The following is a 59,577-nucleotide window of genomic DNA, read 5'->3' as shown; positions in this document are numbered from 1 at the left end:
ACCCAAACTAACCAAGTTTTCACAACTTTTGGTTTGTTCAGATTGTAGCCGAGGAATGGCCTGCCAGATGACTTAACCTACAAGTTTTCATGTTATCACCAAGCCCACAAACACCTTACAAACAGACATAATTCTTATATCCAGCACCATATTTTTTGTGTTTGGAGTCTACTAAAACAGTTTTGTATAATTTATAGTTCCAAATAATCCTGACTTATCTTAAACTGGGCCTTGGTGCAGCCCTTCAGTGTCCCTCTGTCTGAAACTAGCTTTTTTCAGCTCGTCTCCATATAAAGCCATCCTGTCTTTATGCCTTCTGGTTAGAATAGTTCTCAAGAACAGGTTTAAACGGCAGCTGGTTGGGCCTTCAACGGAGTGATTTCTAAAACCAAGTTCTGAAAAACCACAAATGTGAACAAGATACACATTTTGCTTCATTTATTTTTGCATTTTTCACTAACAGCATCTTAGATGTGTCCCATCCACCTGCCGTGGTGTTAACACTGAATAAAGAATCATTTCCAGTCAGCTTCATTGGCTTGATTGCCAGCACCTGTCTCCACTATCGCTGCACCTTATTAATGATGCACTTGTCAAAGAGAATGAGCTGAATTGTTGGTCCTGTTTGGGGCTCATGATGGGGACCACGCAGATATCTTTATGTGTGTTTCTTGGTTGTGTTATTGCTGTTCAGTCTGTTCTGTATCACAATGGCAGATTCACCCAGGATGTTGTGGGAGTTTATGAAAATCGAGTGCCTTTTTCATTTGGAAGAAACTTTGATTTTACTCCGCAAGGCACAATCTTCAGCTCCTGGCGATCCTGGACCCCCGACTTTCACAGGCTAGCTGGACTCTCTCCCTTCCTCAATGTTCCCAGAGTACAGGTGTATTGTGACGCATCTACACTAACCGTGCTGGTTGATAAGAGTGTCAGTGGTCTCAAACTGACTGGAGAGGAAATACAGCTGGGCAATGGCTGCTTCAGCAATGGAGAGCTTGCAAATGAATTTGTCTTCACTTATGGTTTTGGTGAATGTGGAACTACACCTATGGTGAGCATAAAGTTCTGTTGCAGTTCTGCATCTTTTTATGAAGCCTTTACCAAAACTGCACCATCTTACAGGTGGAGGATGACTTGGAGGTGTTCACCAACACCCTGTTCTTGAATCTGAGAAGAATTTCTCCCACCTGGTGGGAAACTCCCTCTGCAGTCCACGTGTTCTGTGTTGCAAAAAGGTATGTTCTTACTTCAGTGTCTGCAGCTAGTCACCAACCATACTTACAGTAGGTCCATGTATTTACAGGTTGAACAAGATTCCAAAGTTTAGCGACACAGCACTTCCTGAGAATGATGACATTAGCATCAAAGCCATGAGTCGTAAGTAATAAAACACATCCAACAACAAGTTTTAGCTGCAGCTTAATTTGTAAACACAGTTCTTTCCTGCAGCGTCCTGGACGAGCGCAGCAGAGTCAAATATCTACAAAAGAGGCCAGCTTGTCAATCTTCAGGTTTTGGCTAAAACCAGAATAAATCAAGAGGCTTTCATCCAGTCCTGCTTTGTCTCTGTGTTCCCTGAGCCTCGGGCCAAACCAAGGCAAACAGTCATATTTAACAAAGGGTGAGTTTTCAGTTGGGTGTCTATCTCAACTGTTTTTGTTATGTCTAACCTTCTGATTGCCTGTGATATCACTGCTTACTGCAGGTGCGTAACCCCACTGGGTTCCTCCACTACTAGAGTGACGTTTGTGGCCTCCAACAGCGCAGATGCGGTTAATTTTGTTCTGAACACGTCTTATCTCATTTCTGAGGTAAGTCTCTATAAATGGATTGCACTAATGTGCAGCTCTGAATCTTCTCTGAACTGAGTTGTGTACTCTTCTCTACAAGTTGTATATCCACTGTAGCGTGCTGATCTCAGGCCAAGGTGTCACCCCAGGCTCTAAATCCTGCAACTACAATGTGATTGAATCAAGGTATCAATATTCACATAATGTATGTGTTTGTTTCTTTTACCAATGTCCTATAAATGAAACCTTTCCTTTCAGATGGGAGGAACTAAGTGGTGATTTGGAGGCATGTGAGTGCTGTAGCTCAAGGTGTAAAGGCAAAAACCTTCCTGGTGGTAAGTGCTTTGGTTTTCTGTCTGAAGGTGATGGAAGACAGAAACTTTATAACAGACTTGCTGCGTGTCATTTCAGATGCCAAAGCTGTGGTCAGCACTGGTCCCTTTGTCATTGTGGATGAAGATGGTGAGAGAACTCTGCCTTCAATCGCCGAAGAAGAAAGCGCTAACGTCCCAAACTCCATGCAGTCTGCTCTTCCAGATCTTGCTGATGTGATAGTTTCTTCTGTTCCAAGAAGCAAGTTCAATGCTGGCCCAGAGGGTGTAGTGGCTGTAAGTCAGGACCCTGCCACCAGGCTGACGCTCTGGCTACCTGAACAGGTGCCTCCTCAGTCTGACTCAAATGACATTACCAAACTGCATTCTTCAACCACAAATCAAGAACCTCATCCGAATCCGACCAATGAGATCAAAGGTCAAAGTTTCAGTAGTGTTTCTCCGTCAACTATGAATTTGCCAACTATGGTTAACGGATGGAAGAGTCCTCCACACCCAGCTGTTCCAGAGGACTTCAAAAGAAAAAGCCGGTCTGGAAGATCTGGTAACTTTGACAGCAAAGAGGAACCGGTTAACTTTTCTTTGCCAGCTGAGATTAGGGTAAAGTACCTTATGCTGGTTGAACGGCCAAATTCAGCAGAATTGGACAACACAGCTGCTGTAGAGGAATCCCAAAGTGAAAAATGGCTGCAGAATGAGATTAAGGACCCAAACCATGATGACCTGCCCCAGATGCTGACAGATGGTGCTATGATGCCTGAAGGAACAGATGAAATCCCACCAATAACGCGCTCCAAACTCTCCTTTTCCAAAGCTGCTGATGGGTCGCAGACACTGAGTTATGAGGAAGAGGCAGTGGTACACAAGACAAGTCCAGTGGAAAGAAAACAGTTGAAACTAAAGGGGCTGCACTCAACTTTCTTGAATCTGTTGAGGTAAATGACTTGTTTGCAGTTAGCTGGCAGACTGTTTAATGCATGTGAAGATGGCTGATTTAATTTGGTTTTTGTTTTTCCTCAGGAGGATGAAGAATGCAGAATAACCACGGCTTTAAAAGACTTTAAACTTGTACTTGAGATAAATAAAACTGATGTGCACTTATCTGGTCTCATTACACTTTTATTTAAAAAAAAAAAAAAAAAAAAGTTGTATTAGTCCTTTATTTATCCAGGTAAAAATCTCATTTCCAAGAGAAACCTGGCATCATAGCAGCAAGTCTGAAATACAAGCTGCATTTTTAAATGACACTGTCGACTAAATAAGGCAGTCATACTCATTCACAACATTTCTCCACCGGTGCTCAATAGTGCATCACATTATTAGCCTGTTTATGAAACGCCCCATCCTGGCTACAGTGAAAGGCTTTTATTCCCACCCAGATGTCGCTGTAGGGAGCTGGGCGCTGTAGTTGGGACAGTACCATGTGCGCTCTCCCTTTTACGCCGCATGCTCAGTGTTTTTTCCACCCCAAGTTTGACCCGGGCCACTATTTCCTCCGCACCGTCACTCTCTATAAAGTGCCCATGCTTCCCCCCACGCAGTCTCTTTCCCCGGCCACAAAACAACCGTGAGTGTCCAACTCACTGTTCCTGAAAAACTTAAAATAAAAATAATATAAAAAATATAAAATCCACAAAATCTTAAAAAGTGCAGATCTACTTAAAGAAATAGAAACCTTTAAAAAAATAGCAAAATATTATTTAAAAACAAACAAACATCAGGCCTCCGGCTTAACTCGAAGTTGTCGTCTTTTTTAAAGGAAACACTTCAGAAGACACGTCTTTATCGCGCTGCTTTTTCCAGGTTTGGCATTTTCAAAACGCCCGATCAGCTGTTTGTGCAGCGTGTCTTTAAACCAAAGCGCAGTTTGGATCCGGATTAGAGACCATACCGACATTTTTCTGGCGTTTTTTAAAACGAAGCCTTGCGTTCATCCTCTGAAATCAGCGATATGAACACAGCGACGGGGAGTTATCCGATGGCTTCTCTCTATGTTGGCGACCTGCACCCCGACATCACGGAGGCTATGCTGTACGAGAAATTCAGCCCAGCCGGACCGGTGCTCTCCATTCGGGTCTGCCGAGACATGATCACCCGGCGGTCCCTGGGATACGCTTATGTGAACTTCTCACAGCCGGCTGACGGTAAGCAGGGATGGGATAGCTGTGCTGTGTGAGCACGTTGCCTCCACAAGGCGTGAACATGTTGACATTTCCAGCCTGCCATTGAAACTGTGTACAGAGCCTGAATTAAACGCAAATAAATGTGGTTAATTTTGCAGTTTGAAATGTTCATAGCAATTCTTTAGACTGTATCAGTTATTTGACCTACATAAGCACGTCCCAGTTCTCGTGTATGGTTGGGAATATAGCAGCCTGTGTGTGTCTCTGATGTAATTCAAGCCCCCAGAACATGCAGAATTTAAACTGTCCTTAAAAGTTGGCCAAAATCAACAAACCATCCCCATAAATCACAGGCCTAGATTTGGGTAAATGGAGTCTTTTCCTACACCTTTTTAAAAACCAAAATGACCCATTTCTGTGCCTATTTAAAGGGCCAATGAGTTGAGTGAAACTAACTCCCATTGCCCTCTGCTGGCATGTTCACTGAAAGCATGAAAGAGACAAGCACAGCTGAGCCCGCTGCACTGCTTGTTGCTTGTTTGTGCTGCTGCTTGTCTGTATATTCACTGCAAATGGAAAAACCTGATCCTGTTTCTATTTGAATTGAATCCCAGCTTTAATAGCTGGGATTAGTTCACTCACACTGTTGGGTTATCTGTTATATCCTCACCACTCAAAGCTGTTAATCTGTCATGATACACAAAAGTGAATGTATATGTAACCGTATCAGCAGTGCTGTTAAGTACCTTTTGTGATAAAACTGTTTCCAGTTACAATGCAGGAGTATCAAAGCACTGAGCAAAGGTAGCAGGTGTTGTGGTTCTCTTTGGGGGTGCGCTGACACTGTTTGTCCTATCAACAAAAAACACCTGTCACAGCTTATCTGCGCTCGAGTTGGTTACCAAAAGCCAAAGTAAATGAGAGGTTACGAGTGGCTCGCTTTCAGGATATCGTTCCGTTACAAACGTGAGAAGAGCCAAAAGTTAGAAGACACCATTTGTTATAAGAGGTGTAGACACCAGGGGGGAGGGGGTGTTGGCTGCTGGGCATTTATATGGAGTCCTGAGCACGTGTCTGTGGGGCAGTAGCTTTGTGCCTGAATAATACAGCTACTAATGCAAAACTATAACAAAGCAGTTGTCAGTAAAGAGCGTTTCATATGAAACAGCGGTCTTCATGCTTCACTGTGTTCCCTGCTGCATTTCTTAATGTCACAGTTGTATCTGTAAACAAACACAAACCCGGGTGTCGCTCTTCTGAGCATTCTTTTTAAACATGTCTCTTCCCCATCAGTGGTAGAGAATGCCCTACTCGCACTCCATGCCAGCACATACCTCTCAGGACCCCTCTCTAAATATAGCTTCCCCCTGTGCAGCCCAAAACGTGCCTGCTCCGTAATGCTTAAATAAAAAGTGGTTAACAATAATGGGTAATTCAAGACCGTTAATGGCTCCATTTTCTCTTCTAAACAACACATCTGATATATGAGGTCAACAGAGGTCACTTTGGCCTTTTTTGAATAAAGTTCCCAACTCTGAACCTTCCTGAAGTCCCGTTTTTTGTTTTTTTTTTGACGGTGACCACACATCTTCCCTGAGCGCACAGGTTGTGAAGTACAATTGCAAACCAAACTGCTGATGCCAGCAGACGCAAGGCAGCTCCGCTTTGTTTACCAGACACTTTCAGCTGGAAAGCCGTGTGTGTGTGTGTGTGTGTGTGTGTGTGTGTGTGTGTGTGTGTGTGTGTGTGTGTGTGTGAACAAAAGGACGTTTGGCATGTGCCCACATGGTGTGTGTGTGTGTGGGGGGGGGGGTACATTTGTTCGCCTGGGCCTACAGATCACAGAATAAAGGTCAATGCAAACATATTACTGCTCATCTCTACCACATGAGCTGATATTCTGATAGTGTTTAAATGAAGGCCTGCTGCATTGCTAAGTGGCATGTGGCTCAGCAGCATGTGGTTAATCAGAACAGGGAGACATGTGCTCCAAGCTAGCCCACTGCAGCTGCCCCCCACACTTTTACCAGCTGCTTGCAGAAAGCTCATCAGCCTTATTGTCTGCTGCAGTACCTTCACCCCTTTGAACATGTTAGCGGCCTGTTTTAATGCATTTAAGCAGTTTCTCTCTTTTATTATTATAGTGCATGCATTAAAAATGGCTGCATTATTATTGTTGCATGGTATCAGCAGATAACAGACTGAAGCATGACACATAAAGGTGACTGATATGTTTTCTGACATGTAAATAACCACCAGTGACCTTTCCTGTGACCTCTCTGCTCTTCCTCCGGCAGCTGAAAGAGCCCTGGACACCATGAATTTTGACGTGGTGAAAGGGAAGCCAATCAGAATCATGTGGTCCCAAAGAGATCCCTCCCTCAGGAAGTCGGGTGTGGGCAATGTTTTTATCAAGAACCTTGACAAGTCCATTGACAACAAAGCCCTGTACGACACCTTCTCTGCCTTTGGCAACATCCTCTCCTGCAAGGTACAGTTGACATAACACTGATTTATTTATGTATTAATTTATTTGCTGGTTTGAAATTTAACACATACATAAATAAAGTGATCAAGTTTAACAGAAGCCTTTTAGAGGACAAATGTAAAAAAACAACGCCTCAACTGCTTTTTGCCTCAGTTTCTGTAAAATGCACCAAGTTTGCAACTTTTTGGTAGTTGCACACGTTCAAAACAAGAAAAAGGAACAGGAATGTCCCCACACCTGTTTCTTCATTTGGACCTGTTAGGCCTTTCTTTAGTTTTTCTGGTCTGATGGTGAAGAATAGGTTCTATCCAATATACCCCCATATTGATGTCATAAATTAACTTTTCTCATTGTTGCATATTTTAATGCTTCATGCTATACTTTTGTGGGTGAATAACATGCACCTGAGGGAAAAACCAAAATGAGATGCTTTGGTAAATTATTATTTTGTAAGATTGACAAATTAGCACCTTTAGCACAGAATTCTATTTGATACCATCAACAGTATTGTTTCTCCTCCAACCCAGCATGCTCTGTTGCTTTCCGATGAAGATTGTAATACTTTCCTTAATTACTTTGTAAATAAGGTGATGGACTTGAAATCTAAAATTTCCTCAAGTGCCTCCCCTTATGAAGATACCCCTTGCTGTCCTGGATCATTTACCTCCTTTTTTCCAATCACACTAAATGACTTAATTATAGTTTTAGGTAAAATGAAATCCTCGTCATGCTCTGTAGATATATTACCTCACTCTGTCCTGTCTTGGTCTATCACCAGCATTGGTCCCACATTACTATCCATCATCAACAGTTCACTGAGGCAAGGCTGTGTTCCATCTTATTTTAAACATGCTGAGGTAACTCCTCTGTTAAAAAAACAGAATCTCGATCCTAGCTCTGCTAGTAATTACCGACCTATTTCAAAATTGCCATTTGTCAGTAAATTACTTGAAAAAATTGTTGAAAATCAGTTCAGGTCTCTATTATGTAAATTACAGATTCTTGACCCTTTTCAGTCTGGCTTTCAAAAGCAGCACTCTACAGAGACCGCTCTCTTAAGAGTCTATAATGATCTGTTAATGGCATCTGACGCAGGGAACTGTTCTGTGATCATTTTGCTTGATCTTAGTGCAGCCTTTGACACCATCGACCACAAAATCCTACTTAACAGGCTGAAGGTTTTGGCTGGTGTATCTGGCTCTGCCCTAGACTGGTTTTCTTCCTACTTATCAGACAGGACCTTCTCTGTTAGGACTGATAGGTTCTCCTCTAACACTGCTGCCCTGACCTGTGGTGTCCCACAGGGCTCAGTTTTAGGTCCATTACTATTTTCTTTTTATATGCTTCCTTTAGCTAGTATCATTCAATCTTTTAGCAACCTGTCTTATCATTTTTATGCTGATGACATTCAGCTCCATATGTCCTTTAAGCCTCATCAGCTGGATAGGCTGTCCACCCTAGTCCAGTGCTTAACCCAGGTTTCTGATTGGCTTTCAAGCAACTACCTTGTTCTAAATACTAACAAGACCGAGACCATGATCATAGCTCCTCCTGAGCTACATTCTAAAATCAGTCAGGTTCTTGCCTCTTTCTGTCCATCTGTCAAGTCAAATATTCGAAATCTTGGAGTAATATTTGACTCTTCCCTGGGCTTGACTCTCATGTAAAATCTTTGTCTCGTTCCTGTTTCTATCATTTAAGAAACATATCTAAACTACGACATATGGTTTCCTCAGCTGAACTGGAAAAACTCATTCATGCATTTGTGTCATCACGCTTAGATTACTGTAATTCCCTGTTTACTAGCTTGGATAGATCATCTCTCTCTTGCCTCCAGACAATACAAAACGCAGCAGCCAGATTACTAACTCGCTCTACCAAGCGTGTTCACATCACTCCCATCTTATATTCTTTACATTGGCTCCCAATAGAGTTTAGAATTCGCTTTAAAATTCTTGTTTTAACATACAGAGCACTAAATGGCCAGGCTCCAGATTACTTATCCAAGCTTCTTTTAAAATACACTGCTGCTCGTCATCTCCGCTCACAGACTCAGAGTCTCTTAGTTGTTCCCCGTACACGATTGAAGACAAAAGGGGACAGAGCCTTTCAGTCTGTTGCACCAAGGCTGTGGAACAGTTTACCACTACAATTACGTTTGCTTGACTCTGTGGATTCTTTTAAAAAACAGTTAAAAACTCTTCTGTTCAAACAAGCCTTTTGTTGATCTACATATTTTATTTTATTTTTTTTACATTATTTACTTTTTATCTTTTACATTGTATATAATGTCTATTGATTTTATTGTTTATTTTAATATTTTAATATTTGTGTACAGCGCTTTGTGATTGCCTGTCTGTGAAAAGCGCTTAATAAATAAAGTTTACTTACTTTACTTACTTACTAGTTATTTATCACACATTAAATTTTATAGCCAGTAAATTATTGTTGTGGATAGGTGACTCCCAGGCAACAAACTAACAAACACCGGGCAACATGATGGTATAATAATAGATCATATATCATTATATTCAGAGAGGATATATACATTTGATGTTTTTTGTCATAAAATAAGAACGATAAAGTGCCTTTATATGGTGTTAAAGGTGCATAAATATGAAACCTGTGGCAGCTTTAGCTGTTGGTGGGTGGTTGTTAGGCAACGTGATCAAAATATCTGATATAGATAAGAACCTTCAGAGGTCTGAGATGTGCATGTTGGTTGCTGAACTCCTGACAGATTTGGTGTATTTGGTGCAAGATTACTCTTCCTGTGGTGGATGCTCACATTACACATGAAAAGTGTTTCCAGTAATGACGTCAGTTTATGTACAAATAATCCTTTAAAGCCAAAACCTCAGGATTCACTCCAAATGTTTGATTTCAGATAGTTTATAAGCACCCCTCAAACTTTCTGTTTGTGAAGGTATTCCATTTGGAAAATGGATTTATTGAGGAGATAGACTGGCTTGTTCCAGACAGGCAATCATGCAAAGCTACTCTAGAAAAAAAGCATAATGGATCCTTTTGAGCAATACTTAAACAGTATTGCTGTTTAAGCTTGTAGCCGATAGCAGCAGCCTAGAATCTGTTATTGTATCTTTAAGGGGGGAAAAAAAGAAAAGAAAGGAAACTTTAATTAAAAACAGTGGAAAAAATATATGAAAAATTACAATTAAATTAAAGGAGTTTAACAATAAATCCATTTAAAACAGCAAAACATAATTTCTTCTCTGGACACATCCAGAGAAGTGATAAAACCGATTTGAGTCGCCTTACGCCACTCTCCAAATGTCGAACTTGCTTCAAAATTGCCTTCATTCATAGTCGTGTCTATGTGCGTCTCCCTGCACTGTAGGTGGTGTGTGATGAAAACGGCTCCAAGGGGTACGCCTTTGTCCATTTTGAGACCCAGGACGCGGCTGATCGCGCCATCGAGAAGATGAACGGCATGCTTCTGAATGACCGCAAGGTGTGAGTGTCTGATAATCTCTGAACTGGAGGTGTGGATGTTTAATGTTGTTGGAAGACTTTTGAAGAATTTGCCTGAATTTCAAGATGACTTTGATATAATATAAAAGTTATCATGATATTGAAAACCGCTGCTTATGTGCATCAGATCGTGTTGTTTTCTGTGTCTAATGTATAAATCTGACTTGTGTGTTCTACGTTTGTGTTGCGTCAACTGACTTTTTGTGTCTTTTTTTCAGTTGGTGAGCTTGTGTGTGAATAATATGACTAATACACTCATCTCTTACTGCCGCCAGTCTGACGATAGCCTCTAAACTAAGAGACAACAGACTAAAAACCTCTTACCTTTCCTTCCTACCAGTTGCATTTTCTGTTGCCTCAGTTCACTTGCTGGTCACCCATCTTGGAGTGTTTGTGTGTGTGTGTATGACCATGCTTGTGTGTTTTAGTGATGGATCGAATGCAGGAATGCAATACTGGATGGCAGAAGGGGAGAGGTCATCATGGCAAGGTATATAAGATCATTTGGTCCTCCTCAGCTTTCGTTTGTACTGTTCCTCCATCCCTCTCCATCTACCTCCACATCAAGTTTTGGACCAAGAATTAAGATGGTTGCCACTGTGTTGTCTAGCATGCCGACATATCTGCCTGCGTCTGGTGGTATTAACAGCAGTTGAATGGATTGTACACGTTGTTCACCCCAGGAATGATGAGTCCCATGATGAAACGTAGCTGTGAATTTGTGTTGTGGATGTTGTCCCTGTTCTTGTGTTTGCGGGGTTAGGTTTTTGCTGATCATTCTTAACGTGGAACCCCGGACAGCCAGTGTTTTTGTAGACTGGAAAGTGGAAGTCAAAAGAGATGGAGTCTGGTTTGTTGTTTTTTGCTTTTTTCTCTTTTGTCAAGCCTGTTTTCCAAGAGTGTGCCTGTGCTACTCTCCCTCTGTCTTCAGGTTTGTGGGTCGTTTCAAATCTCGCAAAGAACGGGAGGCTGAACTCGGTGCCAAAGCTAAGGAGTTTACTAACGTTTACATCAAGAACTTTGGGGACGACATGGATGATGAACGCCTGAAGGAGATTTTTGACAAATACGGTAAATCTAAATTTGTTTCCTGATCATTTCCAGATGAAGAGCTGCAGCATTTGCAGCGCTCCTGCTACTTTTAGATCGCTCTGACCACTGGTACTTGCAGTTTCACTGTAGACCTGAAACTTGGAAGGACTGCAAAACAAAACTTCTGTGTCAAAACTGCTCATCCTTCTTGATTAGGATCATTATGAGCAGTAGCGCAAGCCTGAAGGTGGTGCATCTGATTAGTGGGGCACTGAGGAGCATGCGCATCGTGTACTGTGAATTTGTCCTCCAGGGGAAGACCTGGGAGTGATCAATCAACCAAAAAGACCTAAAGTGTGGTTTATTGCTCCACAGTCTTTCCAGACTTGGCTCCCTTTGACTTTGACCTCTCACCCAGAAGTAAATCCAACTTGAAGGGTCACTGTTTGGAAATAGTAAAGATAATCCAGTGCACACTGCAGATGCAGAAATCCAGAACAGAACTTCCTGGGGGGGGGGGGGCAGATCTGGTCTTGGCCGGTGCACTGGGAGCAATTTGTGAATTGTACTTTTAATGGATGAAGTTGAAAAGTGTTGTGCTTCACTGATATTCCTGTGCAGCCACATTGTTTCATTTTCCATCCACTTTTTTTGGCCTTTGCAGGTAAAACACTCAGTGTGAAGGTGATGACAGACCCCAGCGGCAAATCCAGAGGGTTTGGATTTGTTAGTTACGAAAAACATGAGGATGCCAACAAGGTACTTTGTACTTTTGGAAATGTGTCAAGTGTGCGTTTGTCTGTTTTCTCTGACAAATGTGGCTTCATTTTAAGGCTGTAGAGGAGATGAATGGCACTGAACTCAACGGCAAGACTGTGTTCGTGGGCCGAGCTCAGAAGAAAATGGAGAGGCAGGCGGAGCTGAAGAGGAAGTTTGAGCAGCTGAAACAAGAGAGGATCAGTCGTTATCAGGTCTGCCGAAACTACTGGTTGTCTGTCAAAATAAAAATCAATTAATTTTATAAACATTTATATTTCAATGTCAGTAAGTAAGCTGATGGTTCTGGATAAATCGTACCTTTTGTTTCAGGGAGTTAATCTTTATATTAAAAACTTGGATGACACAATAGATGATGAGAAACTGCGCAAGGAGTTCTCTCCATTTGGCTCAATTACAAGTGCTAAGGTAAAAATGGCTCAATACACTGAATAAATAAGAGACTTCAACACATAAGTTACCTCCGCTGTCTGTATTTTAGGTGATGCTAGAGGAGGGGCGCTCCAAGGGCTTTGGCTTTGTCTGCTTTTCCTCCCCTGAAGAGGCTACCAAGGCTGTGACTGAAATGAACGGGCGTATTGTTGGCTCTAAACCTCTCTACGTGGCTCTTGCTCAGCGCAAAGAGGAGCGCAAAGCCCATCTCACCAACCAGTACATGCAGCGAATAGCTGGCATGAGAGCCATGCCAGCTAATGCCATCATTAATCAGTTCCAGCCCACTAGTGGATACTTCATGCCAGCTGTGCCGCAGGTGTGAGAATCAAATTCAGGCTTGATGTGCATTTTAAAACTGATTGTATTACTGTGTTTAATATGAAAGGGCTATATTACAATCACAAATGCACAGATGCTTTTCACCTTCTTTGTTCAACTTTACTATTTTTGTTTAGAGCTGTAGTGCAGGTGTTATTGTGAAAAAGCTCCAAAAAGTGATTTCAGTCATGACCACTTGGTTAAAAGATGACTTCTTTTGCAAAAACAAAGAAAAGACAGAAGCTGGATGAGCAGCAGCGACACCTGTTACAGGACAGAGCAGGCAGTAATGCCATGCAAAGTGGAGATCGGTTGCAAAGTGCATTGCAGAAGCAGCAGCAACTTAATTCTTCTCCCCTTGAAAGCCTACAAGTAGGAACGCATGCATGTTCAGGGTGGTTTCTGTCATATTTCAGGCCTGCTTGAAGAACAAAATGACTGGGTGAGCATCAGAGGTTAGTGAGGGTGGTCTCTGGCTATGAAGCTATCCTTGGAAAAACTCAGAAACTATTCTAATGGTCGTCCCACCGCATTTTTATTGATATATATACTGAGGTGTCAAAACTGATCATTGAGGGTGCTGGGGTGTCCTCGAATGTCGTTTTTATGGGGGAAAGAGTTGATTTATGAGGACTAGCTACTACGGCCTGAGGCTGGGCTCAACATGGAGAGAGTATGGTGCTGTCAGGGTTGTTCTGATTGTCTCCAAGGACCCAAAATAATAAGTTTGTATTGATCACACATTTGACTTTCTTGCATTCATCAGGCTCAGAATAGGACTACATACTATGCACCCAATCAGATCGCTCAAATGCGACCAAATCCCCGATGGCAGCAACAAGGTGGACGAGGTCAAGGTGAGCCTGTGGACCATGATGGAGCACATGTCTGTGATATATTGAACATTATGCCCATACTCACATTGTTTTTATCTGTTCTTTCATCACTTCCAGGGGGTTTCCAAGCAATGCCCAGCTCGCTGCGTCAGCCAGGGCCCCGTGCCAACCTCAGACACATGAGTCCTAGCAGCAGCACACAAGGCCCACGAGGTGCATTCACAAAAAAATAGCATCAATTCGTTGACTATGGGTTTGGAATTTGAAATCAATGATATTGATGTTATACAAATGTTTTCCGTGTTATTAAAACTGTAATTTCTTCCTCGTGGTTGCTAGCTGGTGGTCAGAGCATGGGTCCTCGTCCTTCAGTTGGAGTCCCCGGTCCTCGGGCCATGCCTCCTTACAAATACGCCACTGGTGTCCGTAACCCCAACCCCCAGGTGGTGCAACCTATTGCCTTACAGCAGGTATCACATTAACTTCTCCCACATTAAGCATCCAAATGTTGACACATTGTTCCTCATTAAGTCTTAACTGTGCCTTCCAGACTCAGCCAGCTGTGCACGTTCAGGGCCAAGAGCCCCTCACGGCCTCCATGCTGGCTGCTGCACCTCCTCAGGAGCAGAAACAGATGCTGGGTAAGACTGACAGATACAAACAAATGCTGTTCAGGGTTTTGGTTTTTGGGCAAATTTATACTCACTCACAATTTTTTTTTTTTTCCTCCGTAGGGGAGCGTCTGTTCCCACTGATTCAGGCCATGCATGCCAACCTAGCAGGAAAGATCACTGGCATGTTGCTGGAGATCGACAACTCTGAATTACTACACATGCTTGAGTCCCATGAGTCTCTACGTTCAAAGGTACCTCGCTACCTCAAGCACACTGAATAGTCCTGTATCCATTTTCTAAGCTGCGTCATGCTCATGTTTGTGTTTGTACAGGTAGAAGAAGCTGTTGCAGTTCTACAGGCTCACCAGGCGAAGAAAGACGCCACCCAGAAAGTAGGTGGCATGGCTCCTACTGCTGCTGCTGCCACATCCTGAAGACTCTGAGCTATTCTAACTTGGTATGGAAATCCATGTTTAGTCAAGCTAATCAATCAGGTTCATTAGGCTATAATAAAGATTGTGCGGCACTAATGGGAAGACATTGTGTTGTTTCAGAGCATAGAAAACTGAGAGGAGATGGGAAGAGACGCACTACGCTGGAAAGCCCAGAGTCTTCTGAACAATCGCACAAAAACAAAAATCAAGAAAAAAAAGGAAAACATTATTTTAAATGTACACTTTGAAAAAATATTACATAATGCATAATTTTGTAGTTCTGTAATACTTTTAACGCTGCACGCCAGATGCAGTGATGCAAATGAATCTTGAACAAAGGCCCTTTATTTTGTGGCAAAGGAGAGGAAGTAAAAAGAGCCTTGTTCTCTGTCTTTGCTTGAAAGCTTCATGTTGGTGTGAGATGACTCCTCCATCCTAACACGTTATCAATGGGTGTGTGGTAATTTCAATAAAGGGATGATATGTCCAGGCGACTCACCTTGTGTTATTTTAATTGAGAAGGAAAGTGTGCAGAAGCGGAGAAGCATATCAAGTAATCTGTGAAACGTGATGGAGGTAATGTTATGGCACGAGCAGTGGAACTGGACCACCAGCTTTAATGATCATGTGACTGTTGATGGAAGCAGCAGGATGTGATGTGGAGTGTGCAGAGCTATAGACTCTGCTCAGGTTCAGACAACTGTAATAAAGCCGCACAGAGAGCACTACAACGTGCAAATGGAGAATTACACAGAGCTGCAAAAGCAAGAGTTTACTCCAGGTAAATAAATCTAGATAATCTTCAGTGGCCAAGTCAGGCATCTGATCTCAGCCCAATAGAGCAGCCTTTTCTCATTACTGAAGATAAAACTGAAGGCACAGACCCACAAACCAAGCAGCAACTGAAGGTGACTGCAGTGACAGCCTGGCCGAGCATCTCAAGTGATGAAACGAAGCACCCGATGATATTCATGGGCTCTAGTCTTTCAGCAGTCATTGATTTTTCATCCAAATATTAAAAACAAGAAAAATTATTAAGTTAATTTGTCCAGCTGCTATTAAACCTCTGAAAATGGGGAACTATGTTTTTAAAAATGGTTAAAGTCACTCCAGTCACATCTTGACTGTTTGACATAAAATCCATGGTGGTGGTGTGCAGAGGCAAAATTGCAAAGCCTGTTATTGACCAAACACACTTAAGTGTGTGTCTGATAAACACTTTGGTACAAAGTAATACTGAAACATGATAACGTACTTATAAGTTGTGTTTGGTGTTATTTAGGGTGTTTCTTTTTTAGCATTTAATCAAAAAGAAGGAAAAAAGTTAGGAAACGTTTCCCTATATTCAAATGATCCAGTGTGGAAACTGTCAAAGTGGCTTTGCAGTGCTTACACATTACTTCTGAAAATGCAAATTTTGCAAAGAATTAAAAGGTTGTAGTAAAATGTTAAACTCTATCTTTAGCTTGTCCTATTAACAGTTTTGAGGAATTGTGAAGTTTGCAATTGTTTTCTACTATTTGTGATTAATTTCTCTGACGGATTAAAGGACTGGTTTCAGGCAGAGAGAAAATATTTGATTTAGGAGAGACATGTGGAAATTAGTTTGACTCTATTAAAAGTTAATAAAGAGAAAACAGGAGCCTTTACGAATTTTATGCCCAAAGTAATGGAAACTCTAGGTCCTCCTGCCATTTTTGCTAAGTCTTCTATTGGAAACCTCGGAGTATGTTTTAACTCTGCCTTCACGTTGGATGCTGCCATTAAATTTCTGCTTTGCTCTTGTTTTTGCCACTAAGCAATCTTACCAAGTTATGCTCCATTGTTTTTACACTGTGAACTGTAAGTTGTTGCTCGTGCCTTTATTTAATCAAATCTGTACCCACATCAAATGATTTTATTTTTGGCTTACTAACATGGAAGCTTGCCTGTAAGGGTTTCTTCACTTGTTTCGAGGAACCCAGTGATAAAATGGTTTAACATCTTCCCTCTACACCAATTTAAAGTGGCAGTTTAAAGAGAAACAAAAAAGTAATCCATGGCAATGTAACTATGATTTAATGGCACTTTTCAAGTGTGACCCAGGTGCTCTGAACGGATAATTGGAGGTGAGCTTCCCTCCCTCCAAGACATCTACAGGAAGCGGTGCCTGAGGAAAGCGGGGAGGATCATCAAGGACTCCAGTCACCCCAGCCATAAACTGTTCAGACTGCTTCCATCAGGAAGGAGGTTCTGCAGCATCCGGTCCCGTACCAGCAGACTGAGAGACAGCTTTTTCCATCAGGCCATCAGACTGCTGAACACGTCATAGACACCTCAGCTTCACTACTGGAACTTTAACATTATGCACTCCACACTGTATATAAATGCCACTTGTTTTGCACATATTCAACTCTGTATATTTTATATATTTTATTATTATTATTATTATTATTATTTTATTTTATTTTTTTACTATTTAATTTGTAAAAATGTGCACACACACACACACACACACACACACACACACACACACACACACACACGTAGGAAAATATTTAGTATACACATCCAGAAATGCATACACTATTATATATTGTATATTTATTAGTTTCAGGTTGGCCATTCTTGTATTTTGCTCGTTTGTGTTGTTGTGTTTGCACATCTCTGTTGCTTGTGGGGCTCGCACACAAGAATTTCACTCGCATGTGCTGTGCCAGTGTGCCTGCACATGTGATGTGACAATAAAAAAGTGATTTGATTTGATTTGATTTGATAAAAGTTACTTATTTCCTGTAATTTGATTACATAGGCTTGATAACTAAGCGGGACGGTCTTGGACAAAAATAGATTAATTTAAAAAAAATCAAAGCAAAGATCAGATTGCATCGTGGCTTTAAAACTACAAATATTTAAATCCAAATTGAAGTAAAATTCAGAGTTTATTGTAATAATGGGAGATTCCTCCGACAGGGGGCGGTAGAGTTCAGTAATCCGAGGCTGCCTGTTTTAGTTCTGGTTCTCTCCACCAATAGGAAGCTGCTGGGTTCAAAGTTGAAGGGTTAAATCCAATATGGCGGCTAACAAGCGGGTGTTGTATGTGGGTACGTTATGGCCGTTTTTGTTAAATTTTCGCTGTTTGAGTGTATGTAGCTTACGAGTTTACGACTGTATTATAAATCTGTATCGTAACAGTAATTCTGCGCATGTCAGGAACACGACAAAGACGCGCGAAAGCGAAGTTTAGCCCGAAAAATGAGCTCACGTTTAACCCGGCATGTAAATACTGTCCGTTATCCCAGCTCTCTACACTGTATTTGTTGAAAGTGTTTTTCCCTTTTTTGGAATGCGGATCTTAAAAATGCGTGTTTACGTCAGGTGGTTTAGCAGAAGAGGTGGATGAGAAGGTGCTCCATGCTGCCTTTATTCCCTTTGGAGACATCATCGACATCCAGATCCCGCTGGACTATGAAACGGGTAAGATCAGGACCGTTTTAACCACGATTAACAATAAACCCTGCAGCAGCACAAGATGAAAGTGTTGGCTTTGTCTTGTGCTTTACATTTTCAGAGAAGCACAGAGGTTTTGCATTCATCGAATTTGAGCTTGCAGAGGTGAGTCCGGCGTATACAGCCTACAGTGTGCTAATATTAGCCTATTAACGGTATTATGTAAATGATACAGCAGTGGAACAAGTATCGTTGGGTCATTCTATGTCAGGTCAGATTTTCCTGAAAAAAAATTCCAGGCAAAAATTTCTTTTTAATAATGATTATGCAAAATGTCAGGTCCCTGCTGTCATTAAAAATCTTACTAAAAATACTTAATGGGGATGAAGATAGGCAGCTGTTTGGATATTCCTCCGATATCATTTAAAAAACCTGTTATCTACAAAGCTAGATAACAGTCATGTCCTGGTGCTTTATATGCTGTGAGTTATGATAGAAACAAATAAAACACTGCTACTTTTTTTTTCCTCCTGGGTCCTTGTGCTTGTATGATCAGTTTTTTTAAGGGTCAAACATACTTGTCCCTCCAGTTCTTCCACTTCTTTGTACATTCTCTCACATCCACTCTGATAGTTTCAGCCATCATCCTCCAGGAATTTGCTTGACGGCGGCAGGCCACTCACAGTAGCTGTGGGCTGCATCGACCCCACATGTAGTTAGATTTTGTGGGAGCTGGACATCATGTTATGCTGTAGGTTAGGATGTAGGGTTTCAAAGGGGTTTGCAGTTATAATATTTCTCACTGAAGCATAAATCCCCAGTAAGGCACATAGTATCTTTAAGGCCAGGGTTCACATTAGGTGAATGGTTTTACACATATTACAAAAACACCTTTTCATTCATCTCGAGTGTGTAATTCCACAGGTATGACACTACCTACCAAATCCAAGTCATCGCTTTTAGGAAGAGGAAGTTTGTGTTCATATTATATCAAAAAAGTTTGATGTTCTCTCTCGTTTTTGAAATATCCATCTTTTTTTGTTGTTGTTGTTTTAATTTGATGAACTGAGGTAAAATGACCCAATCACAGATTATTTTATGCACATGATGATCTTGCTCTGTATACTTTTATTTAAATTAAAAATGACAATGTATTAAATCTTAATATGATCTTCCACTTCCTTGTTGAAGTAGTTTTGTTTGTTCTCTGGCGTGGCATCATCAGTTAGTATTAACTTGGGTATTAGTCATTAATTAGCGTTCATCTGCATCTTGCCGTTTTAAGAGCTGGGAATTTACCAAAGTGAGTCATTTGAATGGTTATTGGTGACTTCAGGAGAAACATATTTCTGTCCTCATAACCTATTTACGGCTTCTTTCTCATCTTCTGCAGGATGCTGCAGCAGCTATTGATAACATGGTAAGTTTCTCATATAACTGCTAGACCAGAGACGTTATTCCCATTGAATAGCCAAAAAACAGCATCAAAAGAACCCTTTTACCTGTCCGGGGTGTACCCCGCCTCCCGCCCTATGACAACGGGGATAGTCCCCAACCCCACCACGACCCTAAATATTAGAAAGTCGTGGCACATGATTGAAAACACAGCAGTCACCTGATCATTTGTTTTCATTAAGTGTCATAAAGGACAGTCTAGTGTATCATCTGCTAAATTAGGTATTAAAGGAAGCACTGAAGCAGGTTTCCTTAGTAGTCTGAGATCTGGAGCAGCTCTTAGTATGGTTGTTATGCAGACACTCACAGATAACGTCACTCTGTTAAAAACCTTAATCTGCTTGATTATTGTTAAAATGTTTTTTTTATCCCTCTAGAATGAGTCTGAACTTTTTGGAAGGACTGTCCGCGTCAATATTGCCAAACCCATGAGAATCAAAGAAGGTTCTTCTCGACCAGGTGAATAACAAACATTTCATACATTTTGTTTGTCTCTTTAAAAAAAACAATAGCGGTTCAAACTTTAAGTCTTCCTTTCCTGCAGTGTGGTCGGATGATGACTGGTTGAAAAAGTTTTCTGGGAAGACCGTTGAAGAAGCTGAGGCAGAGGCAGCAGCTGGAGAAACACCCCAAACTACAGCTCAGGAGGTGAGAGGATTTCACTTCTAATCTGTGTCTCTGTGAGGTCTTCCCTTTATAAATCTGTTAAGATGTGAGGCGGTAATTTGTTCTTGCAGGGTGAGCCTCCGGCTAAAAAGGGCAGAGTAAATCCTCAGGTCTACATGGACATAAAGATCGGCAACAAGCCAGCAGGGAGACTGCGCTTCCTGCTCCGGGCTGACATTGTTCCCATGACAGCAGGTGTGTATGTGTATATGCTACAAATCCCAAATTTTTCCTCTTTTTTTGAACTGGTCTCCATGTGTGTAGAAAGAAACCTGTGTTATCTGTTAGAACAACTCTTCTCTTTAATTTTAGAGAACTTCCGCTGCTTGTGCACTCACGAAAAGGGCTTCGGCTACAAGGGCAGCAGCTTCCACCGCATCATCCCTCAGTTTATGTGCCAAGGAGGCGACTTCACCAACCACAACGGCACCGGCGGGAAGTCCATCTATGGCCGGAAGTTTGATGATGAAAACTTTGTCCTTAAACACACAGCTCCAGGTGAGCAGTCGTTTATACTGTTCTGAGAAGGTGCAGTGAAGCATGTCAACAAGGCTCCTGGTTTTTAGCTGATTCAATTCAATTCAATTTCTTTATTGTCCCACAAGGGGAAATTAGTTTAGCAGCAGGATATAAATAAACAGAACAATACTATAAAATAATAATGACAATAATAGTGATAGAAAGTCCAAGGACAGTTATTTGCCATTGAGGAGAGAAGATGCAGTGGGGATAAAAGAGACCTGGAGTCCTTTAGTCCTCCTCGGAGGTACTCTAAAACGACGGCCGGAAAGCAACAACTCAAACTCACTGTGAAGTGGTTGGTTCAAACAATTAATAATAGAATGAGCCTTTCTAAGCACATTTCTATTGTAAATGGCCAAAAGTCCATCTTGCCAGCGCCCTGAAATTTTGCTAGCAGTTTTTACCAGAAGTCCCAACCGATTCTTATTCTTCACCGTCAGGTTACCAAACCAGGCAGCGATACAAAAAGACATCACAGATTTGATAAAACTTCTATAAAACAAAGACAACATCTCGGATGAGACATTAAAAGATCTCATTTTCCTTAAAAAGAACAGTCTTTGTTGAACTTTTTTAGTAGTGGCATCAGCATGAGATTCAAAACACAGTTTATGGTCAAGTACCACACCTAGATATTTATAACTCTCAACGATCCCAATAACGGCAGTTTTAATGATAGTGGGTGATGAGCTATAAGAGGACTTCCTAAAATCAATAATCATGTCTTTAGTTTTTGACATATTAAGTGACAGGAAGGACTCATCACACCAATTCACAAAATCATCTACAACCTGTCCATGGCCTGACTCGTCCCCCACTAGAAGACTGACGATCACTGTGTCGTCAGCAAACTTCAGGATATGTCTGTTCGTGAAATTGCTGCGACACTCATTCGTGTACAGAATGACCAGAAGGGGAGAGAGGCAACAACCCTGGGGTGATCCAGTAGAGGAGGAGAGCACATCAGAAAAGACATGATTTACCCTCACGCATTGTGACCTATTAGTCAGAAAGTCTGTCACCCAGCCGACCAGACTAGTGTCAAGCTTGAAATGATTGTAAAGCCTGTCAGCAAGTAAGAGGGGTTGAATTGCATTAAATGCTGATGAAAAGTCAGCAAATAATAATCTTGCATGGGTGTGAGGGGCCTCAAGATGCTTATACAAGAGATGCAGGAGTGTGACAACAGCATCCTCCACACCTCTTCCTGCTCTATAGGCGAACTGGAAGGGGTCAAGATGGTGTTCAACCTGCATTAAAATCTCCTTCTTAATTATCTTCTCAAATGTCTTCATCACTAAAGAAGTCAGAGCCACAGGCCTAAAATCATTCAGTGCCTTAGGAGAACTGCCCTTAGCAACAGGAACAATCATAGCATGTTTCCAAATCTTAGGTACTGTCTGTAGCTCTAAAGAAAGTGAGAAGATATAGTGAAAAATCCCACTCAGCTGATCAGCACAAGTTCTCAGTACCTGTCCACAGATGTTGTCAGGTCCAGGACTCTTGCTTTTAGTGTGTCTAAAAAGATTATCTACCCCCCTCTCATCAATACAAATTGATGGGGGAGTGATAGTCTTTTCCCTCAGTGTGCTGGTCTGCCTAGAACAGTCAAAGTTCTCAAAACGAAGGTAAAAACTGTTAAGACTGTCTGCCAGATGTTTGTCAGAGGTAAACCCCTCTAAGGTAATATTACTTTTACCTTTCGTGTGTAGCCCTGCCATTGTTTTCATACCAAGCCAAGCTCTTTTGAGGTTGTTACTGCTGAGTTCTGCCTCAATCTTATTTCTATACCTCATCTTGGCAATCTTTATTGCAGCCCTCACCTCCTTCCTTAATATTCTCATAGTGGGAACGTCTCCCTCGTTGAAAGCAATTTTCCTTTTAAGAATCAGATCCTTAATATCTTTAGAGAGCCACGGTTTGTTATTAGGGAAAGTCTTAAATTCTCTGACTGGAACCACAGAGTCTTTGCAAAAAGAGATGTAGCTACACACCACATCGGTGAGTTCATCCAAATCAGAAGTGCTCTCTTGAAACAAGGACCAGTCAGTGCAATCAAAACACCCCTGAAGGGCAACACAACTGTCTTTTGTTCAGACATTAGTCCGCTTCACACAGGCCTTCTCCCTCCTAATCACAGATCTGTAAGCAGGGAGGAGATGAATAACATTGTGATCCGAAGAACCTAGCGCAGGTCCGGCCACAGACTTATATGCCCCCTTAATTGGTCCATAACACAAATCCAGCGTTTTGTTATTCCTTGTAGGACAAGTGACATATTGAAAGAAATTGTTCAGTGATTTCTTAAGATTACAATTGTTAAAATCACCAAGAATAAAATTAGGAGCATCCGGTGAGAGTCTCCAGATTTGTTAACACTGGAAAAATGGGTCTTTCAGTGTGAATCATTTCTTTTGTGATTTACGTCAGAAGCGCAACAAAAGACAAAGGTGTGTTGGCTCGTACTTCCTGTTCCTACGACCAGATTGGACACGCCAGCATTTTTGTTTCAAACCTGTGATTGCTAAAGCATTGAAAAGCAACGTGGCATGACTGAAGAGCTGTTGCTGACATTTGGAATTCTTTGCATATGTAGCTGAAAACTCGTAAATCAAGTGAGGAAACACAAATAACTCGCTGACAGACTTGTGTCAAGAATTCAGTCACAGGTTAGCGAGTGTAACAGATCAGTCCATCCTCCAATCGCATTCACACGAGTCAAACAAGTGGGATTTTTCATGACAAACTTACTTTTCTCACCACTTTTCTCATACCATCGTAACTAAGAGCTGCTATAATAATCTTTTTATCTGGCTTTTAATTAACACTTATTTAAACTAACACTACTGTCAATTACTATTTAACATAAATGGCACTAAGTGTAATTCTGGCACTTCAGGATTATTAGCCTGAAAACTACAGTAATGCCTTAACGAAGAATGAACCTTAGTGGTGGATTTTTTGAACTTTACTGACGCAAAGGCTTTTTTAAAATTAGCGTTATAGATGAAATTGAGTTCTTTTTAAAGTAGTTTGCAGGCTGCATGATTAACTATGTAGGCACAACCCACTCAACAAACTGACTAAAGGAAAGTAAATACTGGAATAGCTCACAGTTTGCAGTAACAAATCCTACATGGAAGACTCATCTCAGTGACAAACTCGATCTGTGATCACTTGAAACCTGGCAGGTGTGTTACTGTAATATTCGTAGTGCCACTTCTAATCTATAACTTTTTGTTACCTGCTGAGAGGCTAAAAATGTAACTTCAAGAGTCTTATATTTTTATTAGCGTGTTAACGTGCGCATTCCCTGTCATAACACAAAGAACGTTACCCAGCTATCATGGTGCTCTAGGTTTTTGTTTGGGTTATCAGCACTGCTATATGTAGGCAGGTTCTGCACAGAAGGCATGATTTTAGACTCATGACATAGAGATGACTGATAAATCATAATTTCTTCATCATTGTTATATGAACGTGCAGAACGAACATTGCAAAATCCACAGTGAATAAGAAAAGCTATTTTATTTACTCGTGGCATGTATTTACCCTCAGATTTTTGACCTCAGTAAAAGCATGTTTGAATTCTTTTACTTTTGTTGATTGAGTGGATCGAGGCTATTCAGCGTTTGGTGCTTATGCGAGCAGACTGGACCTGATAAAGAAGAACAATAGGCCTGTATAGCTAATACACACGTTTTATCATTGCAATACTGGTAATGTTATCACAGACTTTGTGCAGACATATTGTAACAACATATTTTCCACATTCAGTTGAATGTGGTGGGTGGCATGGTGGTTAGCACTGTTGCCGCACAGCAAGAAGGTCCTGAGTTCAATTCCACCATCAGGCCGGGGGCTTTCTGTGTGGAGTTTGTATGTTCTCCCCGTGTTTGCGTGGGTTCTCTCTGGGTACTCAGGCTTCCTCCCACCAAAGACATGCACTTATTGGGGATAGGTTAATTGATTAATTTAAATTGCCCAAAGGTGTGAATGTGAGTGCGAATGGTTGTCTGTCCCTGTGTGTTAGCCCTGCGACAGCTGGGATAGGCTCCCGTGACCCTGAAAAAGGACAAGCGGAAGCGAATGGATGGAAAGAGTTGAAGCTAGTTTTATTGAAATGCTGCCAATTCACTAAAGCAGATCGTTTATGGTCTACGGTATTTGATCTAAACCCCCAAAATCTGATGATCCCCTATGTGCAGCACCTGATGAAAGTGGAAAGGAATAACTACTTTTTAATAGGAAGCAACCTCGAGCAGAACTAGACTCAGGCAGGGCTGACTGACTAACTGTTGTTTCCTATGCACACAGGGCAACTCTCCATGGCGAACTCTGGGTCAAACACAAACGGCTCTCAGTTCTTCCTCACCACTGACAAAACGGACTGGTTGGATGGCAAACATGTGGTGTTTGGAGAGCTGGTGGAGGGGATGGATGTACTCAGGGCAATGGAGGTAAGGGTCAAAGCTGCAGTAGGAGTTTTCTTTATAATGGTGTTGGCTGTTTCACTTTGTAAAGGTTTTTGTTAAGAAAAAACTGTTCTTTTTCAATATACACCAGTATTTGTGCTCCATAAACCTGGGAATGCACCGGATGGGTGCACAGACCTCTCCAGCACAGTTTTGTTTCGCCTTTTCACGCCTTCATTTTGCATCTGGAGCGTTTCAGTGGTGGACCTTCTGTTTAGAAAATTCTCAGGAACAGCCCAGGTTGTGCAGCTTGGAGACAAAGTTAAGGAAGCGATGCTGAGATGTTTTGGACATGTGCAGAAGAGAGATGGTGGAGAGCAAAGGATGTTGAATATGGGGGTGGAATGTTCAGTATACTAGTATAAAAGCTCTCACAACATTCAGAACAGAATCGGACAACAACGCTTTTCAAACGCGTGGCTCCCTGTTTCTGGAATGATCTGCAGAGACAGCTTGGACTACTGTGGCCCTGTAGATGTCACTTTTAAATCGTGGCTCAAGAGTTGGGAGTTCGCCTTGTAATCGGAAGGTTGCCAGTTCAAGTCCCGGCTTGGACACTCTCGGTCGTTGTGTCCTTGGGCAAGACACTTCACCCGTTGCTTACTGGTGGTGGTCAGAGGGCCCGGTGGCACCAGTGTCCGGCAGTCTCGCCTCTGTCAGTGCACCCCAGGGTGGCTGTGGCTACAATGTAGCTGCCATCACCAGTGTGTGAATGGCTGGATGACTGAATGTGTGAAGCACTTTGGGGTCCTTAGGGACTAGTAAAGCGCTATACAAATACAGGCCATTTACCATTTAAAGGACTGACAGTGAACGATCGTGTCATGTCAGATAACTTGTTGTTGTTTTCTCTCTGCAGGCTCAGGGAACCAAAGACGGAAAGCCGAAGCAGAAAGTGATCATCTCGGACTGTGGAGAGTATGTGTGAATAAAAAGCACTGTGTGTGTGTGTGTGCGTGTGTGTGTGTGTGTGTAAGCGGCACATGTCTGAGAGCAAGATGACCTTTTGCTGTTTTGTACTTTGAAACCAGATCTTCTGCCATGTAAATATTTCAATAAACTCATTTTATAATGAAACATGTTTCTTTGATTGTCTTATCTGCTTACCTATTCAAAGCTCCACAGTGAAGGCCATTTTTTGCACATATTTACTGTTGTATGGTTTTGCAAGGTTACAGGGACCTAATATGCTTCGTAATTTTATTCTTGCATGATTCAAATAATCCCAATTAATCTTAACCTGGGTTTTAGTGCAACTCACTTAAAGACCATCCTCCCTTTAAAGCTCGCTTCCTCCGTTTGGCTGCCCCTCACAAAAGTAGAGAGGGGCCGGTTCCAATCCAGGAATATCTAATGTGAACTGCAAAATATAAAGCAAAGAGTAATATGCAAATTAGGCATAATATACTTAAATAAATCTAACTCTAATGTAAAGACATTTAGAACAAGAATGAAAGTAGACGTTTGGCGTTACAGAAAATTTTAATGTTGAAATGACTTTTGTTCGGGAAACGTTATTTAGCGAATATGCAGATAAAAAAAAACTGCAAATTAGCACAAACGTGCAGCAGACAGTGTAAATAGACATATGCATTCTTTCAGTTTACCTTAACTTGTGCCTGTTGCCTGTCTCTGCTTAAGCTTGTTGTTTCCCAGCTGAACAGGATCCACCACATCATTGATTTTTAATTAGTCTTCTAAAAAATAACAGCGAGGAGGAAAAAAAGTTGCATCGGAATTATTGTTGCATATTTCAAAGCAGCCAAAATAACTCCCCATGACTGAACACGTTCTAGGTGGAGCAGTTATTTCACCTGAACACACTGAGCTCGAGGCAGACGAGCGACTCCGCCCCTTCCACTCCCATCCTGTCGGGAAATGTTCCGAGAGTGTCATCGGAGAGGTTCGTCCAAACTCCGCTCCGACTTTGAACCGCGACATCTGGGTTTAAACTGTGAGTATTCACAGACATGTGTAAAGGAGTTGCTCAGATATTAAAGCGAGTTTGTTTCAGTGGATTTTTAGTGCTTGTTGTCTACTTTGGTTTGCGCTATTACGCGTTAACTGTTAAAACTGTGTGAAGTGGAAAGGCTGGTTTGACTTGACGGATTGAGACTCCGCACGCAGATGATTGCCAAAGTCAGACATTTTGCAACTGAAAACACACTGTATACGTTTTTAGTCTCTTTTCTGCTCGCGTTACACGGATTTGTGTATTTCACTGTCGCCCCAAATCCGTGTAAACACGCAAACGTGTACGCTTATGACCCAGCTCCTCCACACTTTGTTTCTTCTCCCTTTTTATGCATTTGTGATTCGACTGCGTTTTCTTCTTGTTTCAGGCTAGTTCATCCCTCACGTTGGTCTGTTCCACCAACGGCTGCCTCTCTCTTCCATCAGCAGCAAGAGAAGACAGACTGTGAACAAAAGTCATCATGAATTGGGTAGTTCTCCAGGGCCTCCTCAGCGGAGTGAACAAATACTCCACAGCCTTCGGCAGAGTTTGGCTCTCGGTTGTTTTTCTCTTCAGAATTATGGTGTTTGTGGTGGCAGCAGAAAAGGTGTGGGGAGATGAACAGAAAGACTTCACATGCAACACAAATCAGCCCGGCTGCCATAATGTCTGCTTTGACCACTTCTTCCCCGTCTCCCATGTCCGCCTGTGGGCCCTCCAGCTTATCTTCGTCACCTGCCCCTCATTCCTGGTGGTGATGCACGTCGCCTACAGGGAGGACCGAGAACGGAAAAATCAGCTAAAGTATGGCGAGAACTGCAAGCGTCTCTACCCAAACACGGGCAAGAAGCGTGGAGGCCTGTGGTGGACCTATATCCTGACTTTGGTCTTCAAAATAGGCGTGGACGCCACCTTCGTCTTCCTCGTTTACCACATGTACGAGGGCTACAGCTTCCCCAGTCTCATTAAGTGTGCACAGGATCCCTGCCCCAACACGGTGGATTGCTTCATCTCTCGGCCTACTGAGAAAAGAATCTTCACCATCTTCATGGTGGTCACCAGCTTGGCCTGCATCCTCCTCTCCTTTTTTGAAATCCTCTACCTAGTCGGAAAACGCTGCCATGAGTTTCACAGCTCAGCCCATCACTCTCGTCAGGTCATCACCCACTCAATGTCCAGTGGAAGCAAACTGATGGAGGCAAACGCTCTAAAGTCAGCGGAACAAGGCACCACTGAAAAGAAGTCGTACTATGTCGTCGTATCTTGAGATACTGAGAACATTACACAGACTTTATGAAAAAGACATGGGAAAGCAAAGCTGTCTCTCGCCATTCTACAGCAACCTCCTTAAAAGACTTGACAGAAGATTTTTCTTCTTCTCAGAGACTGAACTGCAGTGTAGTTTATTCTATATGGTTTTAAAAGTTTAAATTCTGCACTCCTCTCTGCTGTAGGGACTTATTTTACAGTTTACATTTCTTTAGCCCTTGCAGAGAATAAAAAAACAATTTGTGCAAAGCGGTGTCCAACTGAGCCTTGAGATCAAATACATGAGTCACTCGCTGGTTTGGCGAGTAAGGTTTTACAAACACATGTGGTTTGTGTGTAAGATTTTCCTTCTGCTCTTGCCCAGCCTCAAGGTGTTTGGTTCAAACTGTGTGCAGTCTTTCCCTCTGACTCAGACACTCAGTGTGTCAGACTCTTGGTGAACTGTATTTTTCATTATTTATCAAAAGGTTGGAAAGTTGCTGCATTTTACTTTCTGTATTTCCTGTGTACATGCAGTAGAGAACAAAGAGCAGTCAGTGATATCAGGGTGTTTATATTTCACTGTACTGAGATGCAGTTTTGTTGTGATTATTTTTCATTAAAGATTATAATTTTGCATTTTGAGTGTGTTTTTATTAGTGCAGGGTTGAGTCCTAGAGGTCCACACACTGCAGCATATACTGTATTAACTTCAGAATGAGAGCTGTAGTTCCAGTAAACAGATTCCCATGCAGAACAATGTAAAGCAGGCGGCCTGTCCAGAAAAGGATTAGAGGTTCTGTGGTTGGACTAAGGCGTCAGACTTTCTTCTCTTGTTTTCTTCCTTCATCCGTGTGTTTCATAAGGCCCTCTCTCATTGGCTGCACAAATTGCTTTGTTGCCATGAGCAGCGCCCTCATAACTTTTTACAGTTGATTGGTACTTTAAAACGGGCAGAGCAGGAACCTCCCACTCCTCGGTTTGTTTCATCCCTGCTGACGTGTGGATCCACCCAGCACAGGAATTTGCTATTCTGAATGGACAGCTTCAGTATTTACACTGTAAGAGAGATGAAGTAGATCTAAGGAGAGAGTTTTTTGCTCTCATTGAGACATGTAGACGTGAATGTTCAACTGGAAGTGTTAAAGTATATTTTAGTAGACACTCTTTTCAAAAATTACCCCTGAGGTCTGTAGATTATCGTAATAACATTCAGGAAAGCCACTTTCACCTTCACTGTGGAATGCCATCAGAAATATGACAGATGTGCACTAAGCAGAAAATTTTGTTTTGGTATGTGTGTACATGACTTAGGTCAAGCGATCCTTAAAATTACCTGAACTTTCAGAAATATTCTCCAGGCTGTCAGAGGTCCTTGTTGGGCCCATCTAGAGATGAATTAAATATTGATTGAGAGAATCTTAAGTAGTTGAGATTATTTGACTAATGCCCCCAAAACTCACTGGTACCGTCTGCCACAAATGAGAATATTTGCAAGTTTACATTGTCTTATATATTTAACTCGCTGTTGTTGAGTTTGGGGCTTTTGGTAGGAGAAACTTTGGAATAGGTGGTTGTTTCCCACCAGGTCCAGCACAATTAGATGCATTAGAAATGAGAATAACTGTAGTTAAGGCCATAATGTTTTCCTGTCATGGAACAATGCAGGTTTTCCTGAAGCAGTGTGACCAGTCATGATTTGGCTTATTAACATAAATTAGTCCAAGATTTTTTAGAGGATCCTTCCACAAGGGAAAAGGCACAAGACGAACGTGGACCTTTGATAGTTGATATTTTCTGGTGATGACAATAACCCAATAATAACTTTATTAACCTTCGTCACATAAAGTATTGTGTAATATAAACTGGCACTGAAATTTAGAGCAGCTTTATGTTCAGCTCTGTTCTGTGCTTGTTCTATGTGGTCTGTTTGTGTGGGTCTTTTCTTTAATGAGCCTCATCATCAGACCTTCCCTGGTGTATCTTCTCATCTTGCACCAACTTCCTCTGTTCTGTTTCCTTACTTTCATCACAACCAGAGAAGTGTTTATCCTGTCGTTTTGGCCTCTCACGTAAAGACTTGCCACGGTTGAGTCACAGACTGCATTTTTCCAGGCGTGCCTCATCTGCCTTGACTAGTTCTTCATTTAAAGTCTAGAAGACTCTTTTTTTTAACCCCTCCCCGAATTGAATGTAATTTCTGTCCACTGAACTGATCTAAGTTGTGAATTGCTGATGTTGTGCTGCCCTGCCCTCAGAGGATTTCCTGAAAAGCTCAGCTACAGCTGAAGCTTCAAGTTCAGCCATGTCATTTAAAGAGAGCACCACTCCAACAATCTGCATCTAGTGTTGCTTTTACATTTACAAAATGACACAAAGGTGTTTGTTGTTTGAATGCAAGACTGGAATATGTAAAGGAAGTTCTTTCTAAAGCATTTAAAGATATACAGTTGAATTAATTGTGGTTGTGCACATTTTCACCTGGTTCTGGTTCACAGTTCTTATTATATCTTTGTCTTTTAAGCGGTTTACAAGGTGCAAAGAGTAACAGTAACTTAACTTGATGATCAGGTTTGGTTTTGCACCGTGCATGTGACACCTGAACAGGAACTTCTGTGATTTCTGCGAACTTTTCCTGGACTTATTTTAACTTTTGTGTTTGGTGGGGAGACATGGCTATTATGAGCCTGTATCAAACCCATTAGGGCATTGTGTTTGTGATACTAAACAGTACAAACAAACCTGACTTATGTTATTGCATTATATTATTTGTATTCAAAGACTGAATAGAAATGCTTTCAGCACAAGAGCTGGCAAGTTGTAGCAAGGCCCTGGAATTTCAAACAAACAGACATTGGATGTTCCAGACAGGATCTTCATCTGCAAAATAATACAATAGTTTTTAACCTACAGATGATAAAGAGGAGACAAAAGCTGCAGCTTATGATCTTACAATGAAGAGGAGCTTGAGCGTTCTGGGAGTTTGTGAGTTGTTATCTGAGACGAGTAGACGTTTCAAAAAGCATAAAGGAAACACAATATTCAGCCTTGAAAGAAGAAAACTGATTCATTTACAAAGAAAAGAACACAAATCAAACAAATATATAAACTGATCTCCCCGCTAACAAAAGTCTAATCTTTTGCTTTAACCTCGTTAAAAGAAGAAAAAAAAAAGTAGTGTAGGGAAAGTTTCAACATGAAGAGGAAGAGTCACACATAACAACAAAAAATGTATTCACCTTAGGGTGTGTCCTCCTTTTAGTCTACTCTGTTAAGCACTCAGAAACAAGTTGAGGCAAGGCAGCAAACCCTGTTCTTGGAATCCTCAAACATAAAAAATGAAGCTAAGTGCTTTGCCTTTTAACCCTTTGAAAAATAAATAAGTAATATATTGAAGGGGTTTAATGCCCGTTAACGCTGTTCGATGAGATTTAATCAGTCAGATTAATATTGGTACACCTCAGAAGGTACATGTGTGGGGAAGAAAACTCTTATTCATTGTGAAGTGATGATAAGTCTGATCTTCAGACCCTCAGAATGATTCCTGGTGGTCCCCAGATTGCCACCAGTACATTTGAACCAAGTGTGGTGATTGCTCCCGTATTTTCAAATCCTACCAGAATTACCCGGAAACAACGCAGTTCGTTGCTGTGATAGTTTTTATACTGTCTTGGCGAACAAGAGGCACATGGAGAGAGGGAGATGAGGAAAATCTGGGGGTAAGTTCTAGTCTTTCGTATTAACCACACCCACAAAGACATTTCTCAGCACTGCGCTCCCTTACCTGGCGAGCAGAGCCAAGTCTGTGCACTAAAGGAGTCAAACGAACTAAAAGAAACGACAGATCATCGGGGAATAAACACGTGCTTGCATCGGTTTGGAACAATTATGGATTAACCTTCTTGGGTTAGTGAAAACCTTTTTCTTCCTCCTCTTGATTTTGACATTTAAACTTCGTAAATGTACTTCGCGTTTGCGCAAGCTGGAAATGATCGCAGGCTGAGTGATCGATTCGCGGACTTTCGTGGAGCAATTTACGTAACTGTAATTTATCTCTGGTGAATGAGAAGAGCCATGTACGTACCGCGGTGTCCAAAAAGTCAAAAAACTAAACAAAACCCAAGACAGCCCGTGCGTAAAAGGCTTTTTTAACGACCTGTAAAGATTCCAAGAACCCGCGTCTACTCATAAACAAATTAACATGATAGGACTGGTGCTTATATATCTCCTTTTAATGTTTAACTGTTTAACTATAAAGTTCCAAAAAGTACATTTTATGTGTATAAGGTTGGGTGTGTTAGTGTTGGCTCAGCTATTTCCTTTTTGATCAAGCTGGCACGAAGCCTCCTCATAATTGCGTTTGTGGGTGTTTCTGGTAGCACTGATAGATTAGAAGTGGGAGCTGTTTTTAAATAAAAAATCAGCTTTACAAGATCCAGTGCCATTTTTTTCCTTTTAAGTAAGAAAATGTTTTTATTTTTAAAGAAAGCCTCGTATGTAAGAGCTCACAAACACTAACGTTCAGAGTCTCAAAGCAGATAATTCAGGTGATAGTGAATATATGCTCAACCATTCTTCATTTTACCACATCCAGGTCTGAAGAGAAACGGCTACCAAGATACTTAACTGCCAGACTAGACCATGGACTGGAAAACCTTTCAAGCCCTCCTCAGTGGGGTGAACAAATACTCCACGGCATTTGGGCGTCTTTGGCTGTCAGTGGTGTTTGTGTTCAGGGTGTTGGTGTATGTGGTGGCAGCAGAACGAGTGTGGGGTGACGAGCAGAAGGACTTTGACTGCAACACCAAGCAGCCCGGCTGTGCCAACGTCTGCTATGATCACTTCTTCCCCATCTCCCACATCCGCCTATGGGCCTTGCAGCTCATCTTTGTCACCTGTCCATCATTAATGGTGGTCATGCATGTGGCGTATCGTGATGACCGTGAGCGCAAGTACAAGGCCAAGCATGGTGAGAACACCAAGCTGTACAACAACACGGGCAAGAAACATGGCGGCTTATGGTGGACTTACCTGATCAGCCTCTTTGCTAAGACGGGCATTGAAATCGCTTTCCTCTATATCCTCCACCGAATATACAACAGCTTCTACCTGCCAAGGCTGGTCAAGTGTGAAGTGTCGCCTTGCCCGAACATTGTGGACTGCTACATTGGTCACCCCACTGAAAAAAAAGTCTTTACATACTTCATGGTCGGAGCTTCAGCCCTCTGCATCGTCCTGAATATCTGTGAGATCTTTTATCTCATCTACAAGCGCATTGTACAGTGTGCAAAAAAGGTTAAAAGACGCAACCGCGCCATGGACATCCAACATGACGACTTTGAGGACCCCTTTAACAACTCCAACCGTGTTGGGTCGAAGCATGATCTAAAGGAAAAGCCTTCATTCCTCAAATCTTCATACAAGTCTCCTCCATACAGACCATCTGCAATCAGACTTGAGGAGAAGATACGAGCCTCTGCTCCTAACCTATCTATCTCATGATCAGAGCTGAAACCAGGCCAAAGAGCAAAAGCTCTGCAGAGTTTGGGCTGCAATCCAAAGACAACTAAAAAAATGAGAGACTCAGAACAATGAGCCAAACTACATTCTGTCAGAGCCTGGAAGTTGAGTCATCAGTACTGGATTCATCCTGTGGACCCTTGTGTCCACATGCAACACTTAAGAAGCACATGAACTTTTGTTTTGGCTTGAAGCAAAATTGGTCTTTTAGTGATATGCGGTTTGAATTTTTTAATAAAGGTTCACTGCGCGGTGAGGGGTTGGTGGTGGTAATGAATCCTCCCTGCCAGTATCCACATGTCTGAGCACCCTACTTCCCGTTTTGCTTCTGTGATCCCTTTATTTTAATTTGAACTTAAATCATGGATTTCCTTTCCCAGTTTTATAGTAAAGTGTTGTGCAGCAGAGTGTGGAGGCTCGTTTGGTGATACGTATGTTTGAGGAATAGTAGAAATTGTGCAAACTGGCTTAAAAAATGAGTTTTCTATTGCATTTAGGATCAACTATGGTAACAAAAAATGCATTTATTGTTGTTGCATTGTTCCTTCTGAATCCTTGGTAGACATGTTGCTTGGTCTCAGTTTATGCTGTAGACACGCTGTGTTTTGACGTACTTGTACACAACGCCGTCTGATCCAAGACCACTGTTGATTTTAAAGGTGAAAGGAATGCTGCTGTTTAATTCAGTGCTGGAAGACTGTGGACACACACACGGCTCACGGAACTGTATTCAAGTATTTTTGTGAGTCATTCATTGGCGACTGTGGAAGCTCTGAGGAATTGTATTTCCTGTCCTTGTTATTATTTCATTTTTATAATTGTAAAGATGTTAAATGTTTGGAATATGTTTCTGTTTGTTCTTTTATCAGAGCGTCACTCCATGCCAGTTCAAATGCCTAAAATGTCTAAAAACAGCCCTAGCTTCATCCTCTACTTTGTTGCTATTAAGAGCTGCCTTTAATCCCCTTGATTAATTTTTTTTTTTTAGGCCGATCTGTGATCAGGTGGGACGTCTGCTTGTCATTATATTATGTTCAAGTTGTTTCAAAAACATACGTTGATTTGAAAAATCAACATACGTTTGACAACTTTCACATTTGTAAACAAGTTAGAATTTAGATAACTACATAACTTAGATTTTGGTCACTGACTCATTCCTACGGGCTTTGCTTGTCTAAGATCTTTAGCGGACATTTCTGGAATCTCAATCTGCCTGTCAGGCTCACAAAGCCGGTTTTAAAAGGTGTAGCAGGAACCGGTTTTTATCCTGAGTCATTTACGCAAGCTGGAAAATTACTATAGAAATGGTGAAGATGCACTCTCACCTCCATTGACTTGCATTGCAAACTCATCGTTACAAGGTACTAGTTTGAAACCCAGCTGGGGCCTTTCTGGAGGAGTTTGCATGTTCTCTGGTGCCCAGAGACATACATGTCATGTTAACCGATGACTCTAAATTGGCTGTGGGTGTGAGGTACGGTTAAAAAGCACAAAATAAATGTGAGTATAGGTATAGCTACCTTTCAGGCCACGAATCATACCAGATAAGACACAGGTGATCCTTAAGATTCAAGACAATTTATCAATCTTTATTTTTAAAACAAAGTCTACAGAAACATTTGCATTTTAGATTTGAAAATAAATACATTTAAAATAAAAATAACCTGTGTCAATACAGTTTTTCACCAGCCAGCTCAATGCCTGAGTCGAGGATGGAGAATGATGGAAACTCAAACGGTGATGTCATCCATGCCCACAAGATGCTTACTGGATAATTTATTGTTATAAACAAAGTCTGGCGATCATGTCGGCTTCGCCAGTGCCTGGAAACTAATGCAAGCACACTATTAAAACACAGGCACACAGGTCATGATGTGATTACACTTACTTTACATAAGGCACCGTTCCAGCAATGCTGTCATATTAATATCCAATTAGATATTTTACTCCGATTTGACTGGCATAGCCTACTGATCCCGATCTTCCATAGAAGATAAATTAATGCCGCCCCCCCAAAAAAAAAAAAACTAACAAAAAACACAGACAGCTCCAGGTTACATAATCACGCTTTAGTGTTCAGTCTGAGAGAGAGAGAGCCTCTGGTTTGTCGTTCCTCTACAGTTTGCAGGCTGCCTGTGCCACCTTGGAGCTGGTTTTCCTGTTGAGGGTTCGACAGATGAAAGCTCCAGCATCCATCAGCTTAGAGAGGTCGACTCCCTGGGGTACAGACAAAATTTAAGAGGTCATATTAGAGCACTTAAGCACGGAAGTCGTAATTATCTTCAAGCAGCCAGGTAGCAGATCGAGCAGCATCGACGCAGACAAAGTCTGAAGTCCTCCTACCGTCTGAATTCCAAGTCCGTGCAGCATATAAACTACATCTTCAGTTGAAACATTCCCAGAAGCCCCCTGGGCATAGGGACAGCCTCCCAGTCCAGCTACTGATGAATCCACCACACTGATTCCCATCTGAAAAACAAACAAACACAAAGCATAGAAATCAGGAAAACAGACAACAGTGACCAGCTGCAGCTATTCAAAAATACCAGGTTCTCTTTTAAAGAGACTGAGTGGTAATCAACAGCAAAATGGGGTGATTAAGAAAAAATACACACAAACAACATGGCACCACCAGCTGGAAGTTAATGGCTGCCATGTGACTTCCTCTATATAATCACACAGAAAGAAAATTGGAAGCAACAGAACAACTCTTCCTTTTCCCCCCTTTACAAACAATAAAAGCGTCAGCCTTGCTGCAGCTCACTCGGTGTACAGAGAGGTGTTCCTCACTCTCCTGCTCCGAAAAGCAGAACCACAAATAATGTTTTTCCTCTGTATTTTTTTAAAGAAGGTTAAAAAGTAGCGCCCAAGCTGGCAACAGTGAGGCAAACTCAAGCCTGATGATACAAACCCCGCCTAAAGAAATCAAATATTTGAGTACAATCCTGCAAACAACAGATCAGCTAAAAGGACACCCAATTATCCTTCTGCATTACTCAAAGATTAACCCTAGAACACTAACGTCAGGTGATTTTCACCCACGTGTCTTAGAAATGGTTGAATTCAAGAACAATTTTTTAATAAAGTTTTACCTAATCTAATCTTTAATAAACTGTCATCGTATCTTTATTTTTAGGGAGCACATACCTTAAACACTTTAAGCTGTAAGCTAATGATAGTTATGTAAGAGCAGATACATGCTGGAGCAATAAGCTGTACATTTCAGGTCCAATGGATGCATGATCTGACAAGTCGACTATCAAAATAATCGTTTGTGGCAGCCCTAAAATATGTGTGTGTAAACAAAATAGTCTCAAACCAGCCTGACCTGTAAAGCTACAAGGATGTTAGCCAGAGCCTGGCCATAGGTGTCATGACAGTGCACCGCCAACGCACTGACGGGCACCTCTTTAATCACTGCCTCCAACATTTTAGTCATGCTGCCTGGAGTTCCCACTCCGATGGTGTCACCCAGAGAAATCTCGTAGCAGCCCATGGAGTATAGCCGCTTAGCTACCTGTGAGGCAGAGGACAGATTGAGCGGCAACATCAATTAATGCAAAATAGTTTTGCTTTTTTTTTTTTTAAACAAGCCATAACTCACATGTGCCACTTTTTCAGGTGCCACCTTGCCTTCATACGGGCATCCGACGACACAGGAGACATAACTGATGACAAGAAGCACATAAGCAAGAATTAGAGGGCAATTGAAGTGATTTAAAGATCTGCTGACAGTTGAGGGGAGGCCACTATTCTTACCCTCTAACTGGCACACCGGCCTCTTTAGCCGCTTTCATAACCTCGTCAAAGCGCTGTAAACTCTCATCTACTGAGCAGTTTATGTTCTTCTTGCTGAAGAGCTCAGACGCAGCACCAAATATGGCTACTTCTGGGGCTCCTGCCTTGACCTGAAGTAAATAAGAGCATTTCTTGTGAGGAATTAAACTGAAGCACCAACGATTGTGTGTGAAGATGGCGATGGAGGATGTTTATGTAGTGACGGTTGATGAGATTGGATGCTTGACACTCACAGCAGCCTGGAAACCCTGGAGATTGGGGGTGAGGACTTGATAAGTCACCCCGGGCTTCCTGCTGATACCCTTCATCACCTCCACCTGGTCTGCCATCTAACATTTGGATGACAGAAACCGGTCAGCAGTGACAGAAAGAAGTCATGCAGTTTGTGTATTGCCCTTAGCCGGATGTGCCAGCACTGTGTGTGCGTGTGCATACTCACCTGTGGAACCCACTTTGGGGAGACGAAGCTGGTAGCCTCAATGACGGACAGCCCCGACTCTGACAGCATGTTAATTAATTTAATTTTGGCCTCTGTTGGTACAAGAGTCTGAAAGTGCAAAGAGTTGGTTATGTAAGGATCGACATAACTAACTCGGGTAACTCTGTTATCACCTGGTGACGCAAAGCACGAACTATGCGCCTGCGCCATCGTAAACACACGCTACCTTCTCATTCTGAAGGCCGTCTCTTGGTCCCACCTCCACTATTTTCACCTTCCCTGGAAAAGCCTGGGCCGCTCTTACTCCAGCCTAAAACACGAACAGAAGAAACAAGTGGTGTTAAATTACCATCAGCTAGGGTTAGGGGCCTCGAACATGTAACGACAATTAGCATAACAGCAGGGGACGCTAACAGCTAGCGGACAAACACGGCCGTGCATCTAAGCAGCGCGTCATATCACACACAATTCAAACTCACTGCTCTGTGCGCCGCCGCGGAGCTGAACGACAGGCAGTGCTGCCCCATAAGCGACGTTAAAGCGTTCCTGTGGACGAGCTTCATGACAGTCGCCATGATGGTCCAGCCTCCGGTTTGACGTCACGACGTCCCTTCCAGGCGCGGAGTCCTCACAGGCTCACGAAAGCACCGCGTGGACGCCATCTATGGGCGAAAGGGTGGAACTGAAAGAATTGTTTATGATTTATGACGCGCCAAATCACAATAATAGTTTCCTCCAGGCGCTTTGTATCCTCTACAATACACTCAAAATCAAACGACCCACTGTGAGCAAGCACTTGTGGACAGTGGAACGAGAAAACTCAATGTTAGCAGGAAGAAACTTCAAGCAAAACCAGATTATTAATTATTATCTTTTAATTTTTAATTTAGCTCACTTTTGGTTTTCCTTGTGGCCAGATATGTTTCCTTTCCTTTTAAAATATAATTAGGTCCACAATATTTGTAATTTTGCATCTGTACACTATTACAGTGGCAAACTATGGATGAAAGACTATGTGTTCGTGGTCCTTCATTTTCAGAGCTTCAGTGGTAAATGGCAAGGCAGTTTAACCAGATAAAACATATAGAGTTGATTTATTGTCGAAGTGTTGAACTTGTGTTTGGTAGCTTTTATCTGTAATGTAATGGGGAAAATTCTAGTTTTCACATTATGTGTCAATATGACCTTGTGAAACAATGTTTCACTGTGTTATCTGCTAACTGTAAGGGCGTACAAGGACGAAACTCCCAAGAAGACCAGTGCCGGGATCTTCATGGGAAACTGCTCTCTGCCCAGCAACAGCCCATGGGACAAAAAACCTGTTGTAACGGAAAAGATACCGAGAGCTGTGTGTGGGTATAAAAGAGACCTGCAACATCTTAAGGGCAGAGCTCGCATGACTGTGAACTGTGATGTTTGATGTGTGTTGGCTCTCCTGCATGCAGTAATTAAAATAGCCTGACCACAGCTGACCGTGTTGCAGACTTTATTACTAAAAAATTCCACGACAGGAACTTTCAGAATAAGGTTTAAAGAACAAAAGTAGGTGTATCAGAGGAATAGCAAGAAATTCAGCAGACAACTAAAGTGAATGATCACAGAATTATTTCCATGGTTAAGAAAAACCTCCCCACAACATCGAACCAAGAACATTCTTGAAGATGTAAGAAAATCATTGTCAGCGTCTACAAAACACACCATTATGAAAGCAAACTATAGAACTGTTTAAATAGGTTATATTCAACATTGTTGTAATATTTTGTCGTTTATTATTTAAACTTTTCCATCACAGATGCCGTAATGACTCCAGAATTGATTTTATTGGTAACATGCAATTTGCATTCAGAGTTGTAAAGTTTTTGTATATACTGATGTATTTGTTCCAAGATGACAAAACTATGTACAAAATTTTATAATTTTTTCAGGTTTAGTTTATTGCACTTTTTCACTGTTACCAGTTTTCCCACAATCGTTGTCCTTTATCTTATTTATTTTTCTATGACTTTACTTCTATCTTACTTTACACCATTTAATACTCCTATAAGAATAATAAAAAACAGAGCCTCCTTTGAATGAGAAGTCGTTCGGTTGTTCGTGATTAAAGTTAAAGACCCAGAAACAAATTTATAAAAATATCTTTAATGTGTCCAAAAGTAAAAAACAAACAAACAAACAAATAAATTATGCGTTTGTATCATACTGCATATCATAACAAAACATTTAAAAAGACTGTCCCTACAGGATACAGGTGATCATTCTGTTCTTCACCTTTTTGCTGAAAGGCTGGCAGAAAGCAGCCAAAAGGACCAAAGCTTTTCATGCACGAGAGAAAAAAAAGCTTATTGAAAAGATTATAATATCATATTATGATTGAAGCAAAGGAAACACATAATATGCATGCTTCAGATACTGCATATCTTTATGAAGCTTAACAGAAAACCTTCATTTTTTTTCTGACAAAGCTCAACAAACTGATAAGAAAAGACTAAACTAATACACAACATATCATAAACGTATGTTTTTACATGAGTGAATCCCACATTTTATGCATAAACTCTCCTGCATGGCTTTAAAGTGCCCCTGTTAAGCTTTTGGGGTTTTTCCCTATTCTTCACACCTTTATTAAAAGTAAAGTTTCACCCACCCACACAAAACACTGAAGTGAAACTGCCTGTGAAACTGGCTGTTCTTCCGTTACTTCTCTATGTCACCATGTAAAATGCCAGTTTAGCAGCTAAACAAAGAATGCCTCAGCTACATCCAGTTGCACCAACTGCCTAAAAGTCTGCCATTTTTCTCTTTTCTACAAACGAAATGTAAAACATGTCAGCAAACCAAATATTCTGCGAGGCTGGAAGAATGAAAACAAGCTTTTGTGCCCTCCGGCTGATGAACTGAAGACCTGGTGAATTTCTTTTATTCCATTTTTAATAAAAAAAAAAACTAATGACAGTAGAAATCACAAAAATGCTGCACGGCTAACCATCTTTAGTTGTGTTATAATACAGCCTAGAAAACAGGTTTTATTTTTCTGTTGTGTTTTAATTGTAACTGTTATATAACTGTTATATTCATCCACTATTGAACCATTTGAACTGCATATTCTCTTAGCTAAAGATTTTAGCTGTGCTTTTAGCAGGATATTTCATTTTTGATCATTTCTTATATGTTTGAATCATTTATGCATGACTATTTTCGCCCAATTCTTCTTTTTAACCATTACTTTCAATTAATTATCTGCCAAAAATTCTTTAAGTTCAATCAATTCTTTAATGAAATTGTAATTTAATTAACTGCTCTTGCTAAAGTACTCTCTGGGGTACTTGTAACTCTGGCTGGATACCTCGCTTTCCTAGAACAGATCATTTCAGGCCGATGGTGAAAAGAGAAGCAGCAGTAACACTATGCACAGTACAATATGAGAAAAATGATTTTTGAATACTAATGAATGTAAACTTATTGTAGTAAACCCCTAAACTGAAAATAAGCATACCAGGGGCACTTTAAAACACAAACACTTCAAATATGGTTACGCATCTGCACACACACAAACACACGCACACTTTGGTCCAGTTTCACTGCAGCTCTTCGTCGCTGACGTCCACTTGCTGGATGATGAGGTCGGCGCCCGAGTCTTCTGCCAGGTCATCGTCGTCAGTCACCATCCAGCTCCTCTTTGTGTCCCCCTCCTCCTCCCCGTCCACGCCCAGTAACAGTGCCGGCTCCTCGTTGTGCCCCTCCAGGCTGTTCATGGGGACGTCGTCACAGCCCACTTCCTGGATGCACGCCGTGCACATGCGGTAGCGTCTCGTGCCCTCACACACCACATGCCCGGTCTCCTCGGTCACTTGACACTTACACTTCCTGCACACCAGCTTCCTGGCTTGATGAATCTGGGAGATTAAAAAGAAAAAGAAAAGATCGGATAAAGATTTATTCAATATTAGAGTAAATTTGTTTAGCAGCTTGTTTTCCTTGAGCTGTAAGCCGACACAGACACAGAAGAAAGTGTAAATTTACCATCTGCTGTGAAAACACCTACTGTCTCAAAATGGCTGCGTAGATGCTCCAGGCGAGTAAAGCGCTTATTGCAGGCCTGGCATGGATACGGCCTCTCCCCGGTGTGACAGCGCAGGTGACGCTTCAGGTCTGCTTTCCTCTTCACTGTGTGTGTGCAAAAGGGGCATTTGAAGCGCATGGTAGGATTCGAATCTGCAAAGAGGAACAGAGAAATTGTGACATTTGACTTTTTCCTATCATCTCTGTCCAAGTATTCCAGTCATCATCATCTTCTGGCAGCACACACCTTTATTAAAGTGTCCAATAACACCCACAATCGGTGGTAGAGTAGCGTAAAGCTCCTCTGCCTTTTCAGCCTTTCGTGTCCGTGCCTCCTGGATGTCCAAGTCTTCGTGCTGGTTGGACCGAGCGCTGTTGGACGCTCGCCTCTTTGTGCTCCCTTTTCCACGCCGACGCTCTGATCCAGGCAAGGTGTACAAAGGGTCCTGAGGGTCCTGGAGGTCTTCTGCATCTGCACTGAGCTCGTTAACAGGGCTGTTAGGGTCAGTCTTCAGGGCTGAGGCCGAAGGATCCTGGTCCGAGTCCTTTCCCATAAAGCTAGACTGTGATCTGGAGTTGTCCCGAGTCCAGAGCGCAGGTGGAGGGCTAACAGAGCAGGGGCCCTGATGCTGCTCTGTGGAGTCTTCTCCTGCTCCGCTGGTAAAGCTACAGGTCTCAGACAAGCTGAGGCAGCGATCGCTGTCTTCATCTTTCACACTGATGTCCAAGGAGGACTTGATGAAGTTCTTGCAGTAGCTGATGACGTTGTTCATCTGCAGGTAGCTGGCTGCAGACATAACTTCAATCACATTGTGACTGGAGAGGTCCAGCTGGCCGGAGTAGATGAAATCCAGGATGACGGTGAAGGTCTCGGGGCTGAAGACGTCGAAGGTGGCGTTGACAGAGTCATCGGGCCCCTGGGACAGCAGCATGCGGAAGTAGCCGCTGCTGGCGTACAAAACATTGCGGTGAGCCCTGAAGAGCTGGCCCTCCACCAACACACTGCAGTCACAGAAAAGCTCCTGGCGACGCTGCTGGTTGAGCTGCTTCAGCATGTTGCTTTGGTGAGACACTGTGATGTCGGCCGTGTTGAACCACCTCTGAGGCTGCCTGCAGGAGACAACATGACAGCTTGCTCACTAGCTCTGTATGCAGGACACACTCACTTCTTTATCAAGAAAATAAGAAATGACAGAGGTCCCGCAGACCCGGTGGACATTTATTACTGAACTTCTCCCAATGCCAAATTAACAGATAAATAAAGGAAACACGGGCTCCTGGATTTTAATGGTCTGGTAACAGCCTACAATGGTAATCATGGCACACTGATCTGAGCATAACAAACACAGCAGCATCACCACATGCTTGCAGCTGTCAATTATTGCATCTTTGTCTTTACACGGGCTCAGCAGAGGGCCCGCCCACCTGACTTTTTTCTGCATTTTGATTTGTTGAAGGATCCTTCAGGCAAAATCTTCTCCTAATGGGTTACACCCGACTCAAGTCAGTCAGAGAGCATCGGGTGACAAAACCTTTAATCATTTCTGAGGTCTCACGCGCTCCGGAAACCCCCGATGGAGTAAACGCGTCAGACTTGTAGGAAGAGAAAATAAAACACTGCAGCCGGACACGCAAAGAGAAAAAAAATGTCCAGCACCCTGATTTTCAGAACAGTTCTCATTTCACGGTAACCTGTTCAATCCGTGCTCGTGCAGGCTCGGGGTTGCACGCTTTCGTGTTTAATGAGCCATCAGCGCGGCTGTGTGACAACCTCCGCAGCGCCCGACAACCCACGGTGCAACGCCCGCCCGCAGGACTCCACGGTGCCTTTCACGGCACGCGAAATCAAGACTACCGTCCCCACCGAGCTCTTCCGCGTAAAATCAGACATCCTTCGACCTACAAAGCAACACGACAGTGCTGCAGTCCTGCGAGAGGAAAGCGGGCAGCCCAGTCTGTCTGTCCTGGAGCGACGCCCACTTCAGGCTTCAGCCAGCACACAATAGAAAAACAGACACAAACCTCCGGCAAGTGAGCGCGCTGCGAGCTGGAAAAACACATCTATTCGCATTGTGTAACAGTCTAGGGCAACGACGCACTAACACGCCCGTTTTCATCCTCAAGACCACCCCCACTTCTCTCCGGAGGTCCGGCGAGCAGCGGGGAGGATTTGACTGCTGCCCAAAGCGAGCGACTGCTTCGCAGGCGCGAGGTGTCGGCAGGACCCGCTTACGCCCCACGCCTTCTTACCCCCCCTGACAAAATCCATCGATACTCACTGGTGGCTCGATTCACCCGGCGCCCTGTACAGCCTGCTCGCCCCCAAGTCCGCCACCATATCCATGTTTAATTCCCGTTTGCCTTTCCCCCCCTCCGCTCTTTTCTTTGCTCGTCCAGGGTCCACAGTCAGGCACTTCCTGCTCAGCCCTAAAGACCGAAACCCGGTTAGACCGACTGGAGCACAGTGCTGACGTGGGTGTTTATTAACTGGGTGCCCGAGGGTTCAAGGAGCCATTTAAAGTCCCAGTGCCCCGTTTAAACAGACGCCCTCGTTGCGAAAGGAGCGATATTCATACAGTATTTGTGCAGGGCTCATGATGCTCCTCTAACCTTACCACACAGGTCCGAGTCTTTAATCTGCCCCTGTATTTCAGAATTTTTTTTATATGTATATAACAACAAAAACCGGGGTCACAATCACTCCAGACAGTCAAGGCAAAGTGCGCGTTTCAGCTATTCAGTAAGAAAATTAATTTATTCTTTCATTGTTATGGCTCACAGATCAATACATTTATAGAGAAAATATCAGTTGTTAAGTCTGATCTAACAGCAAAGAGTAAACAAACATTTAGATACTCTTCTTGTAGTCAGCTGAATCATTAGAGTTTAACAAAAATAAAAACAATGCAGCTTCTCTTGAGGTCTTATGTGTCATTGCGCCAATGAGGAAGCTGGTGGTTCCCTTTGGTGATTTTAAAAGAGGATTTTTAAGCAACAGTCTGCTCGGGTTGCGTCAGCAAGTGCCGTTAGAAAATCCGGTGGGGTTCATGGACTGCCAGCGCCACAGGTCCTCACCTGCATGGAAAGGAGTGCAAAGAAAAAACACAGAGATCATACGGGAGATGCTACAACGCATTTATTTGACTGTAGAAGAGCAATCATGGAGAAGAATCAGATTTTCCAGCGTGGCTGTCCTTACACATTCTTTCCAGGTCAAATTGAGCCTTCCAGCCCAGCTCCTTCTCAGCTACGCGAGGGTCGGCGTAGCAGGAAGCTACGTCTCCGCCTCTGCGAGGGGCGATCTTATATGGGATCTAAACAGAAAACACATTATGTTAATTACATGGAAAAATAAGGTGATCAGAGGTATTTCCACAGTGCCAGATTGGTCGTGCTTTGCGTCACTTCTAGAAAACAGACTATAAACATGATTCAGCTCTCACAGTAACCACGATGACTCACCTCTTTTCCGGAAGCCTTCTCCATGGCTTTCACCATCTCAAGCACTGAGTAGCCTTTTCCTGTCCCAAGGTTGTAAACCTACAGACACACACACACACACACACACACACACTAATAAATATCTAAAGCATCTATGTGACAATGGTCGTGATGGAAATTTGCTCCAAGTTGTTATACCTTGCACCCGCAGTCCTCCTTCAGCTTCTTTAGAGCAGCTATGTGTCCCTTTGCCAGATCCACAACATGAATGTAATCTCTCACACCTGCAAAGAGAAAGGAGCCTCGTTTTCATGGTACCGAGTATCTGGCTGCTATTTAAAGTGCTATTTCAAAGCAAGTGCAGTGATTTGCAGTAATTTCGTTACCTGTGCCATCGATCGTGTCGTAGTCATTCCCATATACGCTCAGACACTCTCGTCTCCCAACGGCGACCTAAATTAAGCAATGCAAGCAAATCGGAGTCATGTGATTCATGGAGACAGATGAAAGACTGAAATACAATCACTATGATGAGCACAGCGTGGCATCTGGCAGAGACTTTAGATACCTGGGCAACATATGGCAGCAGGTTGTTAGGGATACCCTGAGGGTCCTCTCCTATCTGACCGGAGCAATGAGCTCCGATTGGATTGAAATAGCGCAGCAGCACAGCATTCCAGTCCTGCCCACAGAGAAGGAATAATGAGACAACTCAGGAGATGGAAGTGTGTGCGTCTGTGAATGTCTTTCTTCTGAGTTTACCTTCTCAGCTTTACAGTGGTCCTTGACCATCTCCTCGATGAAGTACTTGGTCTTCCCGTAGGGGTTAGTGCAGCCTCCCACGGGGTGCTGCTCATCTATGGGGAGGCGCTGGGGGTCTCCATATACTGTGGCGGAGCTGCTGAAGACCAGATTGCGCACTCTGTGAGCCTGCATCACCTGGGGGACGTGCAGATACACATAAACACGGCACATACACACAATCAGTGGCCAGCGAGTCAGCAGTCCACAGCTCAGGGCTGAGGAAAAAAGGCTGATTCTGGCTGTTATGATGAGCTCCACATGCATAACATATCAGAAGGATGCGGTTTTAGAATTTATCAGCTCATTTTCAAATGAACACACGGGTGTGCGCTCAGCAAACACAGAATAAGGTCAGAGCAGGGATTAATAATGAGTGCAGAGCAAAGATTGAAAGTGCAGATCTGAGATCAGTTTACCCAGGAGCTATTGACTGACCTCAAGCAGGTTCATGAAGGCGGTGAGGTTCACTTTGTAGTAGAGTAACGGCTTCTCCACCGACTCGCCCACAGCTTTCAGCCCCGCGAAGTGAATCACAGCACTGAAGGAATGCTGCAGCACACAAACAGAGAAGCACATGTGTGACACAGGCCGGTTTCAGATTTAAGGCATGCAAATACTACAAATGAACTGCTTTTCATGACAGTTTATGCAGGCCAGCAGGGACATTTTTAAGGAAACAAACAAAGGCTAAAAAAGTTAAATGGTGGTGCATTTATCTTCTTGCTGATTGTTTTATGTGTGTAACAGTAAAGCAGAAACCGGGCTGTTTTTTTTTAGCCAAACAACCCCAAACACACTGACTTTACAAATCAAAGTGTGTACACTGTTGGCACTCTCTAAAACAGTAGCAGATGCAGATGAATAATTAGGAAAAACAAACCAAGTGTAACAACTTTCTGACCTTTTTGAACAGCTTTTCCAAGCCGGGGCGGTCGAGGAGGTCCAGCTCATGAAACTCAATGCTGGTTTTCAGGAGCTTTTCTATCCTGCGTATGCTCTCTGACACATTCCCTTCTCCTCAATCCAAAACACAATGGATACACACACACACACACACATACAGAAACACTAGGTCTAAGTATCACGCTGATTACTTTTCAATTCAATTCAATTTTAATTAATCCAAATCAGTTGCCTGTAAGGTAGACCCTACAGTTTTTTCAGTAATTTTCTCAGTAAAAGCTCTTAATTGGTGAGCTCACCTCGCACAGCGTTACTGAAGTTATCCACCACGATTGGCTGGTAGCCTGCTTCAATGAGCTCCACCACACAGTGACTCCCGATGTAGCCTCCTCCACCTGTGACCAGCACCTTCTCTGCCATTCTTTGGGTCTGATGGATAAAAGATACAATAACATCAAGTCAATCAAAATCCTCTCTCAGTCTGAATGCTGTAGTGGAAGCAAAACTATGCCACCCTGACTGGAGGATGAGGAGATGCTTTATCCTGACACACCTGTTTAAAGCCAAGTGACACACCTGTATTGTCCCACGTCAGCAGGTTCAAGCCTTCACCTGTCCAACCACATGAAACAATTATATTGCTCGAAGAATAACACGTCAGTGACTACTGGCTATTGTTAAGAGCCATCTTATCTTTCGAGAGAGTGATATTCTCTTTCCAACAGGCCACAACTTCCCTGCACTTTGTATGATGAAACTTTATCACTCAGTTCCAGTTATTACTCAGCTTGAAGACATCCTGTTTGTTCCACGGAAGCAATCAGAATATCTCAAGGCTTATACTTTATCTCTCTACAGAACTCCACATATTATAGTTAATTCAAATGGATGAAATATTGGATCAGAGCAACGTTGAAGGCTTTTTGTTTTTAAAAAGAGAAAAAAGTAAAAGCTGCTTCTTCAGGCTAAATAACCGAAACTGATAATATTACTTGAAGAATAAAAACATAACCTAAGTAATAAGTGCTAAAATGACACAACAGTTCACTTTCATTTAGAGTTTCTGTAAAATACTCACCGTTTCTCTTTGAGAGATGAAAAGGCGTTTCCGGTGGAGACTCTTGATAAACGTTGTCGGAAGCAGAAGCAGAAGAGGTGAGTGTTGAAGGTTTATCCGTCAGTTCATTCAGTGAAGTCTTCTAGTTTTTCCTGTAGACATTTCTTTACTTCCTGTAAAACGTGGGGCGGAGTCAAGCGAAAGTTTAACAGACAACTTCCTATACGCCTACTTTCAAAATAAAAGCACAAATGGTAAATTCACTTTAGTTTCAAGAAAGCGAAATCAACTTCTGTAAAACCATATGGGATAAATATAACTGATGGACTTCTTTACAGTCCATCAGTTTAGTTTAGTTTTAGATCTGTCGCTTTTTCCTTTACTCCTTAAATTCTGACATCCATTAATGTTACACTGATAAATACTTTAACCCCACTGGCCATCAGATGCTTTATTAGTAGCAGTCTATCCATCCATTCTCATCTGCTAATCTAATTCACCAAAATTTACCTATATACTTACTTTACTAATTGTCTTTGGTCTGTCGGAGGAAGCCAGATAGGATCCAGGTAAGCACAGGAAAAACGTGCGAACTCAAGACAGAGACCCCCAGACTGGATTCAAACCCAGAACCTTCTTATGTGAGGCTAGGAGGCTAGTGACCAGAAGGACAGCTCAGGTTTGGAGTTAAAGTTAGAGGGATGGGGCTGAGACATGTGCAGGAGAGGAACACTGAATATATATTGGATGCAGCAGGAGGAGGAAAACAGGTTCATTGATGGAGAGTGTTGGGGTGACAGAGGAGGACGCTGGAGAAAAGGTGAGGCAGATGATCTGTTGGGGTGACCCCTAAATGTGCAGCCTCTGTGCTCTTTTATAAATGTAATATTAACATTTATTGGGAACATTAAACAAATTTATTTCTTACTTTGAAGCATCAAACGGATTTTAATGACGCATCTTCATTAACTTCACGGATCTCCAATCCTCTTGCCGTGCTACGTGAGCGACGTGACGTGTGAGGTAAGCCACGCCTCTTTGCCATTTACACAAGGAAGCGTTTGTGCAGAGCCTCCACCTCTGTGTACGCACAGAGCCACACTAGATGGCGAAAGGAAAAGTGCCACGTTACCTAAACACCGGACTTACCGGCAGTGCAGCTTCGCAGGAGTAAACACAAACACAGAAGGCTTTTAAACCAGGCCTCATAGCATTTAAATGCCTCATATGATATAGTATTACAACGTATTATTATAGCATGTTTATGGATTTGATTTAAGCAAATGACATTAAGACGTGGTTGAACAAACTGCCCTCCACCCAGTCTCAGCCGCTGCTGGTGACCGAACCCTGCTCCAACCCAAATAATTAAGTCACCAGTGTCTTTATGACACAGCAGCCTATGAAACTCAGTTAAGCTACACAGCACATCTCAGTGAACACTTTAAAACATTTTTTGGGAAGCTGAAATCAATTATATTAACCCCTTAATGCCTGTACTGTGAAATAGTTGCCAGAAATCAATTTTCTTGTAAACTGGAGTATTTATTAAACTCTCTGAGAAATTAAAATAAAACCACACTGATTTAGAGAACCCATGCGTCAAATATGGTAGTGTTACAGGGTTAAGACACAAACTGCAGGCTAACATTTCAAATCCCAAAAATAATAGCAGGCTCTGTAAAAATAAACAAACAACAACAACAACAAAAAACGAACACGCAGATGCAAAATGACTTCATGTTTTAGTGAATCTAAACATGATGATTTTCCTCACTGGTCAGATACAGCACCTTGAATGTAAGTTATATCTGTTAAAGTTTCAGTCATAATTCTAAGAGACGTGAATATCATAGCTGACAAAAGTTCTTCAACCTGAAACCTGCAGACTGCACAGAATCTCCCGTAGCTCTTGTAAATCCCAGTTTCCAGTCCTGTCTCACTGGCACACGATGAAAGGCAGCAGAATTGTGAGTAAAGCAAGAAAAAAAAAGGAAAGAGATACCTGAGAGATGAAGTTTGCTCGCTTCATTCCCTGTAAATTCCATCTCTTTGTTAGGAAGGAATCGAAGCTGATGAAGAAATCTCAAAGGAGGGGCACGAGCATGGCAATATAATTCAGCAATGTTCAGTGGTATTAATAAAAAAACTAAATCAACCATTCAGAAGAGGACAGAGGAGAGGAGACAGAAGGAAACATTTAAAACTCAGAGGAGGAACAACATGTTTGACTGTAAGAGAGCAGAAAAACAGGAATGCAGTCTCTCTTATGAATGTGGTTCATTTTGCAGTTACATTGTCTGGCCTCAGTTGGTTACTTTAGACTTCATTTTTGACTTTGTGCACTGATGTGTGTTAGCAGCAGGCCTCAGCTCTGCTTGTGTCTATGTATGCATGGATGTAATGGTGCACGCTCCCCCAGGCTGCAGACCCAGCACCATATTCGTCTGCAGCTGTGGGAGGAGGTGGAGGGTCGCAGGGAGTGCGACGAGCACCTCTGCCCTCCAGTGCCGGACAGCTGCTCTGCAGACTGGGTGCAGGACACTTACAGATGCTGTGTGCAAACGTGTAACATGACCCAGATGGAGCTTAGAAGTTATATGACCACTGTGGAGATTGCCTTGGTTGCCAGATTAAATTACCAAAGAAGGGACACAGGACCAAGCCAGAGCCTTCATGTGCGTGCCAGGAGAAAGTCCCTGTGTGTGGCTCAGATGGGTGGACCCACCCCAGTATTTGCCAGCTGAGAGAGGCTGCCAGCAGCAGTAACACAACCAAAAACCTCAGCAGGAGGGGACCCTGTTATTCCAGTTAATGTACTTCTGTTTTTCATACATCATAGTTTAGGAAAGTTCATATTTTAAAACTGTAAATGCATTATTATCTTGACATGGAGCAGTTTTAGGCGATTAAACACTGGGGTGTTCCTTTCCTTTTACTGCAGTTTGCTGTATCCTTTGAGGTCCCATAAATCTCTCCAGCTATCCAGGGAGTGACATCACCTTTGGCTGCGAGAGCGCAGCCTACCCTCTTCCAGGCTTGAACCGGAGGAGGACCGGGACTGACTTCCTGACAGGAGATGATCCCAACATTTCTGTTCAGGTTTGAGCAGACCTTCAGTTTTTATACACAACTGAGTGTTTCACTAAGAATTTCTGTTAGATTAAACTGTGTCCTGTGCCAGTTTAACACCCCTTCATCCAGAAATCATCTAATCAAGAATACTAAAGAATATTTAAACTGATTTTGCACAATGGAAAACAACAAACACTGGATAATAATCACCAAAATGACTTTGTAAAAGATACCAGACCCTTTATTTCTGGAATACCGAATGATCCATGTGGCTTAAAAGGTAGGTTACAATAAAATACGCTTTTACATTGTTAACTGTTACCTGTTGTTTGACTATCATCTTGTCAAAGTATAATAGTTAACCAGAGAAGTATGAATTTAAACAGGAAAACTTGTGCTATCTCAATTTATCTGCAAAAATATAAAGTATTTAAGCTGCTTCAACCTGCATGCAGTTGTTGCACACTCTGCAAGCTGTTTTTTTTACATCCCGCCTTTACACTGACTTAATGTCATTCATGTTATTTCTGATCTCACAGTCTGTTATTTATGAATCCCCTGTTCTGCGAGGGGTCTGTGTACATTTTGATCCATAGATTTTTGGACAGTGAAACTTTTTCCCCCTAATTTTACTGGTTTACAGAGGCAAAATTACAAAGAATGTGTCATTGTCCTAAAACATGTGGGCCTAACTGTACGTGCACAGGCAGGGATGAGTGCTCTCCCTACCTTAGGTTTTTCAGATATGGATATGGAAGTGTGAAAAGGTCCCAGAAAATAGCCATACCACAAAATATAAATTACTGCAGATGGAGAGAAAGATCTATTTTTACTAAAGAGAGAAAAGCTGGCGTTGAGTCATATGTTCCATCATCCCTCAGTAAAGAGCCTCTGTTTGAAACAAAACTGGACTGAAAGCTGAGATGACACAGTAGCAACAAAATGTGCAGACCTTACTCACATGTGTTGCACCATCATTCACCTGCATTGACTTAAACTGCCAAGACACAAAATTGTCTTAGGGTCTATCAAAATACTTTCCATCCTATTTTCTCCTCCATCTCTTCATTTCTTTATCTTTTTAGTCCCATTTCTGTTCAGCCTTGTTCGAGACAGACAGACTCGCTCTGCTGCTGTCGCATCTCCCACAATACTTTCAGAGAAGTGAGTTCTCAGACAACAAGGTCTGTTAACTGTTCTCAGCTGGATGGCAAACCCATTTTAACTACACCATACATATTTTATTTCTATTTTTTTTTAATCTTCTTTGCAAAGATGAAGTCGATGAAAGGCCGTGTAGCCACGAGGAAGAAGAGGAAGAACTCTTTGATCATTTGGAGGAAGGCAGTGATGCTGCACAGCTGGCATCTGCAGATTACCTGCCATTAATTTAAGTCAGTTTAGAGGAGCAGCTGATGAGGAGGCTTCAGGAAAAAATGTCTCAACCAGCACATGGGATCAGCCAAAAAAAGAAATAAAATTAAAAGACATGATGTTTGTCAGTCGTGCTTCATTTGATATGATGAATGACTAATTTGACAATGCCTCTGCATATAGTTGACTTTTTTACAATGATACATTAGAGCACAAGAGTAAATCACTTCTACGTTGTGGAGCTTTTTAAATTTGTCTGATCATATTTTACTGATCTGTAAGGAAAATCTGGGATGTTCTTTCACGGCAGGCAGATACTAGATCCAAGTCCTTCACTATACAGGAGAAGCTTTTGATTTGTCTTCTGGAGGACAGATCCAAATTAGAATCATCAACAGATAGAGAAGTCACCCCTAAAGTAAAGCTTCTATCATTTCCTCCTTCTTTCGCCACTCCACTTTTAAAACGGCGGAGTACATTTGTTCATCAAAAATAAAAAGGAGTGTGAGAGATGGAGGGAGAGAGGGTGTGACCATCCGCGGGGTCTCCGTCTGATTCTCTTCATCTCTCTCCACCTGAGTGCCCGTTAATCCTCCCCTCATCCCCCGACTCCCAGCTGGATACACCGGCTCCTTCTGAATGGCAAGCTGCATTAACGCCGAGGAACTTTCCCCTGCTGTCTGTTAGTAGAAGCTGATTGGAGATTACAGGCCTGCTGCAAAAACACAGCCCTCCATCTCATCTCAAATCACTTTCCACCCCATTTTCTCCTCCATCTCTTCATTTCTTTATCTTCTTAATCCCGGCTCTTCTCCTTTTCAATGTCATCAACTTTTTGCCTGTTACTACAAGTCTGCCCCCATTAACTGCGCTTTCTTGACAGCCGAATGACAAGAAAGATGAGTAAGAGGGAGCGAGGGGAAAAAGCTTCCCCTCCTGAGTGGAGCCAGAATGATGTCATGGGGGCATTTGTCCTCCTGGTGTGGAGGCTTCCCTTCCTCTGCTAATTACCTTGTACAAACTCGAATCTGATATGGCGGATATGAGGCCCAAATACAATTATTGTGGGCTAACAAAGAGATATTGAGATTCAGGGAATGAGGGAGAGACCGCAAGTGAGATAGAAGGAAAGGCACGAGCACGCACGCACACACACAAGCTTGAATACCCTCCCACACACAAACACAACCACTTGTCCTTCCCCTCCATTCCCTCAGATAGGCTAATGTTATTACGGGGGTAATTATCCTCATTAGTGCCAGCAGCTGTAGAGAGCCCATTGCTTGCTGTTCAAACTCCACCCCGAACATTTCTGTCTTCACATCCCTCTTGATAAATCCTAGATCTTATTTAGAGTTTGCATCCATCCTCTGCGTCCTAGTTGCAAAAAACAGACACGATCAGATATTTAAAAACCCGAGGTGCCTCCGTTTCCTAGCCTGTCCGGCCTCTTGTAGCAATGTGCGTTAGTTCAGCTCCACAGGAGGTTTGACAATAATGAAAAACTGTTTGTAGAGCAGTGAGGAAGCTGGTGTGATCACAAATTCAGCAATGTGACATTTGCAGTTTCAGAGTTTAACAGCAGAACAGTAGATGGCACTGTTTAGTCAAATAACCTCCTCAGTGGTTTTCTGTAGATATGCGTCCACATCTAGAAGTAGACGTGGTTTTCTCCTCTTATCTGTCTCGCACTTTTTCATGTTTTTCATCTTTCTAAACGAGCCTATCCATTAACTCTCGCGGTCCGTTTGATTATTGAAAACTATTGTGCATAGCAGAAAAAAAGAGCTTTTTATGCTGCTTGATGTTTATATGAAAATGATCCTCTTCCTTGATGCTCCGTGTGCATCTTTATACAGATTTTATAAGACCAACAGCTGAAACAGGCAGCTTTATGCACAGCATCCCCCTCACTCTGTGAGATTGGCTTTTGTTTTATTGCCAGAGGCTGGTGTGGACAGTAGGTAACCTGTATACTCCTAAGCCCCACATCAGGCGCTAAATGTCATGCATAGCCTGTTTTTATTGGCTGATATGGCCTGTTGTGCCCTTCTCCTTTTCCTGGAAGCCATTGTTAAAGAGCTAGTTGTTAATGCTGCTGACCAGATGGGCTCCTTCTCCCTGCAAGTCTGACTCAGGGTGTTTACCATGCACTGGGCTGTGGAAAACAGGTGAGACTACTGCTGCATTATCAACCAATCAGAAAGCAGCAGATGTCTAGCCTCTGCCAGTAAACCTTTATTTGGCATTTGGGGCCTCACAGGAGTGGGCTTGATAATAACACTGAATCAAAGTGAAATCTGGTTTATATGTTTTTGTACAAGGCTATTATGTGAAATGGCCACGCAGGGTATAAGTCCTCCCACGAGCCCGAGGTACTCGATATTTCTGCAGCAAGAAATTCGGGTTAAATAAAGAGTCTCTATATCTAATACATCAGATGCTAAACCAACCAGTTCATTTTCATTTTCTAAAGCTCAGACAAAACTTCCAGAAATGTTCCCTCGGCCGCTGTGTGACAAAATGTTTCCAGCATTAGCTGGGCAAACAGTGAACATTCCTTTCCCTTTCCAGTTCAGGCCATCTTGAATTACTGCAATTTGGTATCGTGGCAACAGCAAAGGTAAGGCCGGGTGAGGGATTGTTGAGGAACAGTCTTTTAATGCTTTGAATCAATCTGCCTTAATGGATGACCTGTGTCTGGCATGCATGTATGGATTAGTTTGGCTGGTGCACCTGTCCCTGTTCTGTCAACAGCAGCTCAGGTTACTGGCTACACATTGACCTGGCTGACACAACTTCCTGTGATTGACAATATGCTGGCCTTATTCACTGCTGGCCTCATAATATTAAGGTCACATGTATTTGAGACAATGTTTTTGGATAAAATCTAAATGGACAAAAACAAAAATATATAAATCACGATGGTATGAAGTGCGTCTCGCAGCAAAAAGGTTCTGGGTTTGGCTGGCTACGGCGTTTGTGTTTGGAGTTCCAGCCCTGCGCGACCCTCTAAAAGGGTAAGCGAGAACGGCTAATGGATGTTTGGGTGGATAATAAAAAGTAAACAGCAGATAACCCCCCTCATTATATAAAAATGCAGCCTAACACGTGCAGTGTATTTCCTAGCAAAGCTGGTCTCAGGTTGATTATGGAGTTAAGCTGCCGGAGCGGCCCAGTGAAGCGAGGCTGCGGCTGGGCTTAACATCCATCCTAGAGCAGCTTGTGTCTCACACCAGGCCTGAAGTGGGAGAAAAAAAAAACAGCGGGATGAATATTTTCTGTCTGAACTTTGCTCCTGAGTACTGAGATTTAAAAATGAAATTAAAAAAGAAAAAAGTGAAAGCCATTTCCCTCTGATTTCCAGTCAGATATTGTGTATTATGCATATCTGTCTGGGGTCGGTAATATTTAGAGGAGAACTGGGAAATTGGAGCATCTGACAGGATATCAAATATATCCTCTTCACTCTGGCCATATTTTAGTCTCCTAATCAAGGCAGACACAGTATGTGCCCAGAGTTTCTGAGAGCACAATATTGGAAAAATCCTGATTCAGAATCCAAAAATGAAGAAGCTGTTCATTTCTAAGCATCCAATCAGCTCTATCTTACACTCTTGGTGTTCATATGTCTTGGAGGTAAATCCGGGGTGGTAATGTCACTCATTCTTTCAGTGGGTTAAACCCACTTTTTTAAGCAGCTGGCACGACGCCCCTCATAGGGGCTTATATTTTTTGATGTGGCCTCCCTGCCCCTCTCTATTCACACTGATCGTTGCTGATGATGGATCCCCCTGATGATGAACAATTAGCAGGCAACTGCTACGCTGCCCACAAAGCCGGATGGGTGATAGATGGGTAAAGTGATGGACTCGGGCGGTTGGTTGTCTGCTGGGGAAGAGGGGCTTTGTCCTGGATCTCTGACATCTTCTATCTTGTGATCCACACAACCCCCACCTTGCTTCTACCCACCATAGTTACCCCCACCAGCTGCCTGTGACCCCTCATCATAGCCCTGCCTCTGCTTGCCATGTGCTGGGAGTCAAAGGGTTCCCACCTATCGCTCATCAGAAAGGAACCCCACCATCTCGTGCCCCGTGCACTAAATCACAATCAATCGCTTGGCAGACAGAGATGGATTGGGACATCCGCGACCCTGTACCTTTCAGGGAGGCCCCCGCCCTCCACGGGGCTGCTGTCATGGACTAATAATAGAGGTGATTCTAGTAGGAGTGTGCGGGTCAAGTCTGCTGGCCCTGGAAGGAAGTTATCACAAAGCAATGGAGGGAAATTCTTTTCTCCTTACGAACAAGAGTCACAATGTCAAACAGCATGTCTGACAGAAGGCAGAGAAAGCTTTAACACTAAAAAATGACTTCATTTAAAATCAATCTAAATGTAATTCAGCGCACAGTTATGAGTGATAAATAGTGGGGGGGAAATATGGGGAAGCATTTTACGCTTTTTAAATACCTAAAAGAAAAGAGCGCATTTAATGGCTGTGTATGATAATGTGCGTTTGGCTGGGCCCAGTCGACGACACTCTTACAGCATCCTTTGGAATTCTTGTTTCATTAGCACGAGCATTTCAATAAAAGATACACGGATGCATCCATTTTATGGCATTCCCAGCTTGGACTTGTACACTCTTGCACACCATGTAGTGAACCCAGAACATATTTGTTATTTAAAAGCAACTGGAAGCAACTAAAATGTAGCATGTTGTTGACTGTTGATGCTAAAATTCAGTTGTAGTTCAAGTGAAGGTTTTACCGGAGTTTTAGATGTTTTGATTATAGTGAAAATGACTCAAAATATTTTTTGAATCTGATTTAAATGAACTAGGTGAGTCACAAAGGAACATAACAGAAATGTTTTTGTGCAGAGAAAACCTACACAAGCCATTAATGCATTAGCAAATTAATGCAAACTAGTAAAAATGTCCAGGAGAAAAATTTATTACAGAAGGACAAAAACCAGGCGATAGACTGTATATGAAAGATGGACCTAACTTCTGGGTCAGACAAGTGAAGTAAGTGGCTTAATCTACATTTGTTGTAATCTCCTGTAGTTGCAAAAACAAGTCCTTAGTGTAGAAGCTTACGGAAATTTAAACACTGGCTTCTTTGATGAGCGAACTCAATAAGCACATTCCTGATGACTCTATGGTCCAGTTGGTTCTGGCATGGCGTTGCTTCGGTTAATCATGGAACCCAGTTGTGTCCAAAAGAACCAAAAAGGATGGATGTGCCACTACTGCCGGTCACTAAGATATGAGTCAGCAGATCATAAAAGAAAAGCTAAAATGATGACATGAAAACGGTCACCTGTAGAGTTAAAGAACAGAACTGTGTATTCCACATGGTGACTTTTTCAATATTTTCTTAATTTACTGTCAGAACAGGGCCCAGTTTTACAAAGCAGGGTTTCATCTTATCCAGATAACCTTTCTGGAGCAGGTTATGATACTGACCAATCAATTCTCTGGACCATAGCACCACCATTCCTGGAAGGTCGCTCTGACCTCTGTGTGCTGAGAGGAGAGACTAAAGTTTAGATGAGCTGAGCATCAGTAACACATATAGATGCTTAAACACAACTTTAATCTTTGGTGTATTTGTTTGATGTGTTGGTTGGTTGTCTTTACAACAGATTTGTGATATTACCAGTAAGTGAATCCAGATGATGGAAAGATCATCTGGATTCTGCTAGGAAACAATGAGAGGAGGCTACCTGATTAGCAGACACCCAACATGATTAAAGGCTTACATACAGCATCTCTGTGCCACATACATACATACTAGCCTTTTGCACATTTGATTCATTCCTTTTTGTTTATCGTCATAATCAGAAAGCTGTCCGTCTGCTTCCCCCTCTCTCCTTTCTCAAAGTAATAGTCTTGACATTCTGCCACAGATCATCACGAGCGTTCGAAGAGTTGCCGTCTACTGCTTTGTGATTTACTTGACAACAGACGGAGTGATTGCATCATTCGCACGCGCATCGACAACAAATATCATTCAGACATGTAAAAGTCCCCACAATGCCATAACACGATGATTGGGAGTGAAAGATCTTATTCTGCATTCAGTGCCAAGGACTCGAGGAGGATCATTCACATGTAGATGTGCCCTTCTGGAAGTGCCTCAGCTATACAATTTCCATTTAGATAAGGTGTATACACAAATAAAGAAAGGACATTGGGTTCTTCATTTGATTAACTAATCATAGTCTTTGTAATTCCACTCGGAGACCTTGAAGGGCAGTTCCGGGCTGTGCACCCTGATTAGCCAATGCATGATTGCTGCTGCTATGGCACAAATCAGTTCAAGTAACTCAGCTCCACAGACTGCACAGTTGCAGTGATTAAACAGGCGATTAAGACCTAGAGTTTCTGTCTATTTAATCCCTTTCCCATTGTCTAAATAGATAGCCACAGTGTAGTCCCTGATCAGCAATAACAGAACACCACAAGAATTGGAGTGGGAGGTGATTAGGGTCTTTAAAGCTCCCTCGAGTGTGGATGCAGGTTGTTTGTGATTAGCTTGGACTTATAGGTACATTCTGTTCTTATTTGCTCTTGCCAGACCAGGGAATTCATTATCTCATTCTTAAGCTGGGAGAAAAAAAATTACATACACAGCCTCGGGACAGATGTGATACCTTTAAGTGAGAATGGAATAA

General features: G+C 42.4%; 8 protein-coding genes across 10 annotated transcripts; 5 read left to right on the top strand and 3 right to left on the bottom strand.

Moving 5' to 3' along the window:
* Positions 1-634: 634 nt before the first annotated feature.
* Positions 635-3,167, top strand: zpcx (zona pellucida protein C). Its single transcript, XM_085343727.1, has 9 exons — positions 635-1,054; positions 1,126-1,238; positions 1,307-1,380; positions 1,453-1,624; positions 1,709-1,814; positions 1,894-1,979; positions 2,052-2,128; positions 2,205-3,060; positions 3,146-3,167. The coding sequence occupies exons 1-9, from the start codon at positions 635-637 to the stop codon at positions 3,165-3,167; spliced, it is 1,926 nt and encodes a 641-aa protein (XP_085199853.1).
* Positions 3,168-3,647: 480 nt separating this feature from the next.
* pabpc4 (poly(A) binding protein, cytoplasmic 4 (inducible form)) lies at positions 3,648-15,162 on the top strand. Its single transcript, XM_085342539.1, has 15 exons — positions 3,648-4,269; positions 6,546-6,739; positions 10,095-10,210; positions 11,160-11,299; positions 11,925-12,019; positions 12,094-12,231; positions 12,350-12,445; positions 12,519-12,788; positions 13,557-13,647; positions 13,744-13,839; positions 13,966-14,096; positions 14,177-14,267; positions 14,361-14,491; positions 14,573-14,697; positions 14,795-15,162. The coding sequence occupies exons 1-14, from the start codon at positions 4,077-4,079 to the stop codon at positions 14,672-14,674; spliced, it is 1,884 nt and encodes a 627-aa protein (XP_085198665.1). The 5' UTR covers positions 3,648-4,076; the 3' UTR covers positions 14,675-14,697; positions 14,795-15,162.
* A 2,558-nt stretch (positions 15,163-17,720) lies between these two features.
* Positions 17,721-26,255, top strand: ppie (peptidylprolyl isomerase E (cyclophilin E)). Its single transcript, XM_085343413.1, has 10 exons — positions 17,721-17,757; positions 18,032-18,130; positions 18,225-18,268; positions 19,497-19,523; positions 19,936-20,017; positions 20,103-20,206; positions 20,296-20,419; positions 20,537-20,722; positions 25,064-25,206; positions 26,081-26,255. Exons 1-10 carry the CDS (start codon positions 17,727-17,729, stop codon positions 26,147-26,149), a joined length of 909 nt encoding a protein of 302 aa, XP_085199539.1. The 5' UTR covers positions 17,721-17,726; the 3' UTR covers positions 26,150-26,255.
* Positions 26,256-27,656: 1,401 nt separating this feature from the next.
* Positions 27,657-28,442, top strand: gjb10 (gap junction protein beta 10). The gene has a single exon (XM_085379182.1). It carries the CDS (start codon positions 27,657-27,659, stop codon positions 28,440-28,442), a length of 786 nt encoding a protein of 261 aa, XP_085235308.1.
* Positions 28,443-33,064: 4,622 nt separating this feature from the next.
* Positions 33,065-33,925, top strand: gjb3 (gap junction protein beta 3). The gene has a single exon (XM_085379173.1). The coding sequence runs from the start codon at positions 33,065-33,067 to the stop codon at positions 33,923-33,925; it is 861 nt and encodes a 286-aa protein (XP_085235299.1).
* Positions 33,926-35,580: 1,655 nt separating this feature from the next.
* Positions 35,581-38,766, bottom strand: hmgcl (3-hydroxy-3-methylglutaryl-CoA lyase). Its single transcript, XM_085342518.1, has 9 exons — positions 38,660-38,766; positions 38,407-38,490; positions 38,181-38,288; positions 37,975-38,070; positions 37,703-37,851; positions 37,548-37,611; positions 37,272-37,460; positions 36,287-36,412; positions 35,581-36,160 (listed from the first exon to the last, which is right to left on the bottom strand). The coding sequence occupies exons 1-9, from the start codon at positions 38,753-38,755 to the stop codon at positions 36,059-36,061; spliced, it is 1,014 nt and encodes a 337-aa protein (XP_085198644.1). The 5' UTR covers positions 38,756-38,766; the 3' UTR covers positions 35,581-36,058.
* Positions 38,767-41,755: 2,989 nt separating this feature from the next.
* zbtb8a (zinc finger and BTB domain containing 8A) lies at positions 41,756-44,583 on the bottom strand. Of its 3 annotated transcripts, none has more exons than XM_085342517.1 (4): positions 44,519-44,583; positions 42,478-43,349; positions 42,223-42,392; positions 41,756-42,073 (listed from the first exon to the last, which is right to left on the bottom strand). In XM_085342517.1, the coding sequence occupies exons 1-4, from the start codon at positions 44,581-44,583 to the stop codon at positions 41,756-41,758; spliced, it is 1,425 nt and encodes a 474-aa protein (XP_085198643.1). The 3 variants fall into 3 exon arrangements, with proteins under 3 accessions (XP_085198643.1, XP_085198642.1, XP_085198641.1); XM_085342516.1 differs by having other exon boundaries at positions 42,487-43,349; XM_085342515.1 differs by lacking the exon at positions 44,519-44,583 and adding an exon at positions 44,262-44,356 and having other exon boundaries at positions 42,487-43,349.
* A 568-nt stretch (positions 44,584-45,151) lies between these two features.
* Positions 45,152-48,590, bottom strand: gale (UDP-galactose-4-epimerase). Its single transcript, XM_085342902.1, has 11 exons — positions 48,466-48,590; positions 47,687-47,816; positions 47,386-47,498; positions 46,920-47,033; positions 46,443-46,619; positions 46,249-46,362; positions 46,067-46,133; positions 45,879-45,964; positions 45,702-45,779; positions 45,439-45,553; positions 45,152-45,314 (listed from the first exon to the last, which is right to left on the bottom strand). The coding sequence occupies exons 2-11, from the start codon at positions 47,805-47,807 to the stop codon at positions 45,253-45,255; spliced, it is 1,047 nt and encodes a 348-aa protein (XP_085199028.1). The 5' UTR covers positions 47,808-47,816; positions 48,466-48,590; the 3' UTR covers positions 45,152-45,252.
* Between the last annotated feature and the right edge of the window lie 10,987 nt (positions 48,591-59,577).

This window comes from Diplotaxodon limnothrissa, linkage group LG19 (assembly GCF_057381915.1).
Source record: "Diplotaxodon limnothrissa isolate DT_005_m linkage group LG19, D_limnothrissa_male_GT1.1, whole genome shotgun sequence".
Lineage (NCBI taxonomy): Eukaryota > Metazoa > Chordata > Actinopteri > Cichliformes > Cichlidae > Diplotaxodon > Diplotaxodon limnothrissa.
This window is presented reverse-complemented; position numbering and strand designations above follow the sequence as displayed.

Excerpts from the sequence above, each read along its gene's own strand:
- zpcx (XM_085343727.1), top strand. The coding sequence starts at position 635 with ATGATGGGGACCACGCAGATATCTTTATGTGTGTTTCTTGGTTGTGTT. Across the intron at positions 1,980-2,051 it reads TACAATGTGATTGAATCAAG|ATGGGAGGAACTAAGTGGTG; the intron begins GTATCAATATTC and ends CTTTCCTTTCAG. Across the intron at positions 2,129-2,204 it reads AGGCAAAAACCTTCCTGGTG|ATGCCAAAGCTGTGGTCAGC; the intron begins GTAAGTGCTTTG and ends GTGTCATTTCAG.
- pabpc4 (XM_085342539.1), top strand. The coding sequence starts at position 4,077 with ATGAACACAGCGACGGGGAGTTATCCGATGGCTTCTCTCTATGTTGGC. Across the intron at positions 4,270-6,545 it reads CTTCTCACAGCCGGCTGACG|CTGAAAGAGCCCTGGACACC; the intron begins GTAAGCAGGGAT and ends TTCCTCCGGCAG. Across the intron at positions 12,789-13,556 it reads TCATGCCAGCTGTGCCGCAG|GCTCAGAATAGGACTACATA; the intron begins GTGTGAGAATCA and ends TGCATTCATCAG.
- ppie (XM_085343413.1), top strand. The coding sequence starts at position 17,727 with ATGGCGGCTAACAAGCGGGTGTTGTATGTGG. Across the intron at positions 19,524-19,935 it reads CAGCAGCTATTGATAACATG|AATGAGTCTGAACTTTTTGG; the intron begins GTAAGTTTCTCA and ends TTATCCCTCTAG. Across the intron at positions 25,207-26,080 it reads ATGTACTCAGGGCAATGGAG|GCTCAGGGAACCAAAGACGG; the intron begins GTAAGGGTCAAA and ends TTCTCTCTGCAG.
- gjb10 (XM_085379182.1), top strand. The coding sequence starts at position 27,657 with ATGAATTGGGTAGTTCTCCAGGGCCTCCTCAGCGGAGTGAACAAATAC.
- gjb3 (XM_085379173.1), top strand. The coding sequence starts at position 33,065 with ATGGACTGGAAAACCTTTCAAGCCCTCCTCAGTGGGGTGAACAAATAC.
- hmgcl (XM_085342518.1), bottom strand. The coding sequence starts at position 38,755 with ATGGCGACTGTCATGAAGCTCGTCCACAGGAACGCTTTAACGTCGCTT. Across the intron at positions 37,852-37,974 it reads TCCAGGGTTTCCAGGCTGCT|GTCAAGGCAGGAGCCCCAGA; the intron begins GTGAGTGTCAAG and ends TATTTACTTCAG. Across the intron at positions 36,161-36,286 it reads ACGGACTTGGAATTCAGACG|GGAGTCGACCTCTCTAAGCT; the intron begins GTAGGAGGACTT and ends TCTGTACCCCAG.
- zbtb8a (XM_085342515.1), bottom strand. The coding sequence starts at position 44,356 with ATGAAAACGGGCGTGTTAGTGCGTCGTTGCCCTAGACTGTTACACAAT. Across the intron at positions 43,350-44,261 it reads AGCGCGCTCACTTGCCGGAG|GCAGCCTCAGAGGTGGTTCA; the intron begins GTTTGTGTCTGT and ends TGTCTCCTGCAG. Across the intron at positions 42,393-42,486 it reads TATTGGACACTTTAATAAAG|ATTCGAATCCTACCATGCGC; the intron begins GTGTGTGCTGCC and ends TCCTCTTTGCAG.
- gale (XM_085342902.1), bottom strand. The coding sequence starts at position 47,807 with ATGGCAGAGAAGGTGCTGGTCACAGGTGGAGGAGGCTACATCGGGAGT. Across the intron at positions 46,620-46,919 it reads CCTTCATGAACCTGCTTGAG|GTGATGCAGGCTCACAGAGT; the intron begins GTCAGTCAATAG and ends CACGTCCCCCAG. Across the intron at positions 45,780-45,878 it reads AGGAGGACTGCGGGTGCAAG|GTTTACAACCTTGGGACAGG; the intron begins GTATAACAACTT and ends GTGTGTCTGTAG.